General features: G+C 38.3%; 1 pseudogene; it reads left to right on the top strand.

Moving 5' to 3' along the window:
• The first annotated feature begins 41,583 nt into the window (after positions 1–41,583).
• Positions 41,584–62,522, top strand: LOC138430809 (dnaJ homolog subfamily A member 1 pseudogene; annotated as a pseudogene).
• Positions 62,523–72,089: the final 9,567 nt, after the last annotated feature.

Raw genomic sequence — 72,089 nt, 5'->3', positions numbered from 1 at the left:
CACAGTTCAAAAGCATCATTTCTTCAGCGGTCAGCTTTCTTCACGGTCCAAATCTCACATCCATACATGACTACTGGAAAAATCATAGCTTTGAATAGTCAGACCTTCTTCAGCAAAGTAATGTTTCTACTTGTTAATATGCTGTCTAGGTTAGTCATAGCTTTTCTTCCAAGGAGCAAACATCTGCAGTAACCATCTGCAGTGATTTTAGAGCCCAAGAAAATAAAGTCTCTCTTTTTTAATCTTACAAATATCTTTTCTGATAAAATGAAAATAGACAAAAGTGTTACAGTGTCAAGTATTCTGTCATTTCTTCTCTTCATAGATACTATAATAAAATGTTGATTTTAATTTTTGTTCATAAGAAAAATAAGGATAATAAAGATTATTATTTTGTGATAGTCCAAGGTAAGTCACAGATTTAGAAAAGAGAAGTTAAAAAAAAATTTTAAGTTAAAATACCAAGTGACTAGGCAATTTTAAAACTAGATTAATATGTTAGACATATTTTGAATAGCAACACCATCGTACTTTTTAAAAATTCATGTATACTCTTAGCTGCAGCTCTGTTCAGCCTGTTTTGATTCACCCAAATAAGTCATTAATTTCCTAAGTTCTTCCCCTCTTTGACTCTCCCTGAGATGTTTACAGCACTTCATACACTTTTTAATTACTGAATTCTGCATCTGTTCAGTTTACTGATTCATAGCAAAAATAACTTTATACAGATAGAACTTGTCAGGGGAGAAGGGATCTTAGCCACCTTTCCATGGAGACTTGTTTTAGAGATAAAGAAACTAAGACCAGGATATTAGCTACATCTAACACATAAAACATATCTGAAATACATAAAATCATACAAAGAATGGAGCTTCCTTTATTGAAAAGGCAGTTTTTAGTAAACTGGTTAGAGACACAGACTTGGGTTTCACACAGTCCCTGTATGGTACGGGGAATTATAGTCAATAGCCTCTGAAAAACCATAATGGAAAAGAATATGAAAAAGATCTTATGGGTGTATACATAACTGAATGTTTCTACTTTTTAATATGCTGTCTGTACAAATAAACACAGCCTTGTAAATCAACTATCCTTCAATAAAACAAACTTTTTTAAAAATTTGGACATGACTAATTTTAGTTCCTTTATTCTTTCTCAGATAAAGTCATAATTTCATTTTCCCCTAAAGACACTTTTCAATGTCCTTTGGTTGGTTCAATTGATAAGCACATAAGTAGATTTCTACATGGGGCAAATTCCTGTCAGAAATGTGTTAACCTTCTTTCTATTAATTTACCACGGACTCTGGAATCTATGAATGCATTCAGTTCAGTTCAGTTGCTCAGTTATGTCCGACTCTTTGCGACCTGATGGACTGCAGCACACCAGGCCTCCTTGTCCATCATCAACTCCCAGAGTTAACTCAAACTCATGTCCGTCAAGTCAGTGATGCCATCCAACCATAAAATCCTCTGTTGTCCCCTTCTCCTCCTGCCTTCAATCTTTCCCAGCCCCAGGTTCTTTTCAAATGAGTCAGCTCTTTGCATCAGGTAGACAAAATATTGGAGTTTCCGCTTCAGCATCAGTCCTTCCAATGAATATTCAGGACTGATTTCTTCTAGGATGGACTAGTAGCATCTCCTTGCATTCCAAGGGACCCCAACACCACAGAACAAAAGCATAAATTATTTGGCACTCAGCTTTCTTTATAGTCCAACTCTCACATTCATTCATGACTACTGGAAAAACCATAGATTTGACTAGATGGACATTTGGTGGCAAAGTAATGTTTCTGATTTTTAATATGCTGTCTAGGTTGGTCATAGCTTTTCTTCCAATGAGCAAGCATCTTTCAATTTCATTGCTGCAGTCACCATCCGCATGACCCCGATAATCACAATGGTATGATCATTCACCTAGAGTCAGACATCCTGGAATGTGAAATAAAGTAGGCTTTGGAAGCATCACTACAAACAAAGCTAGTGGAGGTGATGGAATTCCAGTTGAGCTGTTTCAAATCCTAAAAGATGATGCTATGAAAGAGCTGCACTCAATATGCCAGCAAATTTGGAAAATGCAGCAGTGGCCACAGGGCTGGAAAAGGTCAGTTTCATTCCAATCCCAAAGAAAGGCAATGCCAAAGATTGCTCAAACTACCACACAATTCCACTCATCTCACACGCTAGTAATGTCCAACATTCTCCAAGCCAGGCTTCAACAGTACATGAACTGTGAACTTCCAGATGTTCAAGCTGGTTTTAGAAAAGGCAGAGGAACCAGAGGTCAAATTGCCAACATCTGTTAGATCATTTAAAAAGCAAGAGAGTTCCAGAAAAACATTTATTTCTGCTTTATTGACTATGGCAAAGCCTTTGACTGTGTGGATCACAATAAACTGTGGAAAATTCTAAGAGATGGGAATACCAGACCACCTGACCTGCCTCTTGAGAAATCTGTATGCAGGTCAGGAAGCAACAGTTATAACTGGCCATGGAACAAAAGACTGATTCCAAATAGGAAAAGGAGTATGTCAAGGCCATATATTGTCACCCTGCTTATTTAGCTTATATGCAGAGCACATCATGAGAAACACTGGGTTGGATGAAGCACAAACTGGAATCAAGACTGCTGGGAAAAATAGCAATAACCTCAGATATGCAGATGACACCACCCTTACGGCAGAAAGCAAAGAAGAACTAAAGCGCCTCTTGATGAAAGTGAAAGAGGAGAGTGAAAAAGTTGGCTTAAAGCTCAACATTCAGAAAACGAAGATCATGGCATCTGGTCCCTTCATTTCGTGGGAAATAGATGGGAAAACAGTAGGAACAGTGGTAGACTTCATTTTGGGGCTCCAAAATCACTGCAGATGATGACTGCAGCCATGAAATTAAAAGACGTTTGCTACTTGGAAGAAAAGTTATGAATACATTACTTAAGAATAAATTATTTGAAAAATACATACAGATCAAAAGGGCAACTGATATCTATACGCAAGACAGGATATATAAAACTTCCCCCTAAGTTATCGTTGTTGTTGTATTGAGTCTCATTGTAAAAATAGTCTAGTATGCATATTAATATAATGCCTTAAAATCACGTGATCCTAGAAAGTAAAATAAAAATTTTAAAAAATTTGCTTCAAATTTCTAATAATATGACACATGTTGAGTAAAAATAACAAAATTCCTGATGAATGAGGGAATGCATTATAAAATGTTTAAGCAGAAATAAAAGAAACCTGTATCTTGATTTCCTAATGATGAAAATTTATTTTTAATAACCTTTTTTATAATCTATAAAAACTTCCCTTCTATATTAGCTGACAATTTTTGCAACAATTTGGGTACCATTAAAAAATATAACTATGATAAAAAAACTCCTTGCAAATGATCTGACATTTCTAAAATATAGATTTGAATAGAATGTTATTCACGAGTAAATTCTAATGCTGTGAATAACACAAATAGGCTTGTGTTTAAAATCATTCCAAGCTTCAGATTTTACCAAATACTTTGAAGTGATTTATTTGCAACCCAATGATGGCAACAATTTCCTAAAAAGTTTATGCTCAGAGTGAACTGTACACTGATCTCTCATTATTTATCTTAATTGGCTTCATCTCACAGTGACACTGTGAAAGATCTGTTACCATAGAGATACATTCACGGTATCAGGAGGAGGGCAAGTGGGTTTAATATCTTTGCATTACTTTGGTAACATCTCAATGTCATTAGAAAATAATTAAATTAATTATTCCAGCCAAATAATACATAATAGTCTTGTATCTAAGGGGAAAAGTTAATCTCATGTTTTTGCTTATAAGGCTCACAGTAGTTCACAATGTTTGATATGATTTTTTTTCTCTATGTGAAAATAAAACTCCAAAGAGACAGTTTTATTCTAAACATGGAGTTCTACAAAATCATTATTCTGAATATTCAATAATCTTTTCTGAATTTATAATTCTTCATTGACCATATAATGTAAACTTTGTTATAAGGCATATTTCACTTTCATCAGCAAAGGCAGGATTTTGCAAAAAGTATTGGGGTTACAACAAGATGGGAAAGGTAGCAGACATTTGACCCAGTTCAGACTGAGGAAGGTTGTTGAAAGAAGTGAATATCAATTTCCTGAATGAGGAAATTGTGTCTTCACAATATACTTAGCACACATAATGGGTTCAGGGTGTGTTTATTCAATCAATGGAGAGATTGCTACATGAATGGATGATTGAACAAATACGTCTAATCACTGTAGGGTGAGGAAGTAGCCATCTGTAAGGCACCGTCCCCCAGCTCCGACCCCATCAGCCACAGTCAGTCATGACATCCTCTCTGTATTCAGTTCAGTTCAATTGCTCAGTCTGGTCCGACTCTTTGTGGCCCCATGGACTGCAGCATGCCAGGCCACCCTGTCCATCATCATCTGGAGTTTACTCAAACTCATGTCCATCAAGTTGGTATCATCCAGTGTTTACTCAAATTCATATCCATCGAGTCAGTGATAACATCCAACCACCTCATTCTCTGTCGTCCCCTTCTCCTCCTGCCTTCAATCTTTCCCAGCATCAGGATCTTTTCAAATGAGTCAGTTATTTGCATCAGGTGACCAAAGTTTTGGAGTTTCAGCTTCAGCATCAGTCCTTTCAATGAATATTCAGGACTGATCTCCTTTAGGATGGACTGGTTGGATTTCCTTGCAGTCCAAGGGACTCTCAAGAATCTTCTCCAACACCACAGTTCAAAACCATCAATTCTTTGGCGCTCAGCTTTCTTCCCAGTCCAACTCTCACATTCATACATGACTACTAGAAAAACCATAGCTTTGACTAGATGGACCTTTGTTGGTAAAGTAATGTCTCTTCTTTTTAATATGCTGTCTAGGTTGGTCATAACTTTTCTTCCAAGGAGCAAGCATCTTTTAATTCATCGCTGCTGTGTATGACCTCTCTCTGTTACTGTTAGAAAACCTGTCTCAGATCTCTGATCCTGACCCGAACATCCTATCTTCCCAACTTACACAGGGAAATTATTTGATTCCAAGATAGTGACATTTGGCTACGATTTATATAGACAAAATTTCTACTTGGCATTCGTCGCCTTGAAGATTCATGCAGAAAATAGCAACACTTAATGAAACAAATATAAAGAACAAAACAAATTATTGTAAGTGATAGAGAAATCTTATCTTCTTCGTTTAGAAATTATTGAGGTAGAGTTGGACAGTTAAGTTCAATTCAGTCACTCAGTCGTGTCCGACTGTTTGTGACCCCATGAATCGCAGCACGCCAGGCCTCCCTGTCCATCACCAACTCCTGGAGTTCACTCAGACTCACGTCCATTGAGTCAGTGATGCCATCCAGTCATCTCATCCTTGGTCGTCTCCTTCTCCTCCTTCCCCCAATCCCTCCCAGCATCAAAGTCTTTTCCAAAGAGTCAACTCTTAGCATGAGGTGGCCAAGTACTGGAGTTTCAGCTTTAGCGTCATTCCTTCCAAAGAAATCCCAGGGCTGATCTCCTTCAGAATGGACTGGTTGGACCTCCTTGCAGTCCAAGGGACTCTCAAGAGTCTTCTCCAACACCACAGTTCAAAAGCATCAATTCTTTGGTGCTCAGCTTTCTCCACAGTCCAACTCTCACATCCATACATGACCACAGGAAAAACCATAGCCTTGACTAGACGGACCTTAGTTGGCAAAGTAATGTCTCTGCTTTTGAATATGCTATATAGGTTGGTCATAACTTTTCTTTCAAGAAGTAAGCGTCTTTTAATTTCATGGCAGCAGTCATCATCTGCAGTGATTTTGGAGCCCCCTGAAATAAAGTCTGACACTGTTTCCACTGTTTCCCCATCTATTTCCCATGAAGTGATGGGATAAGATGTCATGATCTTCATTTTCTGAATGTTGAGCTTTAAGTCAAATTTTTTCACTCTCCACTTTCACTTTCATCAAGAAGCTTTTAGTTCCTCATCAGTTTCTGCCATAAGGGTGGTGTCACCTGCATATCTGAGGTGATTGATATTTCTCCCAGCAATCTTGATTTCAGCTTGTGTTTCTTCCAGTCCAGTGTTTCTCATGATGTACTCTGCATATAAGTTAAATAAGCAGGGTGACAATATACAGCCTTGACGTACTCCTTTTCCTTTTTGAAACCAGTCTGTTGTTCCATGTCCAGTTCTAACTGTTGCGTCCTGACCTGCATAGAGATTTCTCAAGAGGCAGGTCCGGTGGTCTGGTATGCCCATCTCTTTCAGAATTTTCCACAGTTTGTTGTGATCCACACAGTCAAAGGCTTTGTCACAGTCAATAAAGCAGAAATAGATATTATTCTGGAACTCTCTTGCTTTTTCCATGATCCAGCAGATGTTGGCAATTTGATCTCTGGTTCCTTTGCCTTTTCTAAAACCAGCTTGAAGATCAGGGAGTTCACGGTTCACGTATTGCTAAAGCCTGGCTTGGAGAATTTTGAGCATTAATTTACTAGCATGTGAGATGAGTGCAATTGTGCGGTAGTTTGAACATTCTTTGGCATTGCCTTTCTTTGGAATTGGAATGAAAACTGACCTTTTCAGTCCTGTGCCCACTGCTGAGTTTTCCACATTTGTTGGCATATTGACTGTAGCATTTTCACAGCATCATCTTTCAGGATTTGAAACAGCTCAACTGGAATTCCATCACCTCCACTAGCTTTGTTCGTAGTAATGCTTTCTAAGGCCCACTTGACTTCACATTCCAGGATGTCTGACTCTAGATGAGTGATCACACCATTGTGATTATCTGGGTCATAAAGATCTTTTTTGTACATTTCTTCTGTGTATTCTTGCCACCTCTTCCAGATATCTTCTGCTTCTGTTAGGTCCAGACCATTTCTGTCCTTTATTGAGCCCATCTTTGCATGAAATGTTCCCTTGGTATCTCTAATTTTCTTGAAGAGATCTCTAGTCTTTCCCATTCTGTTCTTTTCCTCTATTTCTTTGCACTGATCACTGAAGAAGGCTGTCTTATCTCTTCTTGCTAGTCTCTGGAACTCTGCATTCAGATGCTTATATATTTCCTTTTCTCCTTTGCTTTTTGCCTCTCTTCTCTTCACAGCTATTTGTAAGGCCTTCCCAGACAGCCATTTTGCTTTTTTGCATTTCTTTTCCATGGGGATGGTCTTAATCCCTGTCTCCTGTACAATGTCATGAACCTCATTCCATAGTTCATCAGGCAGTCTTATCTGTCAGATCTAGTCCCTTAAATCTATTTCTCACTTCCACTGTATAATCATAAGGGATTTGATTTAGGTCATACCTGAATGGTCTAGCAGTTTTCCCTACTTTCTGCAATTTAAGTCTGAATTTGGTAATAAGGAGTTCATGATCTGAGCCACAGTCAGCTCCTGGTCTTGTTTTTGTTGACTGTATAAAGCTTCTCCATCTTTGGCTGCAAAGAATATAATCAGTCTGATTTCAGTGTTGACCATCTGGTGATGTCCATGTGTCGAGTCTTCTCTTGTGTTGTTGGAAGAGGGTGTTTGCTATGACCAGTGCATTTTCTTGGCAAAACTCTATTAGTCTTTGCCCTGCTTCATTTTGCATTCCAAGGCCAAATTTGCCTGTTACTCCAGGTGTTTCTTGACTTCCTACTTTTGCATTCCAGTCCCCTATAATGAAAATGACGTCTTTTTTGGGTGTTAGTTCTAAAAGGTCTTATAGGTCTTCATAGAACCGTTCAACTTAAGCTTCTTCAGCATTACTGGTTGGGGCATAGACTTGGATTACTGAGATATTGAATGGTTTGCCTTGAAAACGAATAGAGATCATTCTGTTGTTTTTGAGATTGCATCCAAGTACTGCATTTTGGACTCTTTTGCTGACCATGATGGCTACTCCATTTCTTCTGAGGGATTCCTGCCCACAGTAGTAGATATAATGGTCATCCGAGTTAAATTCATCCATTCCAGTCCATTTTAGTTTGCTGATTCCTAGAATGTCAACGTTCACCCTTGCCATCTCTTGTTTGACCACTTCCAATTTGCCTTGATTCATGGATCTGACATTCCAGGGTCCTATGCAATATTGCTGTTTATAGCATCGGACCTTGCTTCTATCACCAGTCACATCCACAGCTGGGTATTGTTTTTGCTTTGGCTCCATCCCTTCTTTCTTTCTGGAGTTATTTCTCCACTGATTTCCATTAGCATATTGGGCACCTACTGACCTGGGGAGTTCCTCTTTTGGTATCCTATCATTTTGCCTTTTCCTACTGCTCATGGGGTTCACAAGGCAAGAATACTGGAGTGGTTTGCCATTCCCTTCTCCAGTGGACCACATTCTGTCAGACCTCTCCACCATGACCTGCCTGTCTTGGCTTGCCCCGTAGGCATGGCTTAGTTTCACTGAGTTAGACAAGGCTGTGGTCCTAGTGTGATTAGATTGACTAGTTTTCTGTGAGTATGGTTTCAGTGTGTCTGCCCTCTGATGCCCTCTGCAACACCTACCATCTTATTTGGGTTTCTCTACCTTGGGCGTGGGGTATCTCTTCAGGGCTGCTCCTGCAAAGCGCAGCTGCTGCTCCTTACCTTGGATGAGGGGTATCAAGTCACCGCTGCCCTTCCTGACCTTCAATGTGGGATAGCTCCTCTAGGCCCTCCTGCACCCGTGCAGCCACCTCTCCTTGGACATGGTGTTGCTCCTCCTGGCCACCGCCCCTGGCCTTGGGCGTGGGGTAGCTCCTCCCAGCTGCCGCCACTGACCTCGGACTTGGGCAGTTATCCCCCAAATCAACAAATCTGCTGTACTCCAAATGAGCCATTTGTCATTTCATGATTCTTTGGTCCCCCTTCCCCGTTTGTTTTATTTTCCTGGCTAGTTAGTCACGTGTGACAATGCTTTCACTGGAACAGTATAGACAACTTCTCTGAAGTGTGTACAAAAAATAAACCCAGCTGGTGATGGAAGGCGAAGCGTGTTTCCTGATACTACAGTGATAGAATCAGTGCGCTTGGTAACAATCAAGTTAGTACTCCGCTGCTTTCATTGCTAGAGCACAGTAATATTGTTAAATGAGTGCATACTATGGTTAAGGCATTAAATGATAAGCTCTAAAACATGCATCGCCTGCCATTTATTTCTACTATACATTGTGTTTCTTAGGGTTCCTTGTTTGATGCATGGGATGGTTTGGTGGTTACTATTGATTCGTTTGGTTCTAGCAGTAAAGTCATGAGATTGATGGGAGTTCAGGTTTGAAAATTATGAGGTTTTGAGCTACATTTAAACTTCAAGCAGGAGGGTGTTCAAAGAAACACGGGAGCATATACAGATCTTTTTCTTATGTGTGCAGTGTGCTTTGAAGGGATTGTGTCTGAAGGTGGAGGTTTGAGGCAGGATTACTGGGGTCTTTGTTTCACAGGACAGGGCAGGGAGAAATCTGGAGAAGCAATTTCCTCATGCAGTTCTTGAACAGTCTTCTAGCAGACTCTTTTAAAGTGTTTTCAGTTTTTCCTAGTCACAAGGCCCTAATCAAAAGTTTAAAACAAAAGTGATGGAAAAGCCACCTGCTCTGGGCACAATGAGAAAAGGAGGAAGCGATGGTGCTGCCTGAGCAGGAGTGTGATGCTATAGTCAACAGCTCCTTTCTCTGACTAGAGGAGATCTCAGCCCTGGCAGAAGAACCAACCTGCCAGCTTCCCTGGAATTACTTATTCGCAAAAATTATGGAATTCCTACTCCAAAGTGGTTTTACTGTTGCTGGAATTTGAAGCAATGTAATAGTCATTGTTTACACCATAGAAACAACTCCTAGACATTTTCAGTAACTTCACCTTCTCCACCACAATAGGGCCCTGCCGTGATATTCAGTCCCATTGTCCCAATTCTCTTAATGTCTCTAATTTGGCCCAGAGAGAAATGGAGGACTTTTGAAGAATGAGAAAGATATCTATAAGTCAGCTATCTGATTAGGGGTTAATATACAAAATATTTAGAGAACTCATACAACTCAAGATGAAAGTCACTCATTCAAATAAAAATAGGTAAAGGAAATCAACAGAGATTTTTTTCCCAAAGATGATACAAGAAGGGCCAAAAAGTACATGAAAAGATAATCAGTAATACTAGTCTTTAGAGAAATGCACATTAAAGCCACAATGATCTATCACCTTATGCCTGTTAGAATGGCTGTTTATCTCCCTACATCTGCTAGAACAGCTGTTAAAACAAGGTAGGAGATGACAAATACTGGTGTGGATGTGGAGAAAGGGGGACCCTTGTGCACTGGTGGTGGGACTGTAACCTGGTATAGCCGTTATGAAAAATAGTATGGAGGAATCACAAAAAATTAAAACCATAAGCACCACATGACCCAGCAACTCCACCTCTGAAAATATGTCCAAAGGAAACAAAAACACTATACTAAAGAGACATCTAAACAGCCCCATGTTCAGGGAAGTATTATCTATAATATCCAAAACATGGAATTAACCTGAGTGTCCACTGATGGGTGAATGGATAAAGAGGTTGTGACATATACAAAGGAGTATTATTCAATCATAAAGAGAAGGAAATCTTGCCAGTTGTAGCAACACAGTTGGACTTTGAGAGCACTATAATAAGTGAATTAAATCACATAAAAATAAATACTGCATGATTTCACTGCTGTGATGACTCTTAAAAAAAAAAAAAAACAAAAACTCACAGAAAAAGAGATCAGATTTTGCTTGCCAGAAGCAGGAGATGTGGATTAGCAGAATGGAAGGAAGTCATCAAAAGGTACGAACTTCCAATAATAATATGAATAAGTACTGAGGATACTTAGGATATAATGAATGACATGATGACGATAGCGATCAATAACATTTCTGAGGGGAAAAAGAAAAAAATACTGATTAATCCTATTTTCTGAACTTGAAACTTGTTGCATAGAATGGCCAGTCCTCCCAGGTTAGTCTGATTTCCTACAGCATAAGATTTAATACTTATAGCTGAGTTCTCCGGTCACAGTTTGCCCCCTGGCATTCAGTTACATGGACTCTTACAGCACATATTTGTACCACTAACTATGGCTTCATATTCCATATGAAAAGGTCTAATCAGTTACCACTTCCTGGCTACCCTAACTGCGCTTTCTCTAACTTCTGAAGAATATCCTAATTTTTAGTTTTTGTTTTTTTTTTAGTTTTTCAGTTTTATGAAGATAAAACTGACATCAAATTGTAAATTGACATCAGAAGTACAGATTATGTGATTTGATATGCATATATATTGTGAAAGGATTTCTCCCATCTAGTTAAATAGCACACCCATCACTGAACACGTAAATTTCACTCTTTGCAAATTTCAATTATACAATACAGTGCTATCAACTATAGTCACCAAGATTTACATTAATCCCTCAAAATATTATTCATTGTTAAACTGTATCCTTTACGACTGAGTACCTAGAAATAAACAATGCTCTGTCTTAGAGCTTAAATACACACACACACACACACACACACACACACATATCTACATATATATATCTATAAACACACTTTTTTCAGTCAGGAAAATGCCATTTAAAGCACATGATTTGAATCACTACTGTATAAGATATATTTCAGTTATATATACAAGCTAGGACTTGGATCACATCTAATCCAAGATGCAATGGATTAGAAGACAAATGAACAGTATCAAACATACACAAAACTGGGCCATGGTACAATTTGGACTACATTGTAAAGTAGGCATGTTCTCATAAGCTCCTTTTGTAAAGAGGGATAACAAAAGAACTAAGGCTTTTATCTGTGAGAATGAGAAATCTAAACAGAACAAGTTCAAATATTGTACTAAGGCCTTGGCTAGGTGAGATAAGTCCTGGATACACTGGTTAATTGGCTACCTGTGGCGTTTGCAGACACAGACTGCGGATCTTCTCGAATGTCCACTGGCTTCAGCTGAGACTGACCCCCACTCACTTTTCCTTTGCCCTCCATCCACCCCCATCATGCTGGAGGGCTTGCCTGAAACCACAAAACTGCCTAAAACTTGCAGTTGTCTCTATGTCCTCACTTAGCTAATAGAAATGTCTAGAGGAATAGTGTCCGCTTGCCAAAAGAAAAACACCCCCAGAAAGAAATCTTTTTCAGGTCTTTTGAACAAGAAATGAGTATGTTTCGATGGCAAAACATTTGTTACTACAAATGATGGCTATGCATTGGGTTTGCCAAAAAATTTGTTCAGGTTTTTCTATAATATCTTATGGGAAAATCCAAACGAACTTTTTGACCAACCCAATATGATCATGGGTACTTCCCTGGTGGCTCAGACGGTAAAGCATCTGCCTACAATGTGGGAGACCAGGGTTCAATCCCTGGGTTGGGAAGATCTCCTGGAGAAGGAAATGGCAACCCACTTCAGTATTCTTGCCTGGAAAATCCCATGGACAGAGAAACCTGGTAGGCTACAGTCCATGAGGTTGCGAAGAGTCAGACATGACTGAGCGACTTCACTAATAAATATGAACATATAACGGTCCTCAGTTATATGATGGTCATCAATGGTAAATCAAGGCATTAAAGTAAGGTGAAAACCCACAAATACCCGTGTTCCAGATGATCCATGGATGACGGTATGCAGAGGAGAATTTTAACTTATGACTGTGTTTAGTCTCATCCATTTTTACTATTTTTATGAATGCTTAATAAGGCACATGATATATTAATATAAAACATGCAATAGACTTACAAACATTTATGTGAATATTGGGTAGTAATTCTTAAAATATTTTTAGTAACCAAGTTCCACTCTTGCCATATATTCAGGTATACTGTGGTTTATATATACAGTGCTAACCAGCTTTATAGTCAGGCTGAGATACCTAACTACAATTTATAATATAACTAAAGTCATTGTGTGAACATTGTAAATAAATAATTAGAATGATGACTGAAATGTGAATTTGTGTTACTAGCGAATGTGACTATCAGGAAATCTGTTTCAAGGCCTAATGAGAAGAAAATGTAAATTCTTACCAACAGTCCTTGATTTTTGCTCCCGTTATCCAAGATGAGCTTAGCCTGATGTTATACAACTGATTTTTGTATCTATAACATCTCTAGTATTACCCACACATCATTTTGAAAGGGCTAGCCGAAAGTCACAGACTCCTTTCTACTGAGCCACATGGTTTTACATCACTTGGCAGGTGACATGGAGTTTTCACATCCATGATGTCCTATATTGCTCACAAACCTCTTGCTTCCTAGGATTCTATTATCCTGCTCTCTCAGCAGTGATTTCAAGCACGGACTGTACTTTCCACTAATGCTTTTGGTTTTCTGAGATCTTGCCTTTCTCTGTGACTTTATCTTCCTGAAGGATTATGACTCCACTCTCTAATCTTCAAAGTGCACGCCTACTCTACATGGCACCGCACCCTGCACACAGCAGACCCTCCGTCTCTGCTTCTCGATGCCTGCCTTCACTTTCTTCAACCTGACCGCCTTCCTGCCATCTCGGCCCTGGGCTTTACTGGGTTGCTCTTTCCTGCAGAAAACTTTCTTAGCTTAATCAAATAGCACCTGAACCCCAGAAAGATTTCTCTCTTTCCTCATTCCCCACTACTACTTATTTGTAGTTTCCTGTTTCTAAAACAAGGAATTATCTTTTTCTTTTTTTTTAAGCCCATATTTGAATTTACTGCACATACTTTATTCACATTCACAGAACCAGCTTTTTGGGAAATGTTTACCTACATTGCTGAGATATCGTTAATTTTAAAAGTTATTATGAAGTATTTAAGTCCATGGTTTATGTTGGTGACTGTGAATTTGGTTTAGCAATAATCACTTTCTCATGTGCCTTGTATTTGAAAACAAAGAACAAGCAAGTTAGTTGGTGCAGAGCTTAGCTTTGGGGGACTATAGTATAGGCATGGTTGTACCAAAATATCTATAATACCAAGAAGATTGAGTGCTGTCATTAAAAATACTCAGTGTTTTTTCAAGTTCAAAGAAAGAAAGAATTCATACAACCAATTTTGTCAAATTTAATAAAAATCTAAATGACTTGTGAAGTCTCAACTCATGCACAATACTTACTGAAAAGTCAATTAATAAAATAAAAAATCTTCAGTTCCTTCAGTGTTTTATGAGCATATGACATTTTAATAATAATACTTAAAGCACGAAGGGGCTTCCCTGGTGGCTCAGACAGTAAAGAATCTGCCCAAATTACAGGAGACCCAGCTTTGATCCCTGGGTCAGGAAGTTCCCCTGAAAAACAGAATGGCAACCCACTCCAGTATGCTTGCCTGGATAATCCCATGGACAGAGGAGCCTGGTGGGCTACAGCCTGTGGGGTCGGAAGGAGTCTGACACAACTGAGTGACTTTCATTTACAAGGCATAAGACACAGTAAGTATTAAATACAAAGTAAATGTTGAGTCGTAGTAGAGAAGTGAACGTGATGAAATTTAGTATTTCTCAAGCCATTCCCTCCTTACAAATGATTTAGAGATGTGAATGTTGCAGACAATTCGGTGCAACTGAGTCAAAAGAAAACAAAAATGAGTAATAGGAGAATTCTGCTACATGGAAACCACACTGGCATTTTTTTCAAGAGGATGTGAGGGTTTCGAACATAATGCCAATGGTTCCCTTTAGCAATTTGTGGCATCAACACCCATAATTCAACTTACCTGTTCCATCAATTATAGTGATTATGCCGAGAGGTGTGGCAAACCTTCTCCACAGGCAAACAGACAGACAACACAGAGAATGTTCTCAAACAACCGCTTGCCAGTTTTCTGCACTGTCTCAAAGGCTGACTTCAGGGATACAAGTTATTTTTATTTTAACTACTTCCCTCACCTTTAAAAACCACCTACTCAAAATCTCGGCAACTAGTTAGCACTCTCTCCCCTATATTTGAACTGTTTACTGGAGATGGTTACTCAAAATTTATACCTATTTAACATCTCATGATTGAATAGAAATGCCTGTTATGGCTTCCAACTGCAAGTGAGCCTTTGACAAATGAGCTCTCCAAAGTGTCATGCAGATACTGGTTCCTTCCACAAAAGTGGAGAGAACAAAATTCTAAGTGCCCAGGAAATGAAATACTCTGGTATGCAATATTTATGCCTTCGGGGTACAGAAAAATTGGCCAAAAGCCAGTTTTTAAATAAATATTCATCATTTGTACCCTAAAGGCACTTCTATCATATTTTACTAATAAGGAAGTTGTTTAGAGATGCCATTATGGAGGTCAGAACCTAATGAAATAGCACTTTTATCTTTGTTTCCTCCTGAAGAAGAAGAAATTAAGACTGTACAATTTGTTGCCTAAATTAATTAAAAGGGTCTCTAAAGTGTCAAAACAAATAATATGTTAATTAGTCTATGGTTAAATTGTAATCATATTGATGCTCTAGATTTTCTAGGGCTAAAGTCTAATTATAACGTCAACATCCCTTTGAATGTGTATTTACATCTGTTTAAATGATCTGTTGAAATTGCTATTATAAAAATTCCTAAAAGCTTTCTTGAAATCATGTCGTTGAAAGTTTCAATCTGTCGTTCTTCAAAAGCTTCTGAACTAACTGCACACAAATTTTTCATTCTAGTCCATTCCAGAACAAAATTCTTATTCAGTTTTGCTATCACTGAGTAGTAACACTTCTGTGGCCCATGCTTCTAAGTGTATTTTTATCATAAGAGAAGCTGCAACTGCCAGCTCAAAGAAATAAAGCATATTTGAGAACACATATATGTTATACCATCTGTCTTGCTATTCTCCAATACCAGGCAGATAGAAGGCTCTTTGGAACTGGGCAGTGGTCTTGCAAGAGGAACAAATTTCTGTCATGAGGCTGACATAGTGGGCAACTGTGTTCTCACACAAAAGTATCCTCTACATCACCAAACACAAGATTCTGGGCTGACTTGCTAACTAACTAAACCACATTTATGAATTTGTCTAACGTTTTCTGCATTCTCAGATAATTCACAGAGGTGAGGCCTGAATCAGTTTCATGGAGTTGTCAGTTTCCCCTTGAAGTGAATAATATACAGTATGTCAATATTTTATTACATATTATGTATGACATGTGTGAAATTATCCTGATTTACACCCGGAAGTAATAAATTCTCTGTACTGAGGGTAAATAGTTCTCAGAAAGTTAGTTGTGTTAATATCTATGTAGTCAGGTATTTTAACTTTGGCAAAATATCTTTTCCATGTCTGTATATTTCGTGCTTAAGGTAAAACTCAACATTGAGTAAATTAGGTATGGAGCTAAGCAGTTTGCAGATTTTTAAATGGAGTTGCTTATATACAAAGAACATCCATATTTTCGTATTTTGCAGCTAATTTGAAACTCCAGAATGCCTTAGAGATTTTACAACTGTCTCCTTACTTCCTTTCAAAATATTTATTTTGTGGTTATTTTATTTTCCATGGAATCAGAGAGGTATTATTCTAGACTATTACTGCAGAGTGCATAAATATCATTTAACATAAATATATCTTTAAGTATAAAATAGCTTCAGTGTAATAAATATAAAATAAAAATTAAGGCCTTAATGCAGCCACAAGTTATTGAATGTTATGATAAGGCTAAAATCATTCTACATGCTACATAAGAAATGAAGTTTACACTCTCCTCAAATGTATTATCTAATTAGATGAATATGAATCCACTTCCAAATATCAGAAATATAATCAATGAAGGATTGATGATCTGTATCCTATCTGAAATGAGGCTCGGAGGTGGATAACAAAGTTAGAGGCTGGGCACAAAAAGATTCTGAGACGACAGAGTGAAATGAGTAAGGTTCATTTCAGCATCACGAGCAGGTCTTTCTGGAACAGAGGGTCATTGTATGGGGTAGGAAGTTGACATTTAGAAAGACAGGTTAAGGAAGAGGGGCATTAAAGGCCAATATAAGACATAAAAAATATTGAAGATTTTCAAACAAGTGAAAAAAATCTTTGCAGAGATTATTTTAGCAGTGTCAAGAAAGATGCTATGGAGCAGATTGGCAGACTGAAGGCAAAATGGTTAGAAATATATTTATTTCTAACATTCCACTTCTAATATTGCACTATATACAGTAATGAAGAATCACATGTGATATTTATTAATAAGGAATAATGTTGCAAAATATCTGAATCTCACAGTGAAACCAGAGCCCAAGAAGGGCCTAGAAATACTCAAGAAGATCTTTCAACAATGAATTTAAGAGCTCTTCACACCTCAGCAAGTCCTAGTCTCAAAATGCTTAGAAATTAAATCATCCTCCATATCCCTGTGAGATGCACAGTGAAGCATAGCATACATTCATTTGGTTACTTAATGCTTTCTGTAAAGTAAGTTCTGCATTTCCAGACATTTCAGTGAGATGTATGTTTTACTGAGAAATATTTATGTGTATCATGACTAATGTCCACACTCTCCACAGAAATTCCTAAGCTAATTTTAGCAGCTAGACTACAATTTAACCTTGACACTTAATGGCTAACTGAATACATGGAAAAACTAGTGGTGAGGCAGAGGCATGTTTCAAAAATAGATATAATTCTGATCCTGAGTGCTAGGAGGATAACCAGTATTAAGCATATCTCAAAATTTTGCAATGAATATGTCACATATGAAGCAAATTTTGACAAAAATGCCTAATCTTAGCTTAAATTACTTTCATTTTAATATTATGTATCAGCATATAAACAGAAAATTAACACTGATTATTTTAAAACCTATTCATAAATAAAACTATAAAGCCTACACAATTCAAAATAACAGGACTAATATACTATCACAAAACAATATAATAGGTGATGTCATTTATTTGAAAATAAACTGGCACTTCTAAGTGATGGCATTGCTGAATTTTAGCACAGGGATTTTTATAAATTTCATATGACTGTGCTATTATTTGACATGTAATAATGTGTCAATTCTCCCAGCAATTTGCTACATTCAATATACACTGAAATTTTGGTTAGTAAAGGTTTCCGGGTACCAAGTGGCTTTAACATTAATGCATTGTTTCAATGATCTTCCTCTGTCTTTCTTTCCTCCCCATCTTTGTGACTTCTTATCAATCATGGCATTACAATTTGAAATAGCAAGGCAGCCAATATTATAAGGTGATTAATTAGGATTTCACTGATATTATCTTATCAATATTTTTAAAGATATATACTTATTCATAAACATCTCATAGGAAATTCAGTTCAGTTCATTCAGTCATGTCTGACTCTTTGAGACCCCATGGACTGCAGCACACCAGGCTTCCCTGTCCAACACCAACTCCTGGAGCTTGCTCAAACTCATGTCCATTGAGTCAATGATGCCATCGAACAGTCTCATCCTCTGTCATCCCCTTCTCCTGCCTTCAATCTTTCCCAACGTCAGAGTCTTTTCAAATGAGTCAGCTCTTTGCATCAGTTGGCCAAAATATCAGAGGTTCAGCTTCAGCATCACTCCTTTCAGAAATGAATATTCAGGACTGATCTCCTTTAGGATGGTCTGGTTGGATTTCCTTGCAGCCCAAGGGACTCTCAAGAGTCTTCTCCAACACCACAGTTCAAAAGCATCGATTCTTCAGTGTTCAGCTTTATGGTCCAACTCTCACATCCATACATGACTACTAGAAAAACCATAGCTTTGAATAGTCAGTCCTTTTTCAGCAAAGTAATGTCTAGGCTGGTCATAACTTTCCTTCCAAGGAGCAAGCATCTTTTAGTTTCATGGCTGCAGTCACCATCTGCAGTGATTTTGGAGCCCAACAAAATAAAATCTGTCACTGTTTCCATTGTGTTCCCATCTATTTGCCGTGAAGTGATGGGACTGGATGCCATGGTCTTCCTTTTATGAATGTTGAGGTTAAGCCAACTTTTTCACTCTCCTCTTTCACCTTCATCAAAAGGCTGTTTAGTTCCTCTTCACTTTTTGCCATAAGGGTGGTGTCATCTGCATATTTAAGGTTATTGATGTTTCTCTCAGCAATCTTGATTCCAGCTTGTGCGTCCTCCAGCCCAGCATTTCCCATGATGTACTCCGCATATAAGTTAAGCAAGCAGGGTGACAATATACAGCCTTGACGTACTCCTTTTCCTATTTAGAAACAGTATGTTGTTCCATGTCCCGTTCTAACTGTTGCTTCTTGACCTGCATACAGGTTTCTCAGGAGGCAGGTCATGTGGTCCGATATTCCCATCTCTTAGAGAAATTTCCAGTTTGTTGTGATCCACATAGTCAAAGGCTTTAGCGTAGTCAATGAAACAGAATTAGATATTTTGGAGGGAATTCTCTTCCTCTTTCAATGATCCAACAGATGTTGGCATTTTGATCTCTGGTTCCTCCGCCTTTTCTACATCCAACTTGAACATCTGGAAGTTATCAGTTCATGTACTGTTGAAGCCTGGCTTGAGAATCTGGGGACCTCTGAAAACAGGTCTGAGGATGTGTAGTTTCTGAGGAGATCAAGTTTGAAAAACATCTCTGAAACACTGAAAGTCATGAGGAGAAGAGATATTTTCATTGCTTTTATTTGCTTATTATTTGTTTTCCAGGAACAGTGATTTCTTTTTGGTTAATGTTCAAGCTGGTTTTAGAAAAGGTAGAGGAACCAGAGATCAAATTGCCAACATCTGCTGGATCATGGAAAAATCAAGAGAGTTCCAGAAAAACATCTATTTCTGCTTTATTGACTATGCCAAAGCCTTTGACTATGTGGATCACAATAAACTGTGGAAAATCCTGAAAGAGATGGGAATACCAGGCCACCTGAACTGCCTCTTGAGAAACCTATATGCAGGTCAGGAAGCAACAGTTAGAACTGGACATGAAACAACAGACTGGTTCTAAATGGGAAAAGGAGTATGTCAAGGCTGTATATTGTCACCCTGCTTATTTAACTTATATGCAGAGTACATCATGAGAAATGCTGGGCTGGAAGAAGCCCAAGCTGGAATCAAGATTGCTGGGAGAAATGTCAATAACCTCAGATATGCAGATGACACCACCCTTATGGCAGAAAGGGAAGAGGAACTAAAAAGCCTCTTGATGAAAGTGAAAGAGGAGAGTGAAAAAGTTGGCTTAAAGCTCAACATTCAGAAAAAGAAGATCATGGCATCTGGTCCCATCACTTCATGGGAAATAGATGGGGAAACAGTAGAAACAGTGGCTGACTTTATTTTGGGGGGCTCCAAAATCACTGCACATGGTGACTGCAGCCATGAAATTAAAAGACGCTTACTCCTTGGAAGGAAAGTTATGACCAACCTAGACAGCATATTGAAAAGCAGAGATAGTACTTTGCCAACAAAGGTCCGTCTAGTCAAGGCTATGGTTTTTCCAGTGGTCATATACGGATGTGAGAGTTGGACTGTGAAGAAACCTGAGCACTGAAGAATTGATGCTTTTGAACTGTGGTGTTGGAGAAGACTCTTGAGAGTCCCTTGGATTGCAAGGAGATCCAACCAGTCTATTCTGAAGGAGATCAGTCCTGCGTGTTCTTTGGAAGGAATGATGCTAAAGCTGAAACTCCAATACTTTGGCCACCTCATGTTAAAAGTTGATCATTGGAAAAGACCCTGATGCTGGGAGGGATTGGGGGCAGGAGGAGAAGGGGATGACAGAGGATGAGTTGGCTGGATGTCATCACCGACTTGATCGACATGAGTTTGAGTGAATTCTGGGAGTTGGTGATGTACAGGGAGGCCTGGCGTGCTGTGATTCATGGGGTTGCAAAGAGTCGGACATGACTGAGTGATTGAACTGAACATAGAAACGATGAGAAAATATTTGAGAAAATGATATATATGAAAATTTTGCATTTTCCTTGTAAGAGTTGCTGCCCCCAAAACACATTTTCCTCAGGAAGAAGAATACTTATAATATTTATAAAACACTCCAGATTTTCAGTCTGTAAATCTATTCTTTCTGGGCTTTTAGCCAAGATGTAGAAACATGCTGATAACTCTGGTGACAAAATTTGTATCACCTAGGTCATTATTATAGCTACAAATAAAGTACTTGAGTTGTGTGCAATCTATAATTCTATTTAACAAAAAGAGGGAAAAAAAGCCTGAATTTCTGTTTTATTTTATTTCAACTGCTTCAGTTCCTTGAGAATATAAAGTTGGGCATTTATATGATTGAAAACTGGCCACGACGGTCAGCCTCACGTTATTGCAGGTGGGTAAGAAAAGGGAATCACTGGACTCTTAACCATGAAGTTGCTAAAGGGCACTGTGTGTTAACGCACCCTGTAGATGCTCCAACATGGTCAGCAGCTTTATTCCCGAGTGTTCTTCTGCTGGGTTCTCTCTGCTCCTCTGCTACTTCTTCAAGAGACACAGGCTTTCTGTCCCAAACTGGGAAGAACTGGTGTTTGGGATGAGTGAAGCCTGGACAGATGTAAATAGAGGACTTTCTAGCCGAATGCCCTCCCAAACACTGACTAGCCTTCTGGTAGCAGAGGCTTCTACTTCTTTGCCTGACCTGATTTCCAGCCATAACAGATCCCCTATTGCTAATTAAGAAGAGTGGGTTGATGGTCTTCTGAGTAAACAAAACTTAGATTGTACACGGAGGAAACCCTAGAGCCTGGAGAAGCCATGTCTCATTCTCAAGCAGTAGGACTTAAAAGTGACTGCTGAATGGCTTGAAGCAGTGTGGAGCTGGTACAGTCAAAGGATGATCAATAGAGAGCATTCTTTGATTACAGATCTGAAGCAATAATAACATATTAATATTTGGAAAGTACTTCTGGTAGTTCACTTCCAGAAATTTATCCCAAGGGCACATTGGATGTACATGTACATCCCTACAGAGGTGCTCTCTCAATTCAGTCCTTCAGTCGTGCCTGACTCTTTGCAACCCCATGGACTGCAGCACGCCAGGCCCCCCTGTCCATCGCCAGCTCCCAGAGTTTACTCAAACTCATGTCTGTCGAATCGGTGATGTCATCCAGCCATCTCTTCCTATGTTGCCCCTTTCTCCTCCCACCTTCAACTTTCCCAGCATCAGGGTCTTTTCCAAGGAGTCAATTCTAACGTACTCTCTAGTAACAAAACACTGAAAACAAAGTAAATGTCTGTTCATGATGTGCATGGACCAAGAATTATCAGACTGTGGTAAAATGATGCTGAACTGCGTGCCAGGATGTTCAAGACATATTGTAGAGCCCAATAAAAACAGGTGATAAAATCATTTATAAAGTATAGCATGAGTCAATGTTCCAACTATAAACAGACGGTATGCTTAAATTAGGACAACTCTGAGTTTAAGAAAGGACTATTTACAAAGATGTGTTTTGTTCACAGAAACCAGAGGGCTGCACAGGAGAATGCTTAGCTCTGCATCCCTGTCAAATAGCTCCTAGAACCCAGGGAGCTGTCTAGGGAAGCTGTGAGAGGAGCTGAGCTGTGGCTGAGGTTGCTGGAGGCAACCCTGGAAGAAGGGAACCAGGGGAATAAAACCTGATTCTTCCTCTCCTTCTCATTTTTGACATCTCTCACTCACTGAACCAAAAGAAGCCAGAGGGCAAGGGAGGCCTTGGTGCCTTTTGGGATAGAAAGGTAGATGGAAATTTATCTATCTAAGAAAATGGTTGAAATAAGCCTGCACAGGTGTAATCAAATTTTTATGTCTAAATAGATGCATCAAAAAGTAGGAAAACACACAGAAATGTCACAACACACAGAAATATCTCAAGAGGTGGTATGATTCGATTATGGTAAATTCTTTTTTTTTTTCCTCCTTTAAATTCACCAGTCTACTGGCTACAGCAGTACTCTTTTGACAAACATTTTTTCATTGCCCAAAGAAAAGTTTATCTATATTTGTTTAATTTTAGAATCTTAAGTTTTAGGATCTATACTTATTGTCAGTAGGAGGTTTCTGTACTGCTAGTACTTGTTTAAATGAAAAAAAAAATTAATCACTGGAAATGCTGAGGACAGATAGGTGGTCCAGGGATGCCTCTAAATCCTTTTCTAAAATTGAGTGAGACCATCCTATACTTCAAGATAAACATATAAAGGCAAATAATAATATATAGAAAAAAGGAATGAATCTTGAGTTTTTCTACACAGAGAGAAACCCATTAAAGAACAATCAAACAAACAAATTTTGGGTTCTTTTATACTTTAAATATTTACATAAAATAGTGATTCAAAGTTAGGTTTCATATATATGCCAATAATCAAATGGCCAGTGAAAATATGTCACCAGTTGAAAGGTATAAAAAACAGAGAGGTAGATTCAGAAATTAAAGAAGTGCCAAGGGCTTCCCTGGTAGCTTAGTTGGTAAAGAATCCACTTGCAGTGTAGGAGACGCCAGTTCTATTCCTGGTTTGGGAAGATCCACTGCAGAAGGGATAGGCTACCTATTCCAGTATTCTTGGGCTTCCCTTGTGGCTCAGCTGGTAAAGAATCTGCCTACAATGCATGAGACCTGGGTTCGATCCCTGGGTTGGGAAGATCCCCTGGAGAAGGGAAAGGCTACTCACTCCAGTATTCTGGCCTGGAGAATCCATGCACTGCATACCCCTTTGGGTCTCAAAGAGTTGGACATGGCTTAGTGACTTTCACTTTCACTTTCATAACTTGCTACAGTGTTTTTCAGACATCTTAATGGCTATTGAAAATGAGTGGCAGTAGTGATCAAAAATAAAAGAGAGACCACCAAACAGGGTGAGACAACCAATAGTATACCAACACAATGTTAGTGTTAAGAGAGGGCATTCTAACTGTAAAGAAAAAGATTTTTCAGTCTTCTAGGAAAAAAATGAATGATAAAATTGAACTTCTTTCAGAAAGGTTAACTTTAGTTTTGAGTGTTTCTCATATAGTTGCAATCCCTCATAATATACAGACAGTCCTACCAACCTATTTGAGATAAACTAAATGCATGGATGGATAATCACTTCAAGAAGAATCCTCTCATGATCATTTAACCTATCTGAACTTATCAAAATTAACATAGTTTTTTTTTTTAAATTAATCAAGAAGCGGATAAAGCATCCATTTGGCCAACTGGGGAAAATTCATGTTATGACAGATATAGTTGGTAAGCTTTGGCTCAAGTAGAGCAAATCATTACACTCAAGCAGACGAAAGAACTGAGATGGAAAAAAAAAGGTATTTTCTGCAAGCACTGGAACCCAGCAGTCACTTTTCAGCAATAACAGAAAATAAATCCACATAAAATTTTGAGATGAAAACAAATGTCAATAATTTAAGTCTTTATTGCTAATGCAGTTGGAATGACATTAAAATTTTCTCTGGGGAATCCACTTTTTTTTTTTCCTTGCCAGAATCCGTTAACTGTGTCCAACAAAATGTAGCAAGCAGGACCTATTTTGTCAAAAAGCTTAGAAATGTCATATACATATTCCATTATTTAAGCAGAGAACTCTATTTTTAAAATGAATTTCTTATTTATCATTTGTAAAGTATTTTCATTTTAGGCTTTCTGCTATATATATATATATATATATATATAATTTATTTATTTATTTTTCCCCCCAAAATCAAGCACCCTGTCAACACTGAGTTTACCCTGACAAGCAGCCTGGTGAAAGTCTGACTTATTGAAGAGTTCAGTCACATTACCACATGCAGTACATTTGTCTGCTTTTCTTTTTCCCTCCTATTTCCATACATATGAATAAATCTGTAGAAGAAAAATAGCACATAAATTGCTTTTACATGATAGAATAATGTCTGCCTACCTGGAGTGGATTGGATGTCAAAAGCCCTAGCATTAACCCATCTTTGCTCTTCTGATGAGCCAAGCAACCTCATCTCATTTCCTGATGAGCAACACTAGATAACACCTTCCAACCTTAATGGAACTGTTTGGCTAAGGTATATGAAAATCTGTGACGAGTAAACACAATTAAAAACAGAAATTAGCCTTAAAGTTTGGAAGAAACTAATAAAACCTAAGGGATTGGCGAACAGAACAGAGGATATTTAAAATGGATACAGAGGAAAATGTGTTTACAATTTTCAGAAGAGGCTTGGATATCAATCTCTGTCAGTTTAAAGTTTTTTACAGGCAGTGAGAGAGGGGGAAGAAAGAATGTGAATGAGAGATTGTGCACACACATAGAAGCTTTACCGTAAGGACGGAGAGGAAGCAACCCTACTTTTTATAGTTTATAGGGCTGCCTGGCAAAGACTTAATGGCCTCAAATGATTCCCACTGCCACAGAGGTCATCATACTCCCTTGCATTTAGGTTAGACCATTACAAAGCTCATTAAAATGTAAATATTGCCTAGGAACGCTATTGAACCATTTTCAACTATTTAACTATCCAATTACCCAGCAGTGTTTTAATAGAAAGCATTGCAACAAAGGAGATTTTTTTTCTAGATAATGGAATAAAAGAAGCAAGAAAAGGGCGCTGGTTCCAAGCTTCAGCATACATGTTTCTTGGTATCCAAGTGGGGAACTGGATCAACAGCCTCCTGGGATACCAGAACACACAAATTCTCAAGTCTCAGGTCAAATAACCTACTGCACACCCTCTTATATGCTCTACATTATTTGTAAATTGCTTTTAATACCTAATGGACGTGCTATATCAATAGTTGCCGGTGCACAGAAAATTCAAGCTTCTCTTTCTAGAGCTAAGCTAAATTCAAGCTTGATATCTGGAGCTAAGCTAAATTCAAGCTTGCTTTCTGGAATTTCCTTTCCAAACACTTTTGATCTGCAGTTGGTTGAATCTGCAGATGTGGGACCCTAAGTAGGAACATCAAAGAAAAGACAAATATTTAAGATATATAAAGAACTAGTATTAAATAAGTGTTGTCTGTGCCCGCAAATGCCTGGGAATAATCCCCTGATTCTACACACAGACACCACCAACAGAATATAACAACATCTCTACAAACAGTGAGCAAGACACGACGCCCTCATGTTTATAAATCTCAATATCTTACCAAGTCGGCAGAGCCAAGGCAAAAAGACACAAGAAGAAAAAAGCACACCGTAAAACTATTGCTTTATCAAATAGAGCAATAAGGAGTTTGTCCATAATAAATTAATTCTTAGAAAGTAAGGAACTGACAAGTCACCTTCTGGCATCTTGACGGCAGGCTTGCACTGTAGGTATGATAATATCCAGTTTGAAGAACAGTGAAACTATTTCTGAGAGGTTAAGGAGTTTACCTCAGGTTGCTCAGGGGGTAAGAGCTGGGATTAGGTGTACAAATGAATTTTAATCGACTTCGAAGTCCGTGTTCTTTCCATCACAGCATGTGAGGGGGTGGGGTGTTGGAACATGCTTGAAACTAACTTCTTTCGGTTGTTTTTGTGCAATGTGATCTGAACACTGAGTGTAACTTACATATCACACATTTATATAGTTCAGATTAAACATTAACAAGACTTTGTTGAAACTATTATTAGCTAACACTCGCTGTGAAGGGAGAATTTGAACTACGCTTTAGAAAAATGTCTCTTGGTCACTTATTCATGGGCTCCAATCATAACAGTTGCAGCACTTTGAAAAGCAGCAGTGTTTTTTACTTTTCCCCAAAATGCTTTTCTTTGCTTACTAAACAACCTGGCATGAGGGTCCTAATACAATAAATTGGGCTAATAGACCAAGATCATCAGAACACACAAATACAAAGTATATGAAGAATACTTTATTAGGTGGTAAAAGAGTGATAATTTATGAATTTACTCATCTTAACAACTTAGTGACACATACAGCTACTTGGTTACTACAACCCATATCAGGGCCCAATGGCGCAAAGAGAGTGAATCTCTCCTTCCAGCATCCACAAATGTAATGGTAAAAATGTGATGGTCGGCAACCAACATACAGAAACAACGAGACATGGAATCAAGATCGCTAATAGAGATCGATGTTTGCTATGCAAGGTGTTGAAGGGCATCATTTGAAGACAGAGACCACACCTTTATCAAGAAGCAGACTCTATGCCTACTAGACTGGGCATAGTGCTAGAGTAATTACAGCTGGGGTAGTTAATAATCCTGTCATGATTTCGCTGACTGACCGAATGCTTCAAGACGGGCAAGCAGAAACACAAGACCTTGATCTGGTTGCTTCCTGTTACATAGTAAACATAGAATACGCTATACTCAAGCATTTAGATTACTTTTCAACCTCATAGGATTCTTGAAAATTTACATACTAGATTGAAGCAGCAACAAAATTTAACCCATACTTAAACCCAATCAGTTCAGTTCATTTCAGTTGCTCAGTCGTGTCCGACTCTTTGCGACCCCATGAACCACAGCGCGCCAGGCCTCCCTGTCCATCACCATCTCCCAGAGTTCACTCAGACTCACGTCCATCAAGTCGGTGATGCCATCCAGCCATCTCATCCTCTGTCGTCCCGTTTTCCTCCTGCCCGTAATCCCTCCCAGCATCAGAGTCTTTTCCCATGAGTCAACTCTTTGCATGAGGTGGCCAAAGTACTGGAGTTTCAGCTGCAACATCATTCCTTCCAAAGAACACCCAGGGCTTATTTCCTTTAGAATAAACCCAATATATTACACCAAAATGTTAAAAGTCTATATATTCAATAAAAGTGTAATTGTTAAATACTACCGAGAAGATACAACCGTTTTTCACCCTCAAAATGACTAAGTCAACCAAGCAACCAATCAAGAAAGATCAGCAGCAAAAACTGCAGGCAAGCTCCAATTGGCTGGTAATTTCCATGAAAATTGTCAAAAGCCATCCAGAAGTGAAGCAAATTAACAAAACTAAAACTGTATTCTTTGTATTTTACTCCAACAGGTATTTCTTTTAAAGTCACCAGGTTAATTAATTATTCCTACTAAAAGAGAAAAAAAGTGCCAGTCTGTCCTTTATATGCAATGTCTCCACCATGAACAATAATCTGGAGCTTAAGATAATTAATACTATATATCCTTGCCTTTGAACAACACAGCTGTCAACCATGAGACTTTAAAATTAATAGGCTCTTCAAAGCTATAAATCAGAAACCATGATAATTTTATATAATAATTCTTAAAATGCACTTACCTTTTAGAGGAAAAGCACAGTTCTGGCAGCAAATTGCCTGTTAAAATAAAATATATCATTTATTGGTCTCTAGTACATAATATAAAGGATGATTCATTGTTATCTGCAGCACAATTATAGGCCAACTTTAAAAACTTTTCCTGATTTCATTTAGCTTCTTTTTTCACTAAAAATTAAAATCACCTCCTTGCTTATAATAATTAAATGCCTTTCTGTTCAGTACATGTGCACTGAAAGCACAAAAGCTAATGAATTTCATGTTTGAGAGCAAAAACAGAAATTACGGGGCACATTATCCAGGTCATGGCTGTAGATTTCAGTCCCTTCTGCTCAGTGACTGTAATACGACACATGGGAGTTAATGTCTATGCTGGAAGTTTTAAGGATTAGGTGTTAGAGCAACTTTCATTTCTACTAAATAAAAATAAAATACCAGAGAAAAGTTATTAATATAAGATGTACTCTTCTCAAAGATTGCATTAGTTATTTGAATTTCTCATATACTTTTCACTGGAACACATTAAAGTCAGAGAGATTTTTATTTACAATGCCTGACAACTGTCACTGAGATGAAACAAAGTCATGGTCCCACATAATATGCAGCCAAGATCGTACTTGAAACAATACTGACTTGAATCGATATAACATTTAATCCTAATCAGAGGCTAGGCTATAGTAGGAGAAATAATAGCCATAGAAGAAACTCCTTTGACGGTACTTTCTTTCCCACAGGACCTGAATTCATTTTCTGAGAAGCAAAAAAGAAAAAAAAAATCGAGAGTAATTTTCTTATGAACTCTATTTGCATGTGTAAGACTACACAGATGCATTTTTCTCCTACTGCCTAAATGTATCACAAATCTTGATATTGAGAGGTGCCTGTAGGTATTGAAAAATGTGATTTTAACTGAGTTTAACTGTATCCTCAAAACAAGTTAAGAGCCAAAGACTTGCAAAATTGATAATGTCTTGATACTAATTTGCAAACAGAGGTGGCTCCTGGTGTAAATTCATCTGAGTTCACTTAAGTGTTAAATTGTCAGGACAGGAAAATCGCTTCTCACTCTAGTCCTAGATGGACTCTTTCTAATAAGATTTAGAGACAGGGCAAGAGGCGCTCAGGGATGGAAGGAGAGGTGACCTGATGATGCTGCTGGATGTGGGGCTGGGCTGTGCTCCCGGAAGACCCTCTGTCACCCCTGGTGCCCCACTGTCTCATATCGCCCTTGACTGCCCCCTGCAAATGTCAGGTCATGTTCCCTTTCTGAAGATGCCCTTCTCAGCCATTCAGGCCAAAACGGATTAAATCATACAATGTAAATATCCACCTGCCCATAGGGATGACTTCTAGGTGTCTCTTTGCTTTGATATAAATGGAAACATTCAGGACAACAACAACAACAACAAAACAACTTCAAGTCCTTGAAGATAAATAGTTTTTGTTCCCCAAAACCACCACAATAGATTAATTTCCATAATCTCTTACGATGACTGTCACTCGCCTAGTTATGGGGCCTCCATAACTCCTCTGCTGTCCACACACCTAACCTCACCCCTGATCCATTATCCATGCACATGGCAGAGAACTGTTTCTTTTGTTTGTTTGTGTTTGTTTTTAAGAAGGAACAGATATAATCAAGTTTCAGCACTACTTAAATATTTTGATTATCACTCAGAATGAATCTGAAAACCCTTGACCCGGCTTCTAAGGCCTGTTGCTCGGAAACTTTCTGACTTTCTCTACTCTAATTTCTCACAACACCTTCTCATGACATTACAGATACTGGCCAGTTTCCCTGCTCCCATCAGTGACCCTCTTCCTGGTCTCAAGCCAGGATCTTGGCTAGTGTGAAAGCTGAGAAAGTCCTTTCACCTTTATGACCCTTGACTTCACTTACAAATTTCAAACTTTTATTTTTTTTCCTCTAAGATTCTTCCCAAGAATCCTAAACTGGATCTCTTTTGCAAAACTGCAATTGTGTTTTGCTCAGTTTTCTCTTTTCAACACTGCAGAGAGAAAGTTTGAGCTCTGCTTGGTTCCCTAGAGGTAGAGTGAACCTCAGTCTACCATCTAAATGGGGGAACTTCTCAGACCAATGAAAGCTAGGTGCCCATGTATGTAACTGAGGGCAGGTCTGAGCAAGCCCACCCACATGGCACACATTCTGCGGAGGAAGCATCAGCTTTATGTGAAGGCTCAGAAGGGAAGCCCAATTTTAAGTGAAAACACTGAAGGCGCTGATGAGCCTTAAGGCCTGATGGTTGCCCACATTCTATGTTACATAAGGTGGAAAATGTCCTCACTGTTCCTTTCTTGTACCACACAGCTATCATAAAAAGAACCCCCCTAAATATTTTTAAGTAAAATCAGAACAATGTGGGATAAACTTATAAGATTTTCAGCAGCTGGACCACAGCCCAAATCACTGCCACTTACAGGCAACCTGGGCTCATTTCTGGGCAAGCCTCTTATCAGCTTCTCTCTCTGCCATCAACACATTCACATTTATCAGCTAATTTCCAACCACAGGCTGCAGCAGCTGATGTTTACTCCTCCATCCGAATGTACTGATGATGGTTTGGATGTGAGGACAGGGGAGAGGAAACCATTCAACACTCCTAAGAGCTGAGCACCGAAGAATTGATGCTTTTGAACTGTGGTGTTGGAGAAGACTCTTGAGAGTCCCTTGGACTGCAAGGAGATCCAACCAGTCCATTCTGAAGGCGATCAACCCTGGGATTTCTTTGGAAGGAATGATGCTAAAGCTGAAGCTCCAGTACTTTGGCCACCTCATGCGAAGTCTTGACTCATTGGAAAAGACTCTGATGCTGGGAGGGATTGGGGGCAGGAGGAGAAGGGGACAACAGAGGATGAGATGGCTGGATGGCATCACTGACTCAATGGACGTGAGTCTGAGTGAACTCCAGGAGTTGGTGATGGACAGGGAGGCCTGGCGTGCTGCGATTCATGGGGTCACAAAGAGTCGGACACGACTGAGCGACTGAACTGACTAAACTGAACTGCAGAGCTTGCCACCCTCTTTGTAATCAGGCCAAAGCAAAATCCTCTTTGAGCACAACTGGGAGCAGTAGATGTCCCCCTCAGACCATCAGTTTTCAAATAAACTCTCCACAGAGATGGGTAATTACAGAGCTGACTATATGAACACTGAGGTCCTTGAAATGGGCCTCTTCTTTCAGACGTTCAGTACTCTGGTTAAATTTGTGTGTGTGTGTGTATGTGTGTGTGTGTGTGAGATACACTATTGGGGTGAGTGAGATAATATATTTTCCTTTCTTTGAAGGTTGACGTCCAACTATGACTCTTGAAGACAGTGGAATTTAATCACACAGTGGCAAAAGAATAGATCAAAGTCAAAGACAAGGGGGAGAATTTTAATCGGTACATCACTTTGGCTAAATTAGTGGGGAAAGGAAGTACTGATGAAGGGCCCAAATCTTTATGCTCCATTAAGATTTTTCTACTTGTTTAACTGAAGGATACAGGGGATTCTAAAAAGGAAGACTGATATCATATTTTTTTACTTTGATAATCAGGTTAGCAGTACGGTGGCTGGTTACAGTTAGGGAAACAGGCCTACTGAGAGACTTTTAATGTAATCCATAACTGAGAAGGTGAAGAACGTCACAGAGACAGAGGCAATGGGGAGTGAATAAAGGGAGAATTAAGCAACATATGGAGAAGGAAACGGCACCCCACTCCAGTATTCTTGCCTGGAGAATCCCAGGGACAGAGGCGCCTGGTGGGCTGCTGTCCACGGGGTCGCACAGCGTTGGACACGACTGAAGCGACTTAGCATGCATGCATGCATTGGAGAAGGAAATGGCACCCCACTCCAGTACTCTTGCCTAGAGAATCCCAGGGACAGAGGAGCCTGGTGGGCTGCCATCTATGGGGTCACACAGAGTCGGGCATGACTGAAGTGATTTAGCAGCAGCAGCAAACAACATATTCCCAAAATGTTTAAGAGGTATAACTGATAGAGTTTTGACCATCTGTGAACAGAAGTTTATAGAATATCTTTCCAGGTTTGGCATGAGTGACAATAGCTGCAATTTTAAGTTGAGTGTATCATGTAAGAAATAAGAAGAATGAGAGGTAAGAGAAGATGATGGGTTAACAGACTAAAGGTTTCAGATTGTTGAGGTTCAGGAAAAACTTGGGAGACTTGGCTCAACACTTTGGTGTACATCACTCTAATTTTATAATTGAGCAAAATTAAACCAAGACATATATGCTATCTAAAAGGCATAGAGCTACTAGCTGGTAAAGAAAAGATTTTATTTCCTCCAAATTCTGTTTCTGTTGTAGAATTGGCTCCTGGCTTTTAAATGCACACCTAAATACCACATTTTTTCCTCTACGAGGCAGTGATGGTGTCTCAACCTGTGATTTATCTAATATACTGTGAAGTTAAGATTTAGTAAACGAAAGCAGTCATCTCTCTGGTGAACGTTTTCATTCCCTTGGTGTGAGATCCTTTTGAAGCCTAATTACTGACGGGCAATTACCTTGTCAAAAAAATGATGCAAATGGTCTTGCAGCTCGGCCCTACCATTCCACATTGATTCCACCTAATTAGAGGACCAAAAACCATGTCCATGTCTACGTCGGTGAGGACAGTGGATATGGAGCATGAAAAGAGACCAGATGGCTCTTAGAGTTGAGTTGGCTACCTAGTGAGAGATGTCCTCGGAATCTTTTTTAATTTCTCTTTTTCAGGCTGGCCTCTAACAAGCTTTTAATGGAGATTTTTATTTGTGCATTTCATCGTTGTTATGCAAATCTATTGTTAGTGAATATGCTGCCTCTCTAGCCTCTTGCGAAAATTAGCATGGTTCATTGTGGCTGTAAATAACAACTGTACTCTTTTTGATAGAAAGCACGATTAAAGGGGTTTGGGGTTATCTTTTTATTCTTAAACTTTGTTCACATTGATTTAGTTGCATTGTTAACCACAAAACATAAAAGATTATCTCAAATAAGAGTGTGTCATATAATGTCTATTTTGCTCTTTGCTAGAAATAGATGATTATGCTGCCAAGATGCATTGGTAGAGTGATTTATTTTCCTGCATTCCACCCTCCCCCACCCAACTATGCAGAGATATGTTACTGTATTCAACTAAAGTCTTGCATTTTCATAGAGGATAAAAAAAGAATTTTTCATTGTATCAGAAAGCAGAAATATTATTTATCACCAAAATTAGTGGAAGGCTGAGACATCTGTAATTGTGTAGTGTATACAGTAATAAATCCATTCTAGAATTTTAAGAAGTCACATCTAGATGGAAAGAACTCTTTTACTTTAAAGGTATACAGTCCTGTACAAAGTCAATTATATTTTTGATCAAAAGTGACTGGTTAGAGTTAAAGATATTGACTTGGGAGTCATACTGCCTAGGTTGAAAGGGCACTTAGTAGTTCTTCATTATGGTGTGACCTTCAGCAAATTACTTCTCTCTGCCACTGTTTCATCAAATGTCAAAAGAGGAAAATAATCACTATCTCATAGGGCTCTTATGAAGATTAAATGAGTTAACATATTAAAAGTATTTAGAATATGGCTGGGCACATAATTCACCCTCAATATGTTAGCTTTTATAACAGTTTCAGTGACTCTATTGCTCTACTATTTGGTAGATTAGTTACCAAGTGATATTTATTATATAAGTTAGGCTTTGCTGAATATGAAATACTATAATGCCTCAATTACCCTGAACTCAGCAGAAAATCAAGTAGTAATAATAATATGAGTGCCAAATACATATCACAAATTTTTTGTACAACATCTGAAATATGTTGGCTATACAGAGGAGTCTCAGAGTTGTTGGTTTTGTTTTTTTTTAAGGTGGAACACTATGCTGCAAGTGATACAAATATACAAAGAATCTTTGCCTTTAAGCAAATCCATAATCTAGTTGAAAATGAAATAGGAATAAATACAATGTTAGGTAACAGAGGATTATTTCCATGAGAAAATGACAACAGAAGAGAGAACTGAGGGAAATTGTTAATTTTGGCAGGCAGGCAAAGTTTGGGAAAGATGTCCAAGCTATACCATCTTGCGTGGGTCCACATTGCTGTTTGGAAATATTTTACTCAATTTTAGAACTATGATCTCTAGCCTCTCTATAAAGCTTTTACTGTCAGGCTAACAGTGAATGCTTTATTGCTGATCATTTGTATTGATGAAAACAATAATTAATGTACCCAACACAGGAGACAGGGGTCTTTATGTGAGTGCACTGAGGGGAACGGAATGAACAAAACATAGAAGGCTCAGAACAGCAAAATCAGTCATAAGAAAGAGTAAAGCTGGAGGCAGCACATTCCCTGATTTCAAACTATATTAAAAAGTTACAGTAATCTAAACAGTATAGCATTGGCATACACACAGACATAGATCAATGAAATGAAACAGAACCCAGAACTAGACATACATGAACACTGTCAATAACAAAGGACCCAAGAATACACTGGAGAAGGCAATGGCACCCCAGCACTCTTGCCTGGAAAATCCCATGGACGGAGGAGCCTGGTGGGCTGCAGTCCATGGGGTCGCGAAAAGTCAGACACGACTGAGCAACTTCACCTTCACTTTTCACTTTCATGCATTGGAGAAGGAAATGGCAACCCACTCCAGTGTTCTTGCCTGGAGAATCCCAGGGACAGGGGAGCCTGGTGGGCTGCCGTCTATGGGGTCGCACAGAGTCGGACACAACTGAAGCGACTTAGCAGCAGCAGCAGCAGCAAGAATACACACTGGGGAAAAGAATAGTCTCCTGAATAAACGATGAAGAGGAAACTGGGCAGCTACACACAAAAGAAGAAAACCAGATCCCTAACTTACAGACCCCTGATGCTGCTGCTGCTAAGTCGCTTCAGTCGTGTCCGACTCTGTGCGACTCCATAGACGGCAGCCCACCAGGCTCCCCTGTCCCTGGGATTCTCCAGGCAAGAACACTGGAGTGGGTTGCCATTTCCTTCTCCAATGCGTGAAAGTGAAAAGCGAAAGTGAAGTCGCTCAGTTGTGTCTGACTCTTCACAGCCTCATAGACTGCAGCCTACCAGGCTCCTCCATCCATGGGAGTTTCCAGGCAAGACTACTGGAGTGGGTTGCCATCACCTTCTCCATACAGACCCCTAACCACACATAAAAATTACTTCAAAATGGATCCAAGACTTGAATACAAAATCTAAAGCCGTAAAACTCTGAGAAGAAATCGTGAACTGTCTTTGACACAGGTCTTGGAAATGATTCTTTGGATTTGATGACAAAAGGCAACAGAAGCAAAAATATACAAGTGGGATTGAATCAAAATAAAAAGCAGAGCACAACAAAGGAAACCATCATCAAAATCAAGAGTCAAGCCACTGAACGAGAGAAAATATTTGCAAGTAGTATCTCTTAACATGTTAATATCCAACATACAAAAAGAACTCACACACCATAACAGCAAAAAGTATATTTGATTAAAAAATAAGATCTGAATAAACATTTTTTTTTCCAAAGAAGACAAACAGGAGGCCAGTTACATGAAAGGGTGTTCGGCAGTACAAATGACCAGAGAAATGCAAATCAAAACCAAAATGAAATGTCACTTCACACCTGTCAAAATGGCTAATAATAAAAAGACAAAAAAAAAAAAATAACAAGTGTTGGCGAGAATGTAGAGCAAAGGAAGCCCTTGTGCCCTGTCGGTGGGAATGTAAATTGATTCAGCCACTGTGGAAAACCATATGGAGATTCCTCCAAAAATTAAAAAACCAGAATAAGCATACGATCCAGCAGTTCCACTTCTGGGAATATATGTGAAGGAAACAAAGACTATGGCAAAGAGATATTTATATACCAGTGTTCACTGCAACATTATTTTTAACAGTCAAGATATGGAAATGACCTATGGGTCTGCTGATGGATGAACAGATCGAAAAATGCGGTATGTATATACAGTGGAATACAATTCAGGAGTGAGAAAGAAAGAAAATCTACTATTTGCAACAACATGGATAGGGTCTTATGCTAAGTGAAATAAATCAGACAGAGCAAGACGAATTGTAATTGAAATCCAAAAATCCACCACCATCACCACTACAATAAATAACGAAGCTCATGGATACAGAGAACACTGCTAATTACTGGTGGGGATGGGGGTGGGGGGGATAGGTGAAGGGAGTTAACAGACACAAATTTCCAACTATAAATTAAATCAGCCATGAGGAGGGAATAGCATGGTGATGATAGTTAATGATAGTGAACTGTGTATTTGAAATTTGGCTAAGAGAGCAATCTTAAAATTTTTCGTTACTAAGCAAACATGGTAACAGTGTATGGTGATGGATGTATGGGGATGGATGTCAATCAGATTTTTTGTGGTAATCATCTTGCGATACATACAAATATCAAATCATTCTGTTGTATACCTAGAACTATGTTACTTTCCAATTATATCTAAATTTAAAAGTGATATTAAAAATGAACGAAGCAGCTTAAATACTGTACAAGAACAGATGGCACACTGCCAGTGGATGGGAGAGGCCACGGCATTTTGCATAACACTGAAAGCACGTCCAGAAGACGTGACACTTGATCGAAGATGGGGATGAATGACAAGCAGCCATCAGTCTGGGAGGAACCCAGCAGTAGGACTTCCAGGAAGAAGGAAGCCCAACAGGGAAGGCATGGATGGGGATAAAACTGCTGCAATCTGTGAGCAGAAATCCTTTGAGTAGGAAGGCTTCTGAGCATGGTCAGGAAGATGGGCATAGGACCAGGTTTTGACTTCAGGGTGGTTTTTTAAGTGCAAAAGGGACAACACTGAGGTTTGGAAGGAGGGGTGGCACTGGTCCAATTTATATTTTTAAACTTATGTTGTTGTGTCAATTGCTAGCAAGGGTCAAGGGTGGGAGCCAGGAAAGCAGTTAAGAGGTTATTGCAGTGACCAAGAAAGAGATGATGGGAGTTGGATACAGCAGTTACAAGTGAGATAGAGACACAGGGATGGAGCCAGAATGATGCTGGGATATAGAGCTCCCAGGATTTGCTGATGTGCGAGAGATTGTATATGAGACAGAGAGAAAGCACCATTACCTCCCAGGTCTCAGGGAGGCAAAATAGGATATGCTGCCATTTACCAAGATGGGATTGAAACAGGAAAAATAACACAGAATTGGGGAAGAAAATATTTCTGTTTTATCAGTATCAAGTGTGTGGACCACACTGACATGTAATGGTAATGTTGCATACATGATTCTAGAACAGAGCTTGTCTCAGCAACAGGGAGTTTCAACCTCCACACTATTCTCTCTAAATGTAGATGCTTCTGTCCTAAGCTGTGAACTACCCTACAAAGCGCACATTTGTCTCTTGCCCCTCTCTACTGGATGACAGTATATCCCTCACATGGTTGTGATGAAAATGATTCCAGACACTGCCAAATGACTGAAAGCAAAATTTCTCTAGGTTGATGATCACTGGGCTAGAGATACACATTTAGGTATAAAAGTAAAGCCTGAGTTTGACACTGGGAATATGGATGATCTCATGAGAAGAGGTGGGGAGGGAGAAGAAGGCTCACCCCAGGGGACTCTGAAATCAGAATCTGAACAGAGGAGGAGGATCTGGCAAGGCAGTCAATTAGGCAGAAATTAAACTTGATGAGTGTGGTGGGTTGGACTCCTGGAGAGGCCATTCTTGCCAGCAGGAGAGAGTTCATAAGAATGTGGTTCATAAGAATGAGCTTGATTAGGTAAACAAGGGCAGGAAAATATTGCTTCCAGATCCTTATCTTAAGAGAACTGGTGTCTAAACGCCATGAGGCAGCCTCGGTGTGAGAATTTTCATCATCTTCCGTTATTTTAGCAGGATATTCTGCTTGGGTAAGGGTCTGATGAGAGATGGTCGTCAGCCCTTCCTCAATGTACTTTGCTGTGTTTAAGGCTGGGTGCCGATGCTCCTCCCAGGTATCTGCATAAAAGATGGAGGTAGCTCCAGAGGACCCTGAGTTCCTAACTGTCGTCGGAATTAGAACACATCTGAATTATACAAACACATCCAATGGTCATCCTTGGTCACCTAAATCGCTAATGACCAAGGCCCGATCGAGAAGGCCAAGTGTTCCTGGGAGGGAAGTTACCCTGAGGTTGAAAGGAGTCTAGGACAGTCAACTAGCCTTTAAGGACACAGTAGTCAGGGATTGCTACCCTGGGCGGGGCATTCCTCATAGCTCTGTCAGTAAATCATCTTCCTTCAAGGCAGGAGATCTGGGTTTGATTCCTGGGTCAGGAAGATTCTCTGGAGAAGGAAAGAGCAACCGACTCCAGTATTCTTGCCTGAAGAAGCCCAAGGACAGAGGAGCCTGGCAGGCTACAGTCCACAGGGTTGCAAGATTCAGAAACCACTTAGCGACTAAAACCACCAACTACCCTGGACCAGCGTCTTTCAGAAACCCTTTCACATTCACTGTATCAATTCTGTGTGCACTGGGGGAGGGGTAGCGATGTGTGTATGAACTGAATGAGCGACATTTCCAAAAAGCTGAAATTTTGAGATTTAACAAGCCTGACTGCATCCACCGCGAAAGGAAGTCATCTCAACTGAAAAAACAGCACAAGGATAGTGGGAGAAGCAGCTTCTAGAGACGGTGACCGGGTGAGTTAGTGGTACCTGGAACTTGGCCAACAGCAGTGGCTGCAAGTTCACCATAAGCAGTGCTACCTGGATGCTCAGCTCCACCTTGACTGACTCAGCAGTGGTATTTGAGCTAACAGTGGACAGGATAAGGAGGTGGATCTGTATAGGTGGATGCAGAAGGCTGGGAAGTAAGAGGGAGGGGAGGTTGAAGAGCTCAGCCAGGAAGAAACTTATAATGTCTATTTTTTTTTTTCCTCCAGAGTTAAATATACTGGATCAAGAGATACACTTATAATCTTAATAGCTACGGACAGACTATACTTTAAATAAAGTTATAATTCATAATCCACTGGTAAATTAATAGTGTCAATTTCCCTACACTTTCACCAGCTCTAGATGTGAATCCATATGGCAATCTGATGGGTGAAAGAAAATGCGATCTCATTTTGCTCTAATTTGGATTTCACGTCCACTATTGAAGGCAAACTTCTTTTTATATAGAGTTAAAGCTTACTTTTATTCTCATCCCTGGAATTTGCCTGTTCACACACTTCGCTTATTTTTCTGATAGACTCTTGATCTATTTCATATTCACTTGTAGAAGTTCTTTTCATATTAAAGGCATTAATCATTTGTCATATTTCAGAAGATCATTTCATTTAACACACATGTATTTCTGCAAAATGGCTCACACTGAGGCAGGAAGCAGATGCCCCCACCCCCCAGAGGGTAAAGCAATTGGTGATTCATTCCTTGTGGAATGATACTCCTAGACAAGAATAGCAGGACAATTGACAGATGAGGCTGGGCCCTGCCCAGATACGAGAGGAAAGACCACGTACTTTTCATTCTCAAATCCAGGATACCTTCCTGACTACACATTCACAGAAAGCCTCCTTGGAGGTCAAAAATGGAGGGAGTGTCATCCTGTAGTAGGAAACCTGGAAGAAATGTCCCATAAAAATGATTCACAAGACTGCAACTCTGAGTCTGCGGGAGTGTCTATTCACAGGCATAGTACTCTTTTCCTCCTAATAAACACTTTGCTTGTTTCACGACTTTCCGTCTTTGTGGGAAATCTTCTTTGCAAAGACAAAGGGCCAGGCCCTTGTCACTGACCACTGGTCTAGTGGCTAGGGTTTGGTGTTCTCATTGCCATGATCCCACTTAACCTCTGGCCAGGAATGGAAACCTTGCTTCAAGCCGCTGCAGGCTGAGGCCACCCAACTTCAACATGTTCCCACACGTCATCAATGTGGGCCTGGGCCTCGTACCATCCGCTGCTGCTGCTGCTAAGTCGCTGCAGTCGTGTCCGACTCTGCAACCCCACAGACAGCAGCCCACCAGGCTCCTCTGTCCTGGGATTCTCCAGGCAAGAACCCTGGAGTGGGTTACCATTCCCTTCTCCTGATACCATCCACAGAAAGACTGAAAACTTAGATGACTCCGCTGTGAAGATTTGGGGATACAATCCATAGGAAAGACTAGCATTCCTGTGTTAGGAGTGGTGTTCTGAATAATGTGGTGGTATGAATGATTAAGATGTGGGTTTAGAACAGAATTGCCAAAAGACTAAACAAGCTGATTCTTCTAGAATACGTATGTAGCTCACCATTCTGCTTTGAAGAACACTTCGATCGTTGTAGGCAGCCATGAGTCTCTCTGTTAAGACAGATTTTCCAAACAAAATATGTTCCCTGGGGTACAACTGTGTTTTAAGGGAGAAAAAATAATCGGTGGCCAAATATATTTCAAAGTGTTTTTGTAAAGTGTTTTTATTGAAGGATTCTGCAGACACTTTTAAATGCTAATGTTCATTCTGAAGCTCTAAGTAAAACTTGAATGTGTAGAATTTCCAAAATTATTGAACTACAGTCCTTTGAGATTTATTTTTCAAAGTATACCACCACAGATAGAATTCATAGAATAAAAGTTTTATAATTGCTTGCTTAAGGAAATATCTATACACTCCATTGTAAATGAATAGCTTTCTTGGGATATTTGCCTTAGCACTGCCATCTTGTCACCACAGTCATTCAAACAACAGCAAAATGTATATAAAATTACTAGGGGACCATTTGAGAAGATTCATAAATTCAAAGTTTAAGTTGAGTTGGAAGAACCTTAATGTAGTTAAAAGTTGTAAAGTCATTCTGTGTGTGTGTGTGTGTGTGTGTGTTTACACCATGTTATCTCCATGAAGGTTACCAAAAGGAATCCTCTTAACTTAAATAATATACAGATAGATAGGTACACAGAGATGGGAACTTAATTTACTGAGAAACCGTTACTAAATATATAGAGCTAAAACAAAACATAATGTTTAAAATATTTTTAGCATTTTTGCCTATACTTATGATGGATTTTAACTTCACTTAAAAACATTAGATCTTTTCTTTAACAAATTTATTTGCTACTATTTTTCAGGATTTACCCTGAATTCACTTAATTTTAAAATTTAGTTTTAATTTTGCCCATTGTAATTTATGAAGAAAGGTAAAATGGTAAGGGACTAGTACATGATTAAGAGAATTAATTCTCATAAATAACCTCTATTGACATGACTTGTTCATTGTCCATTTAAGTTGCAGGAACTATTGATGAACTGTAAATAAGTCACGGATAAGTATTCACTCTGGGTTCCTAAACGTGCCATTTTACCTATAGCTCTCAATAATTACTGGTTGCTCTACTCTCTAGCACATAGGAGCATTTCTAAAAAGCAAGATTATGCATTGCCTATTAAAGTCATTGCCAGCATCTCAGAAACTGAAGTAAATGCTTTCACAAGTAGCATTTCCAATGAATAATGCTGAAATCAGACTTTTCCCCCCCTATTGAAAGTGCCTCAAGTAGTTGGCTCCTTTCCCATCGGCTACTGTGTAACTGCGAATATGACAACATGACGGTGATTCACAGATGCCAAAATATGACGAGCAGAGCAAATCTGTGCTCCAGATACGATAAGGTGAGAAAGACGGAACTCTCGGCCCCAGGTGATTTCCAGGAAGACACCGACATACAGTGGGGCTCACTATCTACCCCATGCAGCCGCCAACTTTAATAACCGGAGAGGGAGAGAAACGCATCTAAAAATGCAAATGGATGAAAAAATAAAACTGGGTTGCATAGTAACATCTTAAGCAGATTTGAGAGATGTATGTTTTGGAAGCCTAAGCTTCAGCCCTGGAAAATGGTTTTTGTGTATTCAACACATTTTGGGTTAGAACTGAGAAAAATACATCAAAATTATGAGTGGCTTAAAAAAAAAATCCCTTCTTCAATCCACCAACCTTCTAAACAATGTGATATTAAGCAAAGTTTGTTTCTGGTTTTTCCCACAATATTTAGAAGCTTATTATAAGCATGAATCTGCTCCATATATTAGGGGCTGTTGTTACATCATTGGAAAACACAAACAAACAAACAAACAAAAACCCACCAAGTTGCATCTTTGAAAGACCAGGTATATGTTCATACATACCACTTCTCAGTTGTTCACTGCAGTATTCAAGAAAAATAGAAGCCCTGTTTTCACTTGTTGTACATTTATGTAAAATTTTATTCATATATTCTGATTCCTACCAAGTCTGATTGCAAATTAACCCATGTAAGTGCATAAATGGCCAGAATTTATATGTAAAATCGATGTTTCTCCCTGTCAAATCCCAGCTATGCTTTCATTAAACATAATATAGATGAATATTGAAGTAGTTTTACCAGAATGATGAGAAAATTAGAGATATTTTATGCTAAACTGCACCTAAATAAACAGTTCAAAACCTAATTTGTAAATAAGAAAAGGCAATGTTTCTTTTAATTCATCACATTGACATTATCTGGATATATCTGTATACGTTACACAGCGGTAGTGTTTTTGAAAATTACATAGTACAGGAAAAATATAATTTTGGTGTAGATGTTTTCCTAATTGGTTTTCAAGAAATGTTCAGTGTCAATTTTAATGTCAAGATATAAATACATTGAGAAGTTATTTAGAGATGGCGAGCTCTCTGAGACAAGGAGCCTTATTTGTTTACCATAGTATTCTAAGCAGTTAGCAATGTGCCAAACACATAGTATATGTTTAATAAGTATTTGTGGAATGATTTGATGAATACATAGAGACGTGAAGTCAATTAAATAAATGAGGCTTGATCAAAATATTTCACAAAATAGCCAAACTTAGTAATTAATGTAAAATAAAACTATTTCATGCCTAATTCTATAAATTAAAAATTGGATTTTTTAGCAAGGAATTACTCAATATTTCTTCATGATTTTTTTCTCTTTTTACTGGTGGCGTGTAGTGGAATAAAGGACCATTTACTGCCTAGAAACCATACTTTCAAAAGGAGTTTCAAAAATGCTTGAATTCTAAAATATCATGCTGCTTACTTACAGCAAGTCTATGAAAAAAGGCTTGTTGAGCACTAAATTGCACCTCTTCTTCTCAGCCAATCTGACATCCAGGATTGACACAAGGGCTACAGTAAGATGTTCAGTTAAACATTCACCCACACAGGCTTCACATGTTTCTGACAGCATGCTTATTATTGGGTGCTTACTGTAATCTAAGCACACATCAGCTTCTCTACATGTATAACCTCACTGAAGTCAGTGTTACTGTTATCCCCATTATACAGACAAGAATATATAGGCTCAGGCAGGTAAGGAAGTTATCCAGGGTCATCTACTGAGGAAGTCGTGGCATAGGTCATAAAACAAACAGGCAGAAAAAATACCTAAGTTTTCAGCTAGACAGAAGAATCATTATAAAGGATATTAGGAGTCAGGAGAAGAAATTTAGAGAGACTAAAAGAATGTGCCCAAAAATATAAAAATTGGGAGCACTCAATAGTTTTAATCTGAAACACAAACAAATCTCTAAAAGCTACCAGATTAACCTATACAGGGGCGACTCAAGTTCAATCCCTAGGTCAGGAAGATTCCCCTGGGAAAGATTCCCTGGCAACTCATTCTAGCATTTTTTTTTCTTTCATTCCAGCATTCTTGCCTTGAGAATTCCATGGACAGAAGAGCCCGGCAGGGTACAAATCATGGGATCAGAAAGAATCGGACATGACTGAGCAACTAACACTTATCTATATAGATTATAGTGAAAAGACCAAGACATTTAAGGTAACATTTGAATATAAAATAGAACCAGGTCAGTCCTAAGCTCCAAGAGGTTTTGTTGTTTTTTTTTTAATTTGAAGTATTGGTTGTTACGATGATCTACACCACCTCATAAGATATGGACTTTTACCATTAATAGAATAGATTTTATAATTTAATATAGCAAAGGCCTATCATTAATATATAAAACTATTAATAATTAACATCCCAATATAAGTTATTACGCCTAAATGGCCCAGAGGAAAAAAAAGAAAATCCAACTGTGGAATGAAATCTGTGTCCAAAATAACTGTTAAGGAGAGCTTCTCATTTGACTGGATTTGTAACATAACTACTTTGCAACTAAACAGATAGATTTCTCTCTCTTCTTTCTGTGTTTATTTTTCTCTTTCCCTCCATCCCTTTCTCTTTTCTTTAAACTCCTATTACTCCCTTTACTCATAAAATCAAATGTACCTTAAAGGAATCTACAAAGAATGCCTGAAATATTTAAAGCTTTGTGCACTACTTAATATTAAAAACTGCTCCTAAGGAAAATGCCTATTAAATGCCACCTTCGGCTACTGCTGTTATAAAATCTAGTATTAAAATCCTCACCATGACCAAAGGCATAGAGGGGGTGACGAGTATACCATGTAAGGAGAATAACCAGGTACACATACTGCTGCTGCTGCTGCTAAGTTGCTTCAGTCTTGTCCGACTCTGTGCGACCCCAGAGACGGCAGCCCACCAGGCTCCCCCGTCCCTGGGGTTCTCCAGGCAAGAATACTGGAGTGGGTTGCCATTTCCTTCTCCAATGCATGAAAGTGAAAAGTGAAAATGAAGTCACTCAGTCGTGTCCAATTCTTAGTGACCCCATGGACTGCAGCCCACCAGGCTCCTCCGTCCATGGGATTTTCCAGGCAAGAGTACTGGAGTGAGGTGCCATTGCCTTCTCCTGGTACACATACTGGAACTATACAAAAAAGATCTTAATGACCCGGATAACCACAATGGTGTAATCACTCACCTAGAGACAGACATCCTGGAGTGTGAAGTCAAGTGGGTGTTAGGAAGCATCACTACGAAAAAGCTAGAGAACTTGATGGAATTCCACCTGAGGTATTTCAAATCCTAAAAGATAATGCTGTTAAAATGCGGCCCTAAGTATGCAAACAAATTTGGAAAACTCAGCAGTGGCCAGAGGACCAACAAAGGTCAGTTTTCATTCCAGTCCCAAAGAAGGGCAATGTCAAAAAATGTTCAAACTACCACAAAATTACACTCATTTCATATGCTAGCAAGGTAATGCTCAAAATTTTTCAAGCTACGCTTCAACAGTATGTGAATCAAGAACTTTCAGATGTTCAAGCTGGATTTAGAAAAGGCAGAGGAACCAGAGATCAAATTGCCAACATCCGTTGGATCATCAAAAAACCAAGAGATTCGAGAAAAACATCTACTTCTGCTTCATTGACTATACCAAAGCCTTTGACTGTGTGGATAACAAGCTGTGGAAAATTCTTCAAGAGATGCAAATACCAGACCACCTTACCTGCCTCCTAAGAAACCTGTATGCAGGTCAGGAAGCAAAAATTAGAAACAGACATGTTATAACAGACTGGTTCCAAATTGGGAAAGGAGTATGTCAAGGCTGCATATTGTCACTCTGCTTATTTAACTTAAATGTAGAATACATCATGCGAAATGCCAGGCTGGATGAAGAACAAGCTGGAATCAAGATTGCTGGGACAAAATCAATAACCTCAGATATGCGGATGATACCACCCTTATTACAGAAAGTGAAGAGGAACTAAAGAGCCTCTTGATTAAGGTGAAAGAGGACAGTGAAAAAGCTGGTTTAAAACTCAACATTCTAAAACAAAGATTATGTCATCCAGTCCCATCACTTCATGGCAAACAGATGGGGAAACAATGGAAACAGTGACAGACTTTACTATCCTGGGCTCCAAAATCACTGTGGATGGTGACTGCAGCCATGAAATTAAAAGATGTTTGCTCCTGGAAAGAAAAGCTATGACAAACTTAGACAGCATATTATAAAGCAGAGACATTACTTTTTTTTGACAAAGGTCCATATAGTCAAATCTACAGTTTTTCCAGTAATCATGTATGAATGTGAATGTTGGACCATAAAGAAGGCTGAGAGCCAAAGAATTGATGCTTTCTAAATGTGGTGTTGGAGAAGACTCTTGAGAGTCCCTTGGACTGCAAGGAGATCAAAGCAGTCAATCCTAAAGGAAATCATCCCTGAATATTCATTGGAAGGACTGATGCTGAAGCTGAAACTCCAATACTTTGGCCACCTGATGCAAAGAGCCAACTCCTGAGGAAATAACCTGATTCTGGGATGGATTGATGGCAGGAGAAGAAGATGAGATGGTTGGATGGCATCACTGAGTCAATCAATGGACATGAGTTTGAGCACACTCCAGGAGATGGTGAAGGGCAGGAAAACCTGTATGCTGCAGTTCACGGGGTCACAAAAAGTAGGACATGACTGAACAACAACATCCTGGAATTGGATTAGAAGATCCTTACTTGCCAGTTTAGAATTTTCTACTTTTATCAAACAGTAGGAAACCACCGAAGGTTCTGGAGCAGGATGGCATAGCCAGTGTTATCTGCTTGAAAAGAAAAGTCAGACAGTGTTTGAATTCCTCAGGAAAGGGGAAAAAATAAAACAAAACAAAAAAAAAACCTAGGAGCTGGGAAATTATTTAGGATGTTGTACACAAAATAGTACATGTGTCTATCATTACTGACCTAAATTAGACTTAATATGTTTATATTGTTTTGCAAATTAATCATTCAAAAGTCTTGACTAACAACCCAGACTCTGATATTAGGCATTAATTATGCTTCATATGTCATATGACTATATGAATTAAACAAGATGTCTTAAGGAGTAATAATGTTGAAGCATATTTAGAACAAAAATATGCCTTAAAGGTTAAGGGAAAGAGAGAAAGGGAGAGAAAGGCTGTCAGAATCCTGTGAAAACTTGCCTACTGCACTGAAAAATTACCCTCTAGTGAATTGCCTTCAGGCTGCATTTTCAGAAATTATATTCTAGTAGTGGTCAATTTTTCAACCCAAAGGGTGATATTTTTCTCCATAAATTTGATTCCCAGTCAATACTTTTTTATACATAATATGATCTAGGTATTTCACAGTTAAAAACAACCAAGGTTAAAATGTCTCATAAATACATAGTATCGTTAAACAGCAGCCATGTAAGGAGAGTGCTAGCGTCCCACTGTTGACACTAAGTGTGTTATTAGCCTACTTGTCACTCTTTCTTCTCAGACAATTTCAATAAATAAACAGTGAAACTCATAATGTACATTTCCCACTGTCAGAAGCTGCCATTCTTACCCCTATCCTAACAGGAGATGTGCTAGTTATTTCTGTAACGGATGGACAACTTTTTATATGTCAAAACATGCTGTCATTGCAGTGATGTTAGTTCCACAAGTAGTTAATGAAGATAATGACATATATGATTAAGCTTAGATGCTAAAGAATCTGCCTGCAATGACGGAGCCCCGGGTTCAACCTGTGGGTTGGGAAGATTTCCTGGAGAATGCAATGGCAACCCACTCCAGTATTCTTGCCTGAAGAATTCCATGGGCAGAGGAACCTGGTGGGGTACAGTCCATGGGGTTCCAAGGACTCAGACACAACTGAGCAACTCACACTTCATTTGAAATATGTGTTGATTGCTTCTAATTATAGCCTCAAGGTTTAATAGACCTGTATACTCTTTTCTCCCCCTACATGACAGTTCATAAAGCTCCAGCTAGATTCCGGCACCATGCTCTGCAGCCTCAGGGTGCACAGAGATTGCCTGAAAAGATGAGACAACCCAATTTGCAATAGTGGTCCAGGTTCACCTCTCTCCTCCAACTCATTCAAGCTCAGGGCAGTCCTCCTTTTGACTGAGTTTGTCACTGTTCCTCTGCTCCAGGAGACTTCATGCCCAATGCTTCATTTTTACCCAAGTTTTTTTTTTTTTTTTTTTTTTTTTTAATTCACAACTTAGTACGAAACATTTAACTTGTTGGTATTGCTTTGAAGGCAAACTTTTGCTCGCTACTGAATTCTTTCTTTTCCCCTATGTACCAAGTCTTCCTTATCACAATCTACCAGCCACTGGACTCACTAGTAATGTCTAGAAACTTTGACTTGCTTGCGACTCTGCTGCTTCTAATATGACCTAATTTGAGAGCATCATTTTTTGAGTCCTCCTTCTTCAGTTTCTCTTTTGCATCTTCTCTCTCTCTCTCTTTTTTAATTTTTCCATTTTAACCGTGGAATTCTCTACCCCAAACATCTTTAAGAGGCTTGCAGCTATTTTCTTGGACTCTGGTCTCTCCTCACCAATCCACCCTTTGCTGCCACAACATTAATCCTCAGAGATAATTTTTCAAGCATCCCCTGTTCAGGAATGTAACATAAATGCTTTTGTCCCTGCTTAGTCATTACAGACATCCATAAAGGGTCTTACCTGAGAGAAGGAACCTGTGTGACTCTACGGGGCTAAATGTCCTACAAACTATGATTTATATTTATGATTAACATTGTATTTAGAGTCAAAAGAGACAAATGATATTAGTGGGTATTCTCTAATCAATCTGTTGATTCTTCTGGTTAAAAGTATATTCCCAGTTAAAATTTCTTCCACTTAGATCCACCTAATACATTACGCTACTTGGAAATGATCATCAGAGATGGAAAATCTTCCACTTTTATTTTCATGGAGGGACAAATATTTGGGTGAATAGTAGAAAAATTCTTATCCATTTTCTCTTTCTTGAGCTGGATTAGTTTTAACATGGGATCTAAATATTGATTTGCTTGTAATCTCAATGAACTCTTTTCAACTAACACTGAAAGCAACCTGAAACTAATACAACATTACAATTCACATTAATAAAAGGGAATAAAATGCTATTATTTTGAATTGTTTCAAGGAACTTTTGCTTTGTGGTATCACATATCAAGTAGTCTCTGGAAAACTCACTGTTCACTAGTGGATGAAGAAGGTAAATCGTGTTTTAGCATTGTTTTGGTTTGTGGTTTGGAGCTTAAGAACACCCTAAAAGGAGACTGAAGAAGCCTGCGGGTACCCCTGAGCACACACTAAGTAGTGATGCTTTATGGGAGTCCATACAAGCAGGTGATGCTCTGGAATGCAGTGGAAGGGGTTGCATAAGTCTCAGGGCTCTGAACATTAATGGCTACTGCCAATTTATTATTTCAATACATATTCAATTCTGTATTCTCCATGGTCTGCGGATGTGATATTGTTTACCTTGGGAAGAAAAGACAGTTTTCCACCCATTAGAACAAGAAATCTTCTATTTCTAACAACTCCTGTGCCATTCTGGAGAGTCACCTTTGCCTTGCTTCACTCATTGTTGTTCATGGAACCAGCTCTAAAAGCACAAAGTTTAAAACTAAATGGAGGAAAATCATATCTGTATTCACCTAGTTTTCCAGGAAACACTCTAAGGATATATAAGTTCACAAATAAATGTGAAGGAAGAAAAGAAAAAAAAATCTTGCCATAAAGTATATTGTTTAAATATTTGGCTAACAGTGTTGTAAATACTTTACACTTCAACTCATGATACAAAGCAAAATAGACTAAAAATATTTTAATCAGAAAACAAATTGTTCTAGAAAATTGTTTCCAAATTACATGAAAAAAGTAGTTTCTCCTTTTCGATAACTTGTCTATCAAACTCAGGATGAAGTTGCTCACAATTCAACATCCTTTTCCATTAAATTAGAGTAGCATGGTTTTCCAGGAAACAGTGAAATCATTTTTTACTTTTTAAATCTAAAAATAGAGGATGTCACTAAACTAAAATTTATTTACAAGGAAAAGGACATGAACTTTCTAGTGTTAAACACATCTGATTAGTGAGTTAATGAAAGACAAAGTATCACAGCCTAATATAATTATGTCCCATTTGACTTTGTGTTTAAAGCTCCAAAAACAAGATTTAGCACAGAAGTAGAAAAGACGCTAATTAATGACCTTTTGTGATTACCATGTACCAGACATCTTATATACACTGGCCAATTTGTTCCTCAAAACAATTCCTGGTGGGAGTTACTGACCTCATTATGTGTGTGCACGCTCAGCTGTATCTGACTCTGCAATCCATGGACTGAGCCTGCCAGGCTCCTCTGTCTATGGATTTCCCGGGCAAGAATACTGGAGTGGGCTGCCATTTCCTCTACCAGGGGATCATTCAGACCCAGGGACTGAACCTGTGTGTCCTGCATTGGCAGGTGGGTTCTTTACAACTGTGCCACCTGGGAAGCCCTCATTGCAAAGATACACTAACTGAAGCACAAGGAAGTTGAGTGATTTGTCCAAAGTCTCAGGAATTTTAAGTCTGGAAACAGGGTTTGAACCCAGGCAGCATTTGACCTGAGACCTACTGTCTATCACCACACCATATTTCCATACTCAGGAAAGAGCGAATACGTACATCAGAGATTACGTTCATGTCATTTTTATTGAAATGTTAATGTAAACTTGTTTTCTCTGTATACAAGGAAACAGTTGATTCATTAGCAGAACAGTAATTAAAATGGGCCAATAAGTCAACAATGGAAATTCTAAAGGCATCCTAACCATTGGCTAACTACATGAACCAAAAACCAGGATACCATGCTACATTCCTAGCCCCACCAAAGAGCCACCAACTTGTTCTTCCTCCTTTATCCCTGTCTCTAAGAAGAGCAACAACTTAAAAATACTCTCACTGGATTCTTGGGAGAATTTTGAGACATGTTCCTACCACTTCGTCTCCCAGTCCCAATCCACTTACCTGCCAAGTCTTCAGTTCTACCCATTAAACAGCTGTCAGCACGTCATCCCTGCCTTGATTTCAACTCAGGCCCCTGGCATCACTCTTATTACCCATGCGGACTCCTAGCTGGTATTCTCCTTCCCATTCTGGCTCCCCACTCTGATATCGCCATCACCAGAGATGATCATCCCAAATTACAAATCTGACTATGGCCCACCCTGACTCCCAAATGGAATCTTGATACATCCCATTTTCACAGAACAAGATCAAAACTACGTATCAAGATACACAATGCCAAGTGCCATCTGCTCCAGCTCACCCCTTTTTAGATTTCTCAGCTTCTTTTCTCCTTGATAGTTTGGAAAAGGAAAATGTATACCCCATGAATCATCTTTTTTATATGCCTAGGATTTTTGCCACCCAGCTCCTCCATCTAGCTCCCACTTGCTTTCCACAGCACATCTCCGGACAGAAGCTTCCTCTATTTTTTCTATCCCATGACCTTTGTGTCTCTCCTGGGCTGGTATTAGGTGCCATATACCCCCCAGGACATGCAGGACAGGCTTTGATACAGGGCTTATTGCTTCATTTACTGGTCTCTTCTCTCCACTTACTGGAAGGGATGTGACCAATAATCATTGTTTTCCCCAGGGCTTGCCACCGTGCCTGACATGTAAGTGTTCAGTAATCACTTCTGCTGAAAAAAAAAAAAAAGCTAACATTATAAATGTGAAATGAACACTGCTTCACTTCACCTTTGCTACACTTGACAAAAGAGAAGATAAACCTGAATACTGCAGAGCCAGCCATATTTTTATTACCTAAGTGACTCTAGTCAGCACCTCATGGCAAATAGATGGGGAAACAACGGAAAAAGTGGGAGACGTTATTTTGGGGGGCTCCAAAATCACTGCAGATGGTGACTGCAGCCATGAAATTAAAAGACGTTTGCTCCTTAGAAGAAAAGCTATGACCAACCTAGATAGCATATTCAAAAGCAGAGACATTACTTTGCCAACAAAGGTCCATCTAGTCAAGGCTATGGTTTTTCCAGTAGTCTTCTATGGATGTGAGAGTTGGACTGTAAAGAAAGCTGAGAACTGAAGAATTGATGCTTTTGAACTGTGGTTTTGGAGAAGACTCTTGAGAGTCCCTTGGACTGCAAGGAGATTCAACCAGTTTACCCTAAAGGAAATCAGTCCTGAATGTTCATTGGAAGGACTGATGCTGAAGCTGAACCTCCAATACTTTGGCCACCTGATGCGCAGAACTGACTCATTGGAAAAGACCCTGATGCTGGGAAAGATTGAAGGCGGGAGGCAAAGGGGACAACAGAGGATGAGATGGATGGCATCACCAACTCGGTTTGAGTGAGCTCCAGGAGTTGGTGATGGACAGGGAAGCCTGGGGAGAAGGCAATGGCACCCCTCTCCAGTACTCTTGCCTGGAAAATCCTATGGGTGGAGGAGCCTGGTAGGCTGCAGTCCATGGAGTTGCTAAGAGTTAGACACAACTGAACGACTTCACTTTCACTTTTCACTTTCATGCACTGGAGAAGGAAATGGCAACCCGCCCCAGTGTTCTTGCCTGGAGAATCCCAGGGAAGGTGGAGCCTGGTGGCTGTCGTCTATGGGGCCACACAGAGTTGGACACTACTGAACCGACTTAGCAGCAGCAGCAGGGAAGCCTGGTGTGCTGCAGTCCATGGGGTTGCAAAGAGCTGGACATGACTGAGCGACTGAAGTGACTGAATTCTCAAAGAGGTGTCAATAATAACTATTTTTTAAAATTCAGGCTATAAGTTTAATATTGAATAAATTAAACAATTTTCTTTTAAACAATAGCTCAACTGTAATGAGCTGAAAAGAATCAAGTAGAGTCTCATTTCTAAATACAAATGAAATTGTTGGAATTGCTTATTTTTTTTAATGTTGTACCCTCTGCTCCCTTAACAACATTCTGAAAGAATTTTTTTCATCAACTCATCTCAAAGGAAAAAAGGTTGTCATAGTTTTAAAATGTTTGATACAGCATTTATAAATACGTTTTAAAATGTGACTGCCATTGTTAAAGGAGTTGAAAGTTCCCCAAAATCCTCAAAACCAGTGCAGTGTTTTGATCACTGGTTCTAGAGTTAGCCTTTTCTGGGTTTAAATTTTAGCTCCATGACTTCCTTACTGCTCAGCTTGGGGGAAGATCACTTAACTTTGCTCAGAGCCATTATTATTATTTTTTTCCCAGCTAAAGATAGGGTCAACCATAATCTCTACCTCATAGCTTGCTCTGATATTGGTACAAGATAAACCAGGAGCAGAAGGAGAGGAACTGCTGGTCACAGTAAGGCTCTATAAGCAATTCCATTTGCTGGTTTGTTATCATTTTTATTATAAGCCTATTATATATTTAAAATTGACACTCTGAGAACACGTTTTCCTGAGCTTCACCTGTTTCATAGCTCACAAGTGGCTGGCGGTACTCCAGGGCTGCCGCGTGAGCGGCTGTGTCTTCAGAGGCATGGAAGTATCTAGGGCATCTGGCTCTCCAAACCCAGCTGGGCTAGCTCATATCCTGGTGTCCAAATATCCAAAATCAGTATGAAACTCACAGGGGATTCATGGAGAAGACAGAGCTGACATTGAATAAACTGTACTTTATGATTCCACAGGCTCACAAGTCACTTGTCTTCCTCAAGAAGGTAAACTCTGGATTTAACAATAACAGCTTTGGCCTCAATTACTCTATCAAGACTTCTCGAGATGAGATCTGTACTTAGCACCAGGGTAGGAGCACATGGCTAGCACTGTCTTCACAAAGAATGAGCTGATTTCTTTGGGGGATAAGGATATGCAAATAGTCTGGATAAAGGCCAAAATAGGCTAACAATGAGGATGGCAAGCCAGGTACACTGCAATTATGATCACACATGGCCCCTGATTCCCAAAAACAGGTATCAGAGCCAAAGACAAGGACTGAAAGAAAACCAGAAAGACAGAAGGTGTTTTGTTTTCTGTTACTCTTAGTACCTACCCTTTTGTCCAAATCACAGTCCTCCTTCTATTAGACTGTTTGTGTAACTATCTTATCAACACTTAATTGTGAATTCCACAAAGCCAGGTTTCAGGCCACATGCTGCTATGTGAGGACTGACAGAATTTGCCCAAGGAAGATGAGCCAATCGACTACTAACAAAATGTCCACACTCAAAGCCAACTTAAAATATAATGCTAAATTCAGATATGGCTTAGATATTAGCCATCGAGCAAGGTACCTAATCATACTAATTGGAAAGCCACAATAGGTAAAGCTATTTCAATAATAGAAGACTGTCATAATTTATATCTCATATTTAAATAAGAAGAATAAGAATTAAAAGTAATGTCTGGAGGACCCACTTGTCTGCAGTATTTAATCAGAGTAGGGGAAACAATCTCTTGAATGGGTGTGCAAGTGACTGCCTCTCCAAGGTGCCATTCAAGATATTCAAAGGGATAGGATCAGGTTAAGTATGGAATAACAGAGGCAAGATAGAAATTCACTTGCAGGTAACTCACCTGCAGCTGAGAAGCATATATATAAAAAACCAGGTGCATCAAAAACCCAGTGTCATTGTTTTCTTTCTTTCTTTCTTTTTTTTTTTTTTTGGTAGCATCGATTGACTAAATGTCTCTAGAGAAGAAATGAGAGGAGTAAAATCTGTGAAAAGAATGTAACAAGGTCTGTAAAATCCCTCCAGACTAACTGGGTTTATAACCAAAACAGATTAACAAGGTCTACACTCAGTGGAGGTTTCAATTAGGCAAGATCAATGATAACAACTGCACAGTCTCCATAACTTAAGAGGGGCAAAAAGATATTATACCTAAGTTACATGTCACTAAAATTAATTTACCTTTCATGGCAAGACTCTCAGAGACAGTAAAATCTGACAACAGTATTTTAGCATCTTAAGATCTTATAGATACTATTTTTATGAATGTACTTGAATTCCTAATAGACACTTATCCATATAAAAGTATAGAGCTAAATTGTAAGTAATTTTTTTTCAATTCAAGAGAGCTAGATAAAGGTACTGGCCAATTATTTTGCTTGGTTAATCATCTTTTTTTTATGCTTTGTGAAAGGAATTCATGGGAATTATATCCCTTTCAAAGGCAGAAAATTGTTTCACTTTATTCCTTATTCTCTATAAATCATAATCTCTAAAAACAGAGGTTTCTCCCATACTTAGAAAAAACCTAAAGAATATGTTCAGTCACACACGAATCTTTTTAAAAAATTGATCCTTTAGATCCAATTGCATTTCAAGGATCTAGTCAAGATTTAAACCAATTTTCTAAAAAAGACTCCATCTCCTAAAAATAAAGAAGGAAGGAAGCAAGGAAGGGAGGGAGAGAGATAAGGGAAAGGAATTAAAAAATAAAGAAAAATAAGAAAACAATGAAAGTTAATATTTTAAAGCAGAATTTTAATTAATATGTCTTCTATAGGAGAAACTGGCAAATATATTAGCTGAAGAACAGGTAATTCATAGAAAATCTAGGTAAATTTAAAGATTTTTCTTAATTTGCTTTTAAAACAAAGATTTCTAATACCTATTTTATAGAGCTAAATCAATCTTTACCACCCATGAACTGTGGTCTACCAGGTTCCTCTGTCCATGCGATTCTCCAGGCAAGAATACTGGAGTGGGTAGCTGTTCCCTTCCCCAGAGGCTCTCCCCAACCCAGAGATGGAACCCAGGTCTCCTGCATTGCAGGCAGATTCTTTACCATCTGAGCCACCAGGGAAGCCCAAGAATACTGGAGTGGTAGGCTATCCTGTCTCCAGGGGATCTTCCCAATCCAGGGATCAAACCAGGGCCTCCTGCACTGCAGGCAGATTCTTTACCAGATGAGCTACCTGGGAAGCCCATGTATGTATCAGCTAAAGTTTTACACAATGTAGTACTTGGGATGTTGGATTTCTATCCCCAATATTTAAGAGCACAGTTTACAGTTCTTCCTGCCCATACAAATCTCAAATATGACATTTAAAAAGGGGTAAATATACAGAAAGAAGTTATGCTCTCTTAAAGCAAAAACTAAAAAAAAAAAAAACCTATTCACTGAATATTGCTTTGAATTTTGTGAACATATATAGATTATTATGTCTCTTTTGACAGTGAGATTATAGAATCCAATGATTCTCAAGCCACTCTAGACATACAATTTAAATACTTAATAATACGGACTCATTTATTTCAAACTGTAATGACTGTGACCCAGAATAAGATACACAATGTACATTGCAACCTAATGCATACAAATCCCATAAAAGTTTTATGAAACAATATATACCCTTGCCAAGTGTAAAGGATAATATTTTTAAATCTACATTTTCTATTTTAGTCCTGTCAAAGCTATTCATTTTTATAAAAGTGTTTTTAAAAAATGAAAAAAATCATTTACAATTCCATTAAAGATATGTGAACTCAGTGGGGTCTAAGGTCCATTTATAAAGGCTATGTGTTCTCTTTGTAAATGGAAAACTCTGGAAAAGCCACATTTAAGATTCAGAAGATGAATTAAAGGCTGATTCCAAATGCAACCTTCAGGCACTGTGCAACAGAGAAATCTTGATTATAAATGAAACAAGAACTTAAAAGAGCTTTAAAAGAATCTGATAAGCATTTATGTAGCATTTACTATGTGACAAGCACTGTACTAAGCACACTGTGGATCCTGTTTCTCTTAATTCTTCTGCCAGTTCTCAACTCAGCGCTAGAGAACCTGAGGTGTAGAGTGTTTAATGTCCAAGGAGTTGTCTGTTTATCAATGGAGGCTAAGTTTGCAAATAGCGTATTAGCAACAAGAGATGCTGAGTGATGTATACTGAGGACTTGGTTGCAAAGAACATTTTGATAGTGCTTAGGAAATCTAGACACTTTCCTGAACAGAAATATAGGGAGGATAGTATCATTCTGGGGCTTACCAGGTGATACGAGGGATAAAGAACCCTATTGTCAATGCAGAGATGTAAGAGACGCGGGTTCAATCCCCGGGACAGGGAGATTCCCCTGAAGAGGGGCATAGCAACCCACTTCAGTATTCTTGCCTGCAGAATCCTATGGACAAAGAAACGTGATGGGCTATACAGTCCATGGGATCGCAAAGAGTCAGACACGACTAAAGTGATTTAGCACACATGCACAGTATCATTCTAGATTAATCTGGCATGAAGCAGGGACTCATAGACTCAGGAGTCAAGTAATAAGACATCAGTCTTATTACTAAGGAAACACGGTGTCCCCGACAATGGCAGTAACAATGGTTAGTGTCTCCCACGTGTTTCAAAGGTTGGCCTGGGAGTCAGAAGATCTGTAAATAAAACAGTAAAGTATTCTCTTGAAAACAGACACATAGGTCAATTGAACAGAACGAGAGACCAGGAATAAATGCACACATACATGGTCAATTAATTTATAAGAAAGAAGCCAAGAATATATAGTGAGGAAAGGACAGACCCTTCAATAACTGGCACTGATATAATGGACAGCCACATGCAGAAGAATTAATATGGACCGCTATACTTACACAAAAGTTAACTCAAAACAGACCTGAGACTCGAATTTACATTCAAGTACTATCCCTGAAACCGAAAAACTCCAGAAGAAGACATAGGAAGTAACTTTTTGACCTTGGTCTTGGTGATTTTTTTTTTTTTTTTAGTCTAGCATAAAAAGCAAAACAAGCACAAAGTCAAACTAAAACACTTCTGCACAGCAAAGGAACAAAATGAAAAGGCAATCTACTGAATAAGAGAAATTATTTTCAAATCACATATCTGAGAAGGAGTTAACCAAAATAGACAAAGAACCCACACATCTCGGTGTAGGGAAAAAAATCCAATTTAAAAATAGGGAGAAGAACTGAAAGACATTTTTCCAAAGACAACGTATAGATGGTCAACAGGCACAAGAAAAGATGCTCAGCATCACTATCAGAGAAATGTAAATCAAGACTATAATGAGGTATCATCTCATACCTCTTAGAACAGTTAATACTAAAGAGACCAAAGATGAGTGCTGCGAGAATGTTCAGAAAAGGAGACTCCTGTGAACTGTTAGTGGGAATATAAACTAGTGTAGCCACTATGGAAATCAGTACAGCAGCTCCTCAAGAAAATGAGAGGCAAAGAATCTTTGTAACGAAGTATGGTAACAGATTATTAAGTTACCTAGACCTATTGTGGTGATCACTTTACAATGTATACCAATATCTAATTCACGCTGTACACCCAAAACTAATATATCATATGTCAGTTCAGTTCAGTCGCTCAGTCGTGTCCGACTCTTTGCGACCCCATGAATCGCAGCACGCCAGGCCTCCCTGTCCATCACCAACTCCTGGAGTTCACCCAAACTCATGTGCATCGAGTCAGCGATGCCATCCAGCCATCTCATGCTCTGTCTTTCCCTTCTCCTCCTGCCCCCAATTGGAAAACATGCCACTCTATGCCCTTTGGTACATTTTTACCCCTAATTCTTCACTTGTAAAGGGGTATAATGCAAATTAATTTATCATTGAGGATTGTCATGAGAATATGTAAAGCATCCAGTAAGTAACTTTGTATGCAGGAAAACCATTATAAATGGTTTACAATCTTTTTTATTTTATTCTCACTCTTGTCAGTTCTATAATTTGTGTTTTTTCCTTCTCCCTAACCCTGAAATTAAATTGTGAAATGAAACTAAATCTATAGGGAGAAGGTTAAGTGGCCCAGCTTTAACATAAAAAGATGGGAAGAGACTGGATTCAAGTATTCATACTCTGCGATGACTAACCTGAATTTCTCAGTTGAGATGATTTACATTTTTTGATTTCACCTCAAGTGTTTGTGTCCATCTGCTTCTGAGCATATTGTTAAATATGCTTGACAAGAAAGAAGGGTAAGGATGATGTGACTGCCACTTTCTAAGGAGAGGGGAGAAAAGGACTAAAATGATCTACTTAAATCTGTCAGGTAAATAGTACTTTATGACGTAAAGCTTCAGTTTATCTCTTAAAAGAAAAAAAAATTAACAATATGCTCCTTAGGGTATATTTCCCGGAGAAACCTAAAAGCTCGGTATTGGTGTCAGGAAGGGTGCAGTCAACTTTGTATTTAGTAAATAATTTTGATTTCTTGCCTATTTTGACAGTCCTTCAAAAGTTTTATCCTTCGATTAGAGCCATATAAGTGAAAATGCAAGAGAAATAAGAAAACATTGAAAAAATTACTTCATTTTATTTCTTTGCCAGTGAACTGAAGACATGATTAACAAATATGCCTACATCCCTCCCTAGGCAGAAAAGTGACAGTAAAAACAAATAACTAAGGGAAAAATCAATAACTTTGAAAATATAATTAAATATTTTGTAAGCAATAATCATGAAATGAAAGTCAAGTGACATTTTTGGAAAATTATTTGCAACAAGTATGCTAACTGGGTTAATAATATCTTCTATATACAAATTCTGAGAGATAAAAATGTTAACACCAAAATAAAACTGGACAAAGAACAAGAGTAGACAATAAGCAAAGAGATAAAAGGCCAAAAGTTTGACTTCATTCGGCCTCCAATAAATTAAAAAGTGAACAAGCAAGTTATCATTATCACCAAAATGACTTTTTTTTCCCAAAGTTGTTTTTTTTCTTTTGAACTGCCTATAAGTCTGAAGTAAGTATACAGAGACATAGATATCTATATATTACTATGGATGTTTTGAAAATGAAAAAAAAAAATCTTTGTAAAAGCTGTTACCTGTAAATGGGAAGTGCAGACAGATTTAATACCAAAATCACTAAGATTGAGGGCAGGTCATCTAGACTAGAAAATGGTAGGCACATGTCACTGATTTCCATTCATACCCCTTTTGTTTATACTAACATTGCTTTCTGCTGCAAGAGATCATGTGTGGTGAAAATTTCCAACTCAGTAAGTACCAAAAGAAGAGAGAGCAAAGATGATCTATTCATTCAAGAGTAGAGGTCCTAAAATCAAGGTATCCTTAGCTTAGATATGTTCAGCCAACTTGCAGCTCCTGCAAAACCTTCTAACTTCCTCTCCTATTTTGTTCAAAGAGCCAAGGATGAAGGTTTGGAAGGCTACTTATATAGAAAGAAAAAGAATCCTATTTTTCCACAGAAGACATTAGGAAATCTTTTATCCTTAAGTACAGAATATAACTGACGGACCTAACAATGGCATGAAAACCAGGCTTACTTCTGAACCACGAAGGGTTTTTTTTAAGGGAAATCCTTTAATGGTAGCTTCTTTGTCCTGTATTGGTCTCCCTCTAAGATTTTACTAAGTAAAGTGAATTTAAAAAATTCAGAGATAACATGATCAAACTTGATATTATAAGGAAAAACAACAAAATTATTAAAGCTATTAACCAATTGGCAAATTATTAAAAAAAATAACTTCAGAAAATGAACCTATTTTACAGATATGGTGACCAACGTCTTTGCTGGTCTGGCAATTTCCCAGACTTCCCACTGAAATCCCTGCCTCTCAGGAAGTCACTCTATTCCAGGCAAACCATGACAGTTGGTTACCTTATGACTTGAATCTTAATATAGATTTATTTGCCATTTAGAAAATAATAACCTGCCTTTAGACATGAGAGGCTATTGTTAGTCACTTTAGTCATGTCCCACTCTTTGCAACCTCATGGATGGCAGCACGCCCCTGTCTTTCACTATTTCCTGGAGCTTGCTCAAACTCACGTTGAGTCGGTGATGCCATCCAACCATCTCATCCTCTGTTGCCTCTTTTCCTCCTGCCGTCCATCATCCCCAGCATCAAGGTCTTTTCCAGTGAGTCCCCTTTTTGTGTCAGGTGGCCAAAATATTGTAGATCAGCTTTACCAAGCTTTACTATTTACCAAATAGTATATAATGAAGTGCTTCTCAAAGGGTAAATGGAAAGTCTCTATTCTAATACCAAGGTAGGTGAGGTTCTTGATTAATGAGTGTCTCATTTAACCAAGACGTTCACCAGGTTTCTGAGGGAAAGAAGCCATTCAATACACATCTCCCTCTAAAATGAGGGGGAAAAAACAAAATCTTGAGCTAGAGCATTCCATCTCTTACGGGATTTATTCAGAATCCAAATCTCAACCCCAATAATTCTGGACCTGGCATATTGTTCAAGAATATCTCTATGGTCTTATTTTTTTTCAATATATTTATTTAATAATGTATTGAGACATGTAAATGCATTAAGAGCTAACTGGCACATAAAATATAATAGAGCTCATGGCTATTCCCGATCAAGTATTTTGGTACTTTATCAGCATTTCCAGGATCTTTAAAAAACTATAAAATATTTCTTGGCATACTAAACTAAACAGGGACAAAAGCTCCTCCTCACTTGGAGTTCCAAGAAGGGAGTTACTCTAGACTTATACTGTGTGACATCAATATCATTTGATTTGAATATTTCTTGATCAATTAAATTTCTTAGTTTATGTATTAAAACATCTGAGGTGACTCTACTGACTGAATATATTAAGCTAGTTAAAATAGCTCTATGTAAAAGTATATGAAAATTAATTATAAACATGGGAAATGCACAAACTTTAAACTACTAAGAAGTATGAACTAAGGACAGATTTTTAATTAAATTTAAGTGGGACAGCTTAAATTTGTCAAATGGAAAGACACTCTTGTCAAAATTGTAAAAGTTCAACTTTTTCTCCAGATATTTTAGTAACATTCAAATGCACAGATATTTGGATTCACCATGTAGACAAAACATCCTACTGATTACTTGAACTGATTAAATTTATTCATCTCTTTCAGATGACAACACTATGTGGGCAGACAGATTTTCAGCAGTTTGTCTAACGACAATCTTGAAAATGAAAGAACTTTTCTGGAATAGATTTTTCTCAAAAGGTGATGCTTCCATCTTCTTGCTTTCACCTTCTTGGGAATCTTCAGAGGCTGAAAGTGACATTCTTTTTTATGTTGTTTAACTGAAATAAAGGATTAAGAGACTGATACAGAACAGTTTTCCCTGGCTATCTATCTACAGATTTGAGCAGATTTTGGCATGATTTGTTTTTGAAACAAAGAGTAGTAAGATTAAGATTATGGATTATAGCTTTTTTTTTTAAACTCTTCAATGACAACTTCCTGATTGTTGAGCATAGATGTGAAAGGGCACTGTTTACTGTCACTCCCTTATATTTATCCCTAATTTTGACATTAATATTTCCAGACTGGACTTCACTGTGACACTAGTGTTAAATGAGAATTTTAGTATTTAGAAGAAAATTCTAGAATCTCATATTAACAAAAGCATGAAAGATGGCCAGAAGATAACATTCCATGGTAAAGAAGATCAAGAACCAGGATTGGAGACAGAGGATATTATCATTGCTTTAGATCAGAAGGACCACGCTTTTACTTAAGGAGGAGAATACCATCTCGTGTGCACGAACTTGCAGCTGGCTGAAGTTTTGTGTGGCTTCCAAAAGGCAATCTACTCTTGATGACCAAACCATAGTCATCACTTCTCATCCAGGTCAGATTGTCAAGCATAAAGACATTAAGGGTGTGCTAAATGAAGGCATGCCAATTTATCATAGACTATATGAAAAGGGCTTGCCTAATCACTGAATTGAGGTTAAACTTTCCAAGAATGGCTTTCTCTCCCCTGATAAACTCTCTTTGCTAGAAAAACTCCTGAGAAGGAAGTAAAAAAGATTGATGAAATGGACCAAGTAAAACTAGTGGACTCTGATTCAGATCAGGAAAAACAGGGCCATTCAATGGAGAAGTATATGAAGATGATGACCATTCCTGAGGTGGTGCTCAGTGTCAGACTTCTCACCAGTGAAACTCACTGCTGGCATTTTGTTTTTAATAGTTAACAGAGTGAAAGATTATAATCATCATACTTTCACTACTTGCTATTATTTTAATATTCATATATAGCAGTGTTTTAAAAGTTAAATGAAGAGTATACTTGCATATAAAAGTTTAAAAATACCTCAAAGTATTGGATATTTCAAAATACTCAATGGATTGGCCTTAAATGCAAAAAAAAAATAGTAGAATATTCTATTCTACCAACATTATTAACATTATGTTCTCATACTTCTCAGCATAAGATGTGGTTCCACCTCAAATAGGGGAAAATATCTTAAATATTCATTGGAAGGACTATTGCTGAAGCTCCAATACTTTGGCTGCCTGATGCAAAGAGCCAATTCATTGGGAAGCACCCTGATGCTAAGAAAAAGCCTGAAGGTAGAAGGAGAAGAGCGCAGCAGAGGATGAGATGGTTAGACAGCATCACTGACTCAATGGACATGAATTTGAACAAACTCCAGGATATAATGGAGGACAGAGGAGCCTGGCCTTCTGCAGTCCATCCACAGGGTCACAAAGAGATAGACATGACTTAGCAACTGAACAATAACAACATCGTAAAATACACAAAACTTCTAGATATTCTTTATCATTTTAATTGTATTATAAATATCTTTTTATTATGAAGACAGAGTAACTTTCTTCCAGAAAACATTGAGTTGCATCAAAATGTTTTTTACACAAGAACTGTACATTTTAGAACCAGGTAAATGAAGGAGATTATGAATTAGTCATGTGCTCCACTTCCACTGGTACCATTCGGCTCCCTCCCTTTCTAAGTCCACTGTTGTTCATTTATAGAAATCACTATTTATTATGAGTTCTTGTGATACTAGGAAGCTCCCTCCTTGTTTTGATTGCACATATTTTGGAAGCAAGTCATGCCTTCACTTGAATCCAGCTTCTTTATGCATTGTTTTATAGCTGGATCAAATTGTTATTTAAACCCCAGGTTGGATCAGCAACATAATCTGCTGGGAAACACCATACTGGGAGAACAAAGCATTAATATTTATTGAAAAATTTGTAGACAGTGGCCTCAGTTATATATCTTTGACTACTTCTGAGGTACAAAATATGTTTTACTGATGAGAAAACAAGAACTCTGAGATGAGAGATATTTAGGAACTTGTTCAAGGACACAGTGTCAGAGTTGATACACAAACTGTGATCTATCTGGATTTCAAAAGTCTTCATTATTGTCATTGTATCTCACTAATCTTCATTCTAGGAAGTCCAAGTAGCAAACTGAAATGACAAAAGTTTTTTAATCCTTTAGACTGAGATGGAAGATATTTGAAATTCTTGCCCAATGTGAATGCTTCATGACCCTATTGAACTACAGATTACCATGATTCCCACCTTGGCCTTTTGCTAATAACTAACATGACCTCGAACAATTCATTTCATCCTTTTCAAACTTAGTTACACATATATAAAATTTAAAGAAAACTCTTCAAACATGAGACTATCATTACATCGGTGATATATTATTTTATCCTTATTCTAATTCCAAAGTAGAAATTTAGTGAAAATGTTAATTGCATTACTTTTCATATTTTTCTCTCTTTGAGTACAAAGGGTTATAATTGTTGCCATTTTTTGTTTGAGTGTCCTGTTATTTGATTCAAAATATTATACAATTTTAAGTTACTCAAGTCAATGTCAAATTGACTATGTATATTTAATATTGAGAGATATCCACAAATGATAAAGATCAAGACTCATGAAACAGTCTCAAATAACTGTCAGAGTGTAATTCAGAGTTTTATACAGCCACAATCTTTATGTAATGTGCCCATCCTAAACAATGAATAGCTAATTTATAAAATCGATATGTGCTAAGCCCTCAAATTAAATCACATTACTCATCGTGCAAGTAAAACTAATATAGTAATTGTCATTACCCATACCTCTCTATTAGAAGTAAACAGAAAATGCTACTGGTCCTGGTTAGTACACTCAGGACACAATAACAGTTGAGATTTACAAATAAATAAATAAATTCCAATGTTTTCCATTACTAATTTCTCTGTGCAATTATCATTTCTATTTTGAATTTAAATTTTCAGATTATATGGAAGTCTCTGAAGTAAAATTTCATAAAAGTTTATATGACTTCTCCTGATGTAGTTACTTATTTTAACAATTTGGTAAATCAAACAGAAAGAACATACAGGTAAACGGAAGTTACTTAGCTGGGTGGAGGGCTCACAATTATTCAATATACTATTATATCAATTATTCTACTACTCAATATATTATTAAAAACAGAAATATTTTTCACAGAACTAGAACAAATAATTTCATAAGTTGTATGGAGATACAAAAAGCTTTGAATAGTCAAAGCAATCTTGAGAAAGAAGAATGGAACTTGAAGAATCAACCTGTCTGACTTGAGATTATATTACAAAGTTAGTCATCAAGACAGTATGGTACTGGCACAAAGACAGAAATATAGATCAATGGAACAAAATCAAAAGCCCAGAGATAAACACATGCACCTATGAACACCTTATCTTTGACAAAGGAGACAAAAATTTACAATGGAGAAAAGATAATATCTTTAACAAGTAGTGCTGGGAAGAATGGTCAACCACTTGTAAAAGAATGAAACTAGAAAGCTTTCTAACACCATACACAAAAATAAACTCAAAACGGATTAAAGATCTAAATGTAAGACCAGAAACTATAAAACTCTTAGAGGAAAACATAGGAAAAACACTCTCTGACATAAAATACAGCAAGATCATCTATGACCCACCTCCCAGAGTAATGGAAATAGAAGCAAAAATGAACAAATGGGACCTAATTAAACTCAAAAGCTGTTAAACAATGAACGAAACTATAAGCAAGGTGAAAAGACAGATGTCAGTGTGGGAGAAAATAATAGAAAATGAAGTAACTGACAAAGAATTAACCTCAAAAATATACAAGCAGCTCATGCAGCTCAATTTCAGAAAAATAAATGACTGAATCAAAAAATGGGTCAAAGAACTAAACAGACATTTCTCCATAGAAGACATACAGACAGCTAACAAACACATGGAAAGATATTCAACATCACTCATTATCAAAGAAAAGCAAATCAAAGCTACAACGATGTACCACTTCACGCTAGTCAGAATGGCTGCTATCAAAAAGTCTACAAACAATAAATGCTGGAGAGGGTGTGGAGAAAAGGGAACTCATTTACACTGTTGGTAGGAATGCAAAATAGTACAGCCACTATGGAGAACAGTGTGGAGATTCCTTAAAAAACTGAAAATACAACTGGCATATGACCTAGCAATCCCACTGCTGGGCATACACACCGAGGAAACCAGAACTGAAAGAGACACGTGTACCCCAATGTTCATCACAGCACTGTTTACAATAGCCAGGACATGGAAGCAACCTAGATGTCCACTGGCAGATGAACGGATAAGGAAGTTGTGGTACATATATACAATGGAATATTACGCAGCTATTAAAAAGAGCACACTTGAATGAATTCTAATGAGGTGGATGAAACTGGAGCTTATTATACAGAGTGGAGTAAGTCAGAAAGAGAAACACCAATACAGTATATTAATGCATATGCACGGAATTTAGAAAGATGGTAACAATGACTGTATATGTGAGACAGCAAAAGAGATACAAATACAAAGAACAAACTTTTGGACTCTGTGGAAAAAGGTGAGGGTGGGATGATTTGAGAGAATAGCATTGAAACATGTATATTACCACACGTGAAATAGATGACCAGTCCAGGTTCAATGCATGAAACAGGGCGTTCAAAGCCTGTGCACGGGGACAACCCAGAGGGAAGGGATGGGGAGGGAGGTGGGAGGGGTTTCAGGATGGGGAACCCATGCGCACCCATGGCAGATTCATGTCAATGTATGGCAAAACCCACCACAATACTGTAAATTAATTAGCCTACAATTAAAATAAATAAATTAATTTTTTAAAAGAAATATTAATGGATAGATTTATTTCTGTGATGAAAACGTGTGATATATCAAGGAAGAATCAATTCTTAAATACCAGCTTGAAATCTATGTTTAATTATTTTTGCTTACCTTACAATTTTGAGCTAGGTAAAAGTCAAATGAGAAATATGATCTTTTTAAATAATAGTTGGCAATAATGGAATTTTATTTAGCAAAAAAAGGAATAAGCACATTGGTGTACCTATGGACAGACATTAAAATATGTATTTTCTATATTGTAAACTCATTAATATGCATAAATTAAAAGTTAAAGATACTATATATTATAACCATTGAACACAAATTTAGTACACTATTGACAACTTTAGTCATAGTGTCCAACGTTTAACTCACAATTTGTGATTGGAAAGTAAATGTTCTCTTGAAATAAAAGAGTATTTTATTTTTGCACAGCCCAATAGAAGGTGACGCATTTTAACACATAAGTACATTAGAGATGATGTTATTGATTGAGGAAAAGTCACAATTTGAGAGCCAGATGTGCTCTGACTCCCCTTTAAAATACATCCTTAATGAATTAAAGAAACATCTAGCTCTTCCTTTGTTTAATTAAGTAGGTGCTAATTTAAGTCAGCCCCATAGCATCATATCCAAGGTCTACTCTGCATAGAGACTCTAAGACATTCTTGCTTTATCGTTATCATCAATGATAATATTTTTTTATCACAAATTCTTTACCACCACTATGATCATCATCTAAATTATATCTCTAAAACTCTCATATCTCAAAGACTGTAGTGTTAGGAGCAAAACTAAGTTCATCCAAAGTGTAGAGAGAAACCAGGTTTAAATACAATTTTAAACAAGGCAGCATATGCTATTTACTGCTAGGTGATGGCAGTATCGTGGGGCATGCAGGAATCGAAGTGAGCATCACTCAAAGGCAACAAAGGTAGAGTATAGATTCCAAAGTGACGGGACAGAAATATGGACATCAGTTGACCCTGCAAAGCACAGCCCCAGCTGCTACCCAGAAGATACCCTGCAAGTGAGAAGTGAGCTGTCAATGCTACCTGAATTTAAATCAAAAGAATAGGAAGCAAACTCTCCTTCTGCTTTGAATACAATTCTTTAAAATTAGTACCATGTTCACAGCCATTTATTGTATTTTTATCAAAATACAATTATTTGCAATATGATTTAATATTTAAGTTAATACATAGGAATATATAGTTAACATATAAGAAAGCATCCCAGGTTATTCTAGTATTCTGAATCACTTCAAATCTGATATATTTGTAAGTTTTCGATATCTAGGTTTCAGGTCCTGATTTGGCAGATGTTTAAAATAGCTGAACCATATGGTCTACTAAAGATAACATTATCAAATTCAGTATGTAACTCCTCATGTTTAAGTATGTCCTATTCAATTATTTAAGTCACAATGTCTCCTTAATTGTCTACTGGAAGAAAAATATACAACCTTACAACTCACTGGTGTCCAGGATTTTGGAGGTGACCCATGTACAATTTTGCACAAAATAATGTTCCTGCCATAAGAAAATAATATTCTAGAGATCAAGAAAGACAAGACAAATAAGGAAGACAATAAGTAGACATACTGCATTAGTCTAACTGCATTAGATTAAGATGTTGGTAAAAACAGTAAACAGTGGCTGAACAGCAATAACTTCTTAGCAACTGATTTGCACTAGTGTCTGAAAGCATGATTCCATTTAGCATGATGAGGGAGAAAATAGTTCACAGTTTTGGCTTGGACACTATATGAGATGTCCATAAAACAAACAAGGAAACTGACTTGCATATACACATCCAAAAATCAGAATAGCCATCTAGGATGGCTTTAAAAAAATAGGAATTATTAACAATTAGGTGGTATTTAAAAACTCGGGAAAGTAGATGACCCATAACATAGTACAGTTTGAGATAAAGGTAGAAAGGTGTTAAGCAACACGCTGAATCCAGAATTTCAGCCTGCAAAGAATGGGTAGAGGAAAGGCAGAAAATAATGCTAACGTAAGCAGCCAACAAAATCTAAAGGATACCCTGGCTTCATGAATGTATTTCAAGGGAGAGCAAGTGACTGACTTTTGAAACCTGCTGGAAAATCTACGCAAATATAATCAGGAAGCTCAGGGTAAAGCAAAATTCACTGTTGTTCCTGATGAGAAAAGCTTCAGTGAATTGTTAGGGAAACAATTCAGTTTGGGTAGGATGGAGAGGTTAATACAAAGAGGAAAAGGGGATACAGAAAATCTAGAATATACTTTTGAAGACAATTTAGGAGATGGAGAACAAAGGGGAAGAATTCCTTGAATAAGGGGGAAAGAGATTCACAATATTCAATAATTCTTAATAGGAAGAAAGTAAAAAGATTGGTATAGATGTACACTTGCATTTAATAGTCAACAACCGGGAAAGTGTTGGCCAGTAACTTCCATTTCTCCATCATGTGTAAGGAAAGTGAACCCCTGAGTGAAAGGGATGGGTGGCTTTGTCAAGGATTTTAGGAGAAAGGATGCAACTGGTCATCTCAAAATGTGGGAAAGGTAAATATAAGAGAAAATATCATGACTGCAAGGAAGTGTTGATTATTCATTTAAGTTCAGCATTCTGTGAATTCTAAATAAATAAATAAATAAATAAAAATTCCTCCAGAACTTAAAGTTAAGTTTGAGGAATGGAGAACCTGTTTTGGACGAAAAAGAACTCTAGTTGCAATTCCAGCATTTCCCTGTGCCTTGCCAAGTACCTGTCTACCGATTGCCCTTTACAGATTTGCTATTTTCTAATTCCTTCTGTGTCTTTTTAAAACATGTGTACTTTGTTCCCAGGGCTTCCCTGGTGATTCAAATGGTAAAGAATCTGCCAGCAATGCAGGAGACCCAGGTTCATTCCCTGGGACAGGAAGATCCCCTGGAAGAGAAATGGCTGCCCACTGCAGTACTCTTGCCTGAAGAATTCTACAGACAGAAAAGCCCAGTGTGCTACAGTCCATGGGGTCGCAAAAAGTTGGACATGACTAAGTGAATAACACTTTCACTTTTCACTTTCACTTGTCTCATTTAAACTTGTTAGATCTCAGTAGAAAGAGGGAAAAAATCAATATGTATGGATCTAAAAAGAAAGCTGCTGCTGCTAAGTCGTTTCAGTCATGTCTGACTCTGTGCGACCCCATAGCCGGCAGCTCACCAGGCTCCACCATCCCTAGGATTCTCCAGGCAAGAATACTGGAGTGGGTTGCCATTTCCTTCTCCAATACATAAAAGTGAAAAGTGAAAGTGAAGTCGATCAGTGGTCCCATGGACTACAGCACGCCAGGCCTCCCTGTCCATTACCAACTCCCAGAGTTTACCCAAACCCATGTCCACTGAGTCGGTGATGCCATCCAACCATCTCATCCTCTGATGTCCCCTTCTCCTCCCACCCTCAATCTTTCCCAGCATCATGGTCTTTTCAAACAAGTTAGCTCTTCACATCAGGTGGCCAAAGTACTTGAGTTTCAGCTTCAACATCAGTCCTTCCAATGAACACCCAGGACTGATCCCCTTTACAATGGACTGGTTGGATCTCCTTGCAGTCCAAGGGACACTCAAGAGTCTTCTCCAACACCACAGTTCAAAAGCATCAATTCTTCTGCACTCGGCTTTCTTTATAACCACTCTCACATCCATACATGACTACTGAAAAAATCATAGCCTTGACTAGATGGACCTTTGTTGGCAAAGTAATGTCTCTGCTTTTTAATGTGCTGCCTAGGTTGGTCATAACTTTCCTTCCAAGTAGTAAGCATTTTTAAATTTCTTGGCTGTAGTCACCATCTGCAGTGATTCTGGAGCCCAAAAAATAAAGTCTGACACTGTTTCCACTGTTCCCCCATCTATTTGCCATAAAGTAATGGGACCAGATGCCATGATCTTTGTTTTCTGAATGTTGAACTTTAAGCCAATTTTTTCACTCTCCTCTTTCACTTTCACCAAGAGGCTCTTTAGTTCTTCTTCACCTTCTGCCATAAGGGTGGTGTCATCTGCATATCTGAGGTTATTGATATTTCTTCTGGCAATCTTGATTCCAGCTTGTGCTTCTTCCAGCCCAGCATTTCTCATGATGTACTCTGCATAGAAGTTAAATAAGCAGGGTGACAATATACAGCCTTGATGTACTCCTTTTCCTATTTGGAACCAGTCTGTTGTTCCATGCCCAGTTCTAACTGGTGCTTCCTGACCTGTATACAGATTTCTCAAGAGGCAGGTCAGGTGGTCTGATATTCCCATCTCTTTCAGAATTTCCCACAGTTTACTGTGATCCACACAGTCAAAGGTTTTAGCATAGTCAGTGAAGCAGAAACAGCTATTTTTCTGGAACTCTCTTGCTTTTTTGATGATCCAGCAGATGTTGGCAATTTGATCTGTTTCCTCTGCCTTTTTTTAAACCAGCTTGAACATCTGGAAGTTCACGGCTCATATACTGGTGAAGCCTGTTTGTAGAATTTGGAGCATTACTTTACTAGCATGTGAGATGAGTGCAGTTGTGCGGTAGTTTGCGCATTCTTTGGTATTGCCTTTCTTTGGGACTGGAATGAAAACTGACCTTTTCCAGTAACATGGCCATTGATGAGTTTTCCAAATTTTCTGGCATATTGAGTGCAACAACCTAATAGCAGCATCTTTTAGAATTTTAAATAGCTCAACTGGGATTGCATCACCTCCATTAGCTTTGTTCATAGTGATGCTTCCTAAGGCCCACTTGACTTCACATTCCAGGATGTCTGGTTCTAGGTGAGTGATCACACCATCGTGATTATCTGGGTCGTGAAGGTCTTTTTTGTATAGTTTCTGTGTATTCTTGCCACTTCTTAATATCTTCTGCTTCTGTTAGGTCCATACCATTTCTGTGCTTTATTGAGCCCATCTTTGCTTGAAATTTTCCCTTGGTATCTCTAATTTTCTTGAAGAGATTTCTAGTCTTTCCCATTCTGTTGTTTTCCTCTATTTCTTTGCACTGATCACTGACGAAGGCTTTCTTATCTCTCCTTGCTTTTCTTTGGAACTCTGCATTCAAATTGGTATATCTTTCCTTTTCTCCTTTGCTTTTCACTTCTCTTCTTTTCACAGCTATTTGTAAGGCCTCATATAGTCATTTTGGGTTTTTTGCATTTCTTTTTCTTGGGGATGGTATTGCTCCCTGTCCCCCATGCAATGTCACGATCCTCCATCAATAGTTCATCAGGCACTCTGTTTATCAGATCTAGTTCCTTAAATCTATTTGTCACTTCCACTGTATACCTATTATTAGGATATGTGTATTCATAGAACCATGTGTTAGACTTCACTCTAAAATTAACCATGTAATATGGTGAATTTACCTCCTTTTATAATCTCTCACTGAATTCTGGCATCTCCAGGATGGAGTTCAAACATCACAGTTTTTCATTAAGGTTTTCATGTTCCCCAGTTATTGCCTCATTCACCCTGATCACCCTTCATGCAACACAGAAAATAAGAATATGCACGTCACTTTTAATATCATATTAAGAATCATATTAAATATTTTTATTTAAATGTGTACCTATTCAC

Source organism: Ovis canadensis, chromosome 26 (genome assembly GCF_042477335.2).
Source record: "Ovis canadensis isolate MfBH-ARS-UI-01 breed Bighorn chromosome 26, ARS-UI_OviCan_v2, whole genome shotgun sequence".
NCBI classification, from domain to species: domain Eukaryota; kingdom Metazoa; phylum Chordata; class Mammalia; order Artiodactyla; family Bovidae; genus Ovis; species Ovis canadensis.
Note: the sequence above shows the minus strand (reverse complement) of the source record. Positions and strands in the feature narration are given on the sequence as shown.